Consider the following 70,891-nt stretch of genomic DNA (forward strand, 5'->3'; position numbering starts at 1 on the left):
CTCTTCCTTCCATTTTGGTTCAGTTTGGTGAACTCACATGCTGCATTTTTATAGTGCTTAAATCTGATTGGTGTGTCTACAATTAAGCGATCTAGTGTTTGGTCACCTAATGACTGTGTTCAATGACTTGGCACATGGGTGTGGTCATTTGGCACATGGGTGTGGTCATTTGGCACATGGGTGTGGTCATTTGTCACATGGGTGTGGTCATTTGTCACATGGGTGTGGTCATTTGACAGTCAGTGCTTTAGAAATGCAAGGAAGTGACATCTTGATAAACTTCTGTGTCTAAATACATACAAGTGTGTTCAGTGTTGTAAATCACTGTGTGTGTTGTTGTGCACAAAGTGTGAACAGACTTATTGTGTTTACAGTGGTGCAGATCTGAGGCCCAGTTTTGCTCCTTGAGTGTGAGGTTTTGATAATTGGGCTAAACTTTAGATTTTAGTGTTTATTCAATCGTAAAACTGTATTGGCAAAGAATCATCTACATTCAGACGATTATTTCTATTATAACGAGACAAATACGTTTACATAGATAGATAATATTCATGAAAAAACTGTAATTGTGTATAATGTTGTTTATTCTTTTTCGATTCAATAATGTTGCAGTCTTTGTTATAAAACGTCTTTACTGTATAGTTCAGATAAAGGTTATGAATATACGATATTAATTATTTTAAAAAGTCAACTAGTCTCGTTACAGCTGTCTGAAGGTGGGCGTAATCGTAAAATGTTCAAATAAATATCAACATAAAGCTTTTGTTTAACTCACAGTTGGGGAACCAAAACCCTATGGATGGTTACATACAAGTACAGTTTCTTGAAAAAGTTACCCAATAAAAGATAACCAAATTAAATGTAACCGTGTACACCAAACTCTGCACACTGACACACCACATTTAAATCAGGATTAAACCTGAACTGGACAGGAATCAATCCAGGTCAACATCAGGTCTAAACCGGGACCAAACTGGGACAAGTGTGAATCCAGCGTTTGTGAATCATTTGTGCTTATAGTTTGGACTGTGCTTTAATGACGAATAATCACTTTAGTTAAGAATGATGAAAGGTCAAATTGCTTTTGATGGCAGAGAGCTCATAGAAGAATCAAACACTCTTATCATCACGTTTTTATTATGTTCATCAAATATTAAATTAACGTTGCGCCATGTCAACTTCGGCCTTTGAGATAAGATTTTAATTTATTAAAGGGTAATATATGTGTAATTGTTCATGAACTGCAAATACGATTATCAGCATAATGCAATTGTCTGTTTGAGCTGTGTAAGGAGAAAATTAAGAGTACATAGCATGATATTAAAGCTGATATCCTGTGTACATTTCACTGGCGCAGAGACCAAAGCCACCTTTGTGTAGACAGCAAACACTGACCTGACCTCATGATACTGAAGGAAAACATCTACACTAAACCAACACGGCGGGATGACTCGACACTTTTATGCAAGGGACTTATACAATCAAAAATATACCACTAAAAGCAGTCATTTCTGCACAATTGAGTGACTGCAGCTGACCGTACACTTACCACTGAAAGTAAGTTTTACTCATCATCTGGTTAAAAGTTACCACTGTAGTCTTGTTACAACAATGTGACCGGCAGCAGAGTTCACTTGCAGGTATTATATTTCAAACAACAATGAACAAAACTGCCACACCTTGTAAGTAAGTCAGCAAAAGGTCAATTGCATTTATCACAAATGAAAGGACAAGGACAAAAGGTCGGTGAATGTGTGGACTTAATATAAACTCTTTGAACTCTGATTAAACTTGCTGATTAAAACTCACACCTCCACTACTGAACCTGGCACAAAAGTGTATTGCAGTTTGTTTGGCACAACCATGTATCAACTATTTATAATACTGACTACACTTTTAATAAAACATGAAAAAAGACTACATTTGTAATGAAAAAATGGTTTATTAAGATGACTCAGGCGTAGTAACAACTTAATTATTACCGTAACCCTTTTATTATGTCATATTAAGCCTGAATCATTCTAAATTGAAGTATTTGTTGATGCTTCATTAATAAATGTTATTTAAAAGTGGAACAACAATTGGTAAAACGATGGTTCCTACTGTGATTTGAGATCATATGTTTCATACAGGCCTTCTGCTGTTTTAAGGTATAATACAATGTAAACAATCTGTCACTAGTTTAATGTAAGAAATGTAAGACTGGAACATTTATGAAAAATAAACTTACATTTTTACAATCGGGTGCATAAAAGCCAATTTTGCTCAAAATCAAGAGTCTCCAGTTGGGACTTTATAGTTATAGGAGCTGTTAAATAAAAACCTGACATTTCTCCATCTCACCAATAACTATGCACAGTGTTCTCTTGTCTAACTTTCCTTAAACCATTTGTTTCTCCCTGATTTGTTTCACGTCAAGTATTTCAGGAAAAACAATTTGCTAGTCTTGCTAGTTTGTAAGTCTAATTTCAGTTTTGTTTAATTAGTTATGAAAGTGAACTTGTATTTTGAATGATATTATGAAGAGTTGTTTTTGTCTTTTTTTATACCAAATATACAGTAAATCCTCATTGACTTCGGGGAGTAATTCACTTCAGTTTTATTGTTTCAAATTGTACAGCGTCATTATATCAGCTCTATTACCTTATGACAGCTTATCAATGGGCACTGCCTGTTTACTGCAAAAACACAAATGAAGAAAGACTGGAACATCCACAAGATAAAGATAAAACTTGTCACCTATGAATTCCACAGTACAATTTACACTCACAAACTGCTAATTCATTCTACATATGGCTTCACTCTTACCGTGCATTTGTGTCTGTATGTAATTTGATATCTTGTGAAGTGGTAAAGAGTAAAATTCCACACATTTCTTTGTTAGTTTGATGTTATCACAGCCACCAGTCAGCAGGGCTTTTGGTTTCCGGTTACACCATCCCTTTGCACGCTATCGTGTCGTTACAACAGTGATTTTTTTTGCCGTGTGCGTGAGAAAGGAGCGAGCGCAGAACACGTAAAGGTGAAAACGCAGTCACGCAACACTGTCCTGAACGTGTGGGTGATGGGTGGAAGCAGCGCTCTTAAGAAAAGTGTGTGTCAAAGGTGGGACAGAGGCACAGCCGAGGACAACAGGCAGACTTTGGACTCATAAATCACTGCAGCTTATTGTGCATTAGTGTTTAACCAGAGTCAGGTATTAGAAGCACAGTGAGGCAAGAATAAGTTTATGTGTAAACTCTGGTGAAACACTTAGGTAAGTGCAGTGATTTATAGATTTATTTAGTGTTTAAAAGCAAAGTAGGAGACAAACATGGTAAGGGGGAAAAAAGAAACACTCTTGGCAATGATGTGTTGTCATGTTTCACTCTGTTCCCGCTAGTATTGTGTATGGATTATACCTGTTCAATCCTTGTTTCTTTTGCTGTTGATACTAAGCAACAAGCTGACTCCAAATCTCCAAATCTCACCAGATCTCGGAGCTAAGCAGGATGGAAGACCGCTGGTAAACGGGACCGGGAATCGAACGGTGCCACCGTGCACCCTGAACGCTTAACAATGGATGCAAATTACCCATGGCTACAATCCACCACGCACTGTCCTGACCAAATAAACAAATAATAATAAAATAAGATAAGATAATCCTTTATTGTCCCACATGGGGAAATTTCATTGGTGCAACGCAAGTAGATACAGAGGTAGATACAGAAGAACAGAACAGATCACTTATAGGAAGTCTGAAAAACACTTTCAGTAGAAGATCTCCTATAAATAAATAAAAACTTCCATAGACAAATAAATAAATAAATAAATAAATAAATACCATTGCGTGTGATCACGACAGTAATTGCACATGAATATGTGTCACGACGGCACATATATTGCACATGAATTTCACAGTAATTGCACATGAATTCCAACAGTAATTGCACATATGACGGAATTGCACATCAGTATTAGGTTAGGTCAGTATTGCGAGTGTTCAGGACTAACAGTGTTTGTTATAAAGTCTGACAGCAGCAGGAAGGAAAGATCTGCGAAACCTTTCCTTCACACAGCGAGGGTGGATCAGTCTCTCACTGAAGCTGCTCTCCAGAGAGGACAGAGTGTCCTGCAGGGGACAGAGTGTCCTGGAGGGGACAGAGTGTCCTGCAGGGGGTGAGACTCATGGTCAAGCATAGATGTGAATCTTGCCAGGACCCTTCTGTCCCCCACCTCCTGCACCGAGTCCAGAGCGCAGCTCAGGACGGAGCTGGACTTCTTGATGACTCTGTCCAGCTTCCTCCTCTCCCTCTCTGTGATGCTGCTGCTCCAGCAGGCCACACCGTACAGGAGGGCTGATGCCACCACAGAGTCGTAGAAGGTCTTCAGGAGTGGCCCTGTCACTCCAAAAGACCTGAGTCTCCTCAGGAGGTAGAGCCGACTCCAGACTGAGTCCAGTCCAGTTTGTGGTTCAGATGAACACCCAGGTACTTGTATGAGTCACTCTCTCAATGTCCCGTCCCTGGATGTTCACTGGTAAGGGGGCAGTGGGATGGCGTCTGCGGAAGTCCACCACCATCTCCTTGGTCTTCCCCGCGTTGATGAGGAGGTGGTTCCGCTGACACCAGTCCACAAAGTCCTGCGCCAGTCCCCTGTACTCCGCATCATCGTCGTCCGTGATGAGTCCGATGATGGCAGAGTCATCAGAGAACTTCTGCAGGACACAGCTGTCCGTGTCGTGTCTGAAGTCTGCAGTGTAGAGGGTGAAGAGAAAGGGCGCGAGGACAGTGCTCTGGGGCGACCCCACACTGCAGGTCCGAGTGTCAGACACACAGTCCTCACTCACAAACTGGGGTCGGTCCGTGAGGTAGTCCAGGATCCACTCTGCCAGGTCATACTCCACACCAGCCGTCTCCAGCTTGTCCCTCAGGAGAAGCACACATGCACGCACACACACATGCACGCACACACACATGCACACACGCACACACACATGCACGCACACACAAGCCACCTTTTTCCGGTCGAGAACCATGGCCTCGGATTTGGAGGTGCTGATTCTCATCCCAGCCGCTTCACACTCGGCTGCAAACCATCCCAGTGCATGTTGCAGGTCCGGGTTTGATGGAGCCATCAGGACAACACGTCCTGATGGCTCCAACAACCACTAGTACTATTGCAATTACTACTTCTACTATAGGCATTTCACAGAAACCACCACCTTCAAATATCACATCTGAAGAGAGAAGAGCACTTTCAGCACTAGAAAAAGATCACAGCATCAACATCCTCCCAGCAGACAAGGGACGTTGCACTGTGATTCTCAACGCATCTGATTACGAAGCCAAAGTCCACACCCTCCTCGATGACACGACCACATACGAACGCTTGAAAAGAGATCCGACCAGTGGCTACAAGAAGAAAGTGATAGACACAAAAAGGATGTTCCACTCAGAACCATAGTGTGCAGCACAGATTCCATCACTTACAATGTGGCCAAGCATTTAACAACTATATTGGCTCCACTTGTGGGGAATTCGGAACATCATGTGGAAAACACGCACAATTTTGTGGATAAAGTGAAACATCTCCAACTGGAGCCGGATGACCTCATGATTTCATATGATGTTGTGTCCCTTTTCACCTGCATCCCGACCTCTGAGGCAGTATCTGCAGTGAGGATCAGACTGCAGGAAGACACCACCTACAGGAAAGGACCAAACTGACTCCTGAACACATATGCAAACTGTTGGACATCTGTCTGAACACCACTTACTTTCAATTCCGGGGACAATTTTACAGACAGATTTATAGCTGTGCCATGGGCTCGCCCGTCTCTCCCATAGTGGCCAACCTGTACATGGAGCACTTTGAGAAGAAGGCACTGGCCTCATTCTCAGGCATAGCCCCAAACCTGTGGCTTCGCTATGTCGATGATACGTCTGTAACAATCAAGAAACAAGAGCTGGAAACCTTCTCTGATCACATCAATGCTGTGAACCCACATATCAGGTTTACAAGAGAAGACGCTAAGGAGAATCGCTTGGCCTTTCTTGATTGTTCCACGATCAGAGGAGAGGACGGGAAACTCCAAATAGAAGTATATAGGAAACCTACACACACGGACCAGTATCTGCTCTTTGGTGCCAACCACCCACTACAGCACAAGCTGGGTGTGATCAGAACCTTACAACACAGAGCTCAAGGTGTGCCCACCAGCTCAGAGGGCAAGAAGAAAGAGGAAAAACATGTCCGAAATGCCCTCTCAGCCTGTGGTTACCCCGCTTGGGCTCTCAACAGAGTGAAGAGAACCAAGAAGCAAGACAAAAGGCAAACTGAACAGAGAAGGAAGGGTGTTTCTATCCCTTATGTCTCAGACAACACGAAGTTCCTGTTTATTTTAAACCAGGAAACACTTTAAGACAAAAACTGGTTCATCCTAAGGACAAGTTGCCGACTCAAAAACAGAGCAATGTCGTTTATTCTATCCAATCCAGTGAAGAAAGTTGTAAAGAACGTTACATAGGTAAGACTAAACAGCCTCTGCACAAGAGACTCTATCAGCACAGAAGAAATACAAGTTCAGGACCACAGAGCGCCGTGCATCTCCATCTTGAAGCCTCTAATCACTCGTTTGAAGACGGTGAGGTGAAGATTTTAAGCAGGGAGAAAAGATGGTTTGAAAGAGGAGTTAAGGAAGCTATTTTTGTTAAAAAAAGAAAGACCTTCTTTAAACAGGAATGTAGGGCTAAGATTCAATCTTCCTGGTATCTATAATGGCATACTGAACCCCTGGAGAGGTAGAGGACCAGGACCAGGACATTTAGATGCTAATCAGGTACTCAGTGTGGGTGAGCCAGGGTCTCAAAAAGACAAAGAGGATACTAATAGCCCATTAAAAGTCTGAATAGGCTAGCTCTGTAGATACAAGGGGGGGAGTTTCTGTTGAAACAAACAACTCTTTCCACTTCAGGAAGCTCCGCCCAATGGGCTGGACTTACCACAGAATAGAACAAATATCGGAGTTCTCGACCTAAATTCTTTTATTGACATTGACTCTTGGATGAGAGTCGAAACGTCTAATTTTTCTAACTGAGTCCAGATGACTACAACTGAAGCTTTTTCTACAATGGAACACGCCTGGACGAATGAGGGATTACACCGACATTTCACAGAAACATACAATAATGTGATAATATTCATTCACACATGTTTTCTGTAACTACTAGTAGTGTTGCCAAACATTTATAAAAAAAATAAACTGTGTCTCTGAAGCTTAACAGAGTCTGTGCTTTAGGTGTTAAGTGACTTCCCGCCTTGCTCTTCCCATAGTTACTTAACACCCCACCTCCAAACACTGCCCAGCTTCCTGCAGTATAAACAGCCCTCAGCACACAGCAGAGTGGAGAGAAAGCGGAGAGAGAGGCAATGGAGGCGTATCTTGTCCTGGGACTGCTGCTCTGCCTCAGCGTGGGGCTCTCTGACGGGGGCAAACTCCTGGCCGTCCCCGTAGATGGCAGTCACTGGTTGAGCATGAAGATCCTGGTCAAAGAACTTGTCGTCAGAGGACATGAAGTCGTAGTTCTAGTCCCTGAAACCAGCTTACTGATGAAGAACTCGCAGAGTTACAGCACTATCATGTACAAAGTGCCCTACACTAAGAAACAGCTGGATGCCAATTTTGTCGAACTGATGGAAGGAATCTTTTTGCTGCCGCAGTTTTCATATTGGATGCAAAATATAAATTTTTACAACTTTGCAGGCGACGGGATGTGAACATTTATTACAGAATCAAGCGCTCATGGATCAGTTAAAGGGAGAAGGATTTGAAGCACTACTTACAGACCCCTTTCTTCCTTGTGGGTCCATACTGGCACGTATGTTCTCAATTCCGGCTGTTTACTTCCTGAATGGACTCCCCTGTCAACTGGACACAAGGGCTAACCAGTGCCCCTCTCCTCCATCCTTTGTCCCAGTTGCCTACTCAGATAACACAGATAAAATGAATTTCCCCCAAAGAGTCAAAAACACATTAGTTTACACCCTTGAGACATACTTATGCACCGTTACATATGCCAAGTTTGATGATCTGGTCAGTAGATACATAGAGAAGGACATGTCTTACCAAACACTACTTGGTGAGGGAGCGATATGGCTGCTCAGAAATGATTTCACCTTTGAATGGCCAAGACCAATCATGCCAAATATGGTGTTTATTGGAGGAATCAACTGTGCAAAGAAAGCCCCCCTGCCTGCGGTAAGTGTCTGAAGATGTGTATTTTTAACAGATCTGGATCCAGTCATTGTAATTTGACTGTGGGTATGCAGTCTGCTTAAGGCTTAGGACTCGTACAATTCTTCTACTACTACTTCTACTTCTACTTCTACTTCTACTACTACTACTACTACTACTACTACTACTACTACTACTACTACTAATGCCAATGATGTTGTTCCCTCATCAAAAAACATACCTGGAGTTGTAGCTTCATTCACGCATTGAGAGTAGACAAAGAAGGTACACTGCGCTATGCCACACCGCTCCTCTGCCGCTTTCCACCGATCTCTCTTCAAGCGCCCAAAAAAGCAACACTGCCAAGTCTTAGCAGCACTGAAAGTAGACTTGCCAAAGACCTAGCAAAGGCCGCCACCTATTGCTCTGAAATTCAGAAGCTCAAGGCAGCAGGCTATGCACCAAAGCTCTCACCTGAAGAAGGATGCAAGTCCACAGAGTCCTGGTACATCCCGCACTACATTGTGCACCATAACGGCAAGGACTGCATAGTCTTCAACTGCTCGTTTCAATACAAAGGCCAAACCTTGAATGACCAACTGCTTCCAGGGCCAACCCTAGGACCAACCTTGCTGGGCGTGCTTCTCAGATTTCGCCAGCACAGCAAGGTGACATTAGGAGTATGTTTCAACCAGGTACTCCTGCTTGCTGTTGACAAACCCATCATGCACTTCCTATGGAGAAACATACAACGAGAGGAGGAGTCTGACATCTATGGATGGCCAGTCCTGCCTTTTGGGACCACCTGCAGTCCGTGCTGCACAACTTATGCGCTGCAGCGCCATGTCCAAGACTCTCAAGTCAACCCATCAAGTCTTGCCGAAGTTGTGACCCAGACATTCTATATCTTTACAGTACACCAGACCCTGCTCATGCCAAGGCTGTTGTGGGTGGACTGTGCCAACTCCTCGATGATCAGGCAGTGGGCAAGCAACCTGCCTTCAGTCATCGAGCACTTGCCCATTGAAGCTAGATCTGTCAGCTACAGTTCACTGCTGACAGATCTCCCGTGATAGTGCTAATCTGGACGAGCTACAGCTAAAGCTAAAGAAGAGTGCCTTCATCGGAGATTTAACAGACATTTCACAAAGGTTTAAAGGCACAGCGGAGGTGATGTTGGAGCCAATGTTTTTAACGTGGTTGTTTGACCAAATAAAAAAAAACAGATTTAACACGCATCCTAAGTAACGAGTAACAATTCTAGGTCTTGTGCATGGTCTTATAGCTGATTCGCCCTGAGCAAACTGTAACATTAAAAAAAAGAAGTTTGTTTTAAACACTATAAATGAATGGGAAACTTGCAGAATCTCAAAGTGGATGGTAACTGTTGAGCTCCAACAGTTAATAGGCTAATCGTTTCAATAATTGCAACGTTAAAAGCTACTTTCTGTAGCCCCTCAATCACACAGGACTCAAGCTTTTAATCTCTTTTGTTCAACTTGCATTGAGCTAATCCCAGGAACATGACCCTATTGAGAGCCATTATCAACAATGGACCCTAGACATGTAAATCGCCACCAGTTGCCAATGCATGCTAAAACATACAAGTATCACTAATTAATGTGCATATAGCACCTCGACAATTAGCCTTTTGTTTTGTGGAAAAAGGCCACAAACTAAAATACATTTAATGTAATATAAGCAGCTTTTTGGTTAATATTTCTATGTAACAATATAAAAAAAATCATCAAAGAATGTGCTTGCTCTCATTTGGGCCAAGAAAAAAAACTGGGGAAAAAAATTAGGAAGTAGACTACACTGAGGACTACACAATTAAAAGACCAAACTGCTTCCTAGTATTGTGCTCATTCAATCTTAGTTAACTACTGTATATGGTTGTATTAGAAACGTCCATGAATAAAACACTCCTGTGATTAGAGAAAAAGAACAAATTGATTCTTTAAAATGCAAAAAAACTAACTAATAAAACAAATGGAAACAAATATGTATACTATTGCTTAGTCATAGCTACTTTAATATTAATATATAAGAGAAATCACACTTGATTCTTTCGACCTTCTGTATCATTCATCAGCACCGGACTTTGCTTGATTAATAAAATATTATAAGTGCTCTTCCTTATAGACAAAAGGATTGTAGTAACCTATGTTATTTTAGCAGTAAAATAGTAAACTCCCCACACTTGTTTTGCAGCTTACCTAAGTATCTCAAAGCCAGGGGTGTTGTTACATGCAGTAAAATCCTAAAAACACATGGCTTCTGCAGTTGAGGTTGAATATGCACTTTAACACAAAAACGTGAACTTAACTGTTTCTTTGTTTGTTTGTTTGTTTGTTTGTTTGTTTGAGACGATGGATTCATTGTGTTTACTATGGGTTCAATGGTGTCCAACATGCCGATGGAAATGGCAAAACTTTTTTTTGAAGCCTTCGGACAAATGCCCCAGAGGGTATGGGTCTGTGCAGTTGAGATTTTACCTGAATTGAGAAGTCGTTTCCGTAAAAGCATATGGAATTTTTTTTGCTACATATTTTTGCTACATCGCTCAGGTCTAAGTAGTGAAATCACAATACAGTCTTTTCAATCGTCACTCAGAATCGGTAATTTTTTTCAGTCAAACTAAAGCGTAATTAACCGGTAGTGCAGTATTTACACATTAGCCAAAGCTGAAGCGCTAATCAGTGGAGAAATTGACTTTTCCCAAGCTTTAGGCCTGATGTTAACATGCAACTATTACACCGCAAAAATAACGGCTAACATTTAGGCCAGTTGAACAATATATTGCCATTTAAAAAAAAAAACTGACTTCCTATGAAAAAAATGTGAATAATAAGTAAGTGAATAAGACCATCTATCTAAATTTGCCAAAACTGACAAATTGTCCGTTTCAGGTTTTGTGGAGATATGAAGGAGAAGTACCTGCAAATGCCCCCAAGAATGTGAAGCTGTTGAAATGGCTGCCACAGAATGACCTGCTGGGTAAGTTATTAATTAAAGCGGGAGTTTGCAATGTTTTAAAGCCGTCTTTTTGCATGACATTTTGGGCTGGTTTAGCCGTAGCTTTCGAGTCCCAGAATTCAATATTTAAATTATTAGAATTTCATTTCAGTTGTGTTTATTATAGACTGTAACACATGTCGAACCCAGCTTTATTTTATTCTATTTATTCTCTTTATTACTACATATAACTGTCCATATTTAAAATCACATATAATTACTGAAAATGAGATGCAAAAACATAAGATCCATGTATGGTATAAGGTACAGATTTATAAGTGCATCCTTTCCAAATTAAATTATTACTAAAGCATCTATTTCTGTTGCTCCTGATATTCTGCAGATAAAATGTTATTGGACATGTTGCTATTTGCTAATATTTCAAGTAAAACACTGAATCAGCTTGAACTGTATCCAACTAAAGAAACTCTTAGTCAACAGGCCCCGTGCAACGATTAATCAACTAAAGGGGAAGCGGTGCTGTTAAAGCTCTTAAAATTTTATCTTGCGCAAAACTATGTATATAAAGACATTTTAATAAACATTATCAAGGCAAATTAAATTGTTTGTCACTTCCAAAACTCCAGCAAATTAATTTAATTCATTGTCCATTCTGCCGTGGTCCAAATAAATCTTTAAAATTCCAATTAAAAAAAGGTTGACTTGTATTTTTTTCCCACATCGACCAATTGATCCACTAAACGACTAAAAGGCTATAGCCCCAATCTACCAACTCTCATCCAAGAGCATGTTTGTTGTTATGTTCCTCCGGAGTGTCGAAATCAGTAATAATTGATATAGATAAACTTAAAAAATCACTGTTTAAATTTCTCAAAGTCCACATGAAACCATAAGAATCACTAATTTTTCTATCCAATACAGACACACTGCTTAAAAGTTCCCTAACTGTGTTCCCCTGTCCCGCCAGCTCACCCCAAAGCCCGAGTGTTCATGACGCACGGTGGAACTCACGGCCTGTACGAGGGCATCTGTAACGGCGTGCCCATTCTCATGTTCCCTCTTTTCGGAGACCAGCGGGACAACGTGCATCGCATGGTGGCCAGAGGAGTGGCAGAACAACTCCTCATATATGACCTGAGCACTGAAGCCATAGTGACTGCACTGAGGAAACTGATCAATGAAGAGAGGTGAGTCACAGAGGGGATGTCACGAGATCAAATGTTAGTGTCGCAAATACAAAACAAAGCAATCTGCTATGTTAGATTTTTCTGAAAAATAAAATACAAAAGTCTTCATCAACATTGCACGTCAAAATTGCCAGTCCAATCCTGAACCACAATTTAACTAGGAAAAGTAGTAGTAGTACCACTGTTGTGGCAACAATTCTTGTGGAAGGCCGAGTCCACGCGTCTGTCTCCTGCCGTGCTCCCCAAAATGTGTCTATCCCAACTCCCGTCCCAAGTCTGTTCCCGTCCCTAAATCCCAGATGGTCACATGGCCCATTCCACATTTACAATTCACAAGCAGATCTTAGAGGGCAGAGATGCAAATGGCACAGGCAAAAGGAGAACAAGAAATACAGGGTTTACATTTACATTTTGACCGCCGACACCTTAGAGAGACAACAGGCCAGTCCTGGACAACCGTGGTTCCTTTTATTCGTATGGGAAGGCAGAAAGTTTACCGGCTCAGCAGCTGATTGCCCTGGTGTGAGGGTGTCTAGACCTATAGATGTCGGAATGTTACTTTGGGCGTTACAAAATAAATTGAATTGAAATAGAATTGAATCAAAATTGAAACAAGGCAGAGGGCCAGATTATTAGGCCCGAGCGCCACAAGCTGGCGATAGGCCTATTAGTTCCGTAAAGCCGTGCGAAGCGCGCATGTAGTGCACACGAAATTGAGCGCAAAGCGCTCGTCCACTTCCAAACACTCACTAACGCACTCCTTCACTCATGCACGCCCCGTGCATACTAATTAGTAGTAGAAAAAGGGAACATTACCGTTGTAAACGGGCAAAGCCCGTGCAAAAGTATGCACTAAACGAGCGCTTTACATTGTAGCTAAGTAGCTAAGTAGCTCACGAATACGTTCCCCATCTCTTGCATGTTCCGTGCATATAAGCATGTAAAATTTAACATTATTACTATATAGAGGGCCAAAAACACAAAGTACTCAAAATTAACGAAAGTACCCGTCAGTGACCAGGGACCCACACCATGAGGTAGGAACGCGCGAGCGCTTTCCGAAAATGTATAGTTTATGATATTTGACAAAATGGGAAACATTGTTTTCGCATCGGAATATTCTTCTTCTTCTTTCTTTCTTCTTCTCGGGATCAACCCCCCTATTTTTCACCCAGTGAACATTGATGAAAAGTCACAAAAATTTGCACACCTCTAAAAATCGTGCCTCTCTACATTCTGGCTATTTCCCTTTTCTAAAATAAAAAAAATTGGCGCGTCAGCGCCCCCAAATGTACCAAAAATGCATTGAGAGATAGGAAATGACCCAAAAAAAATCTGATCTGAATCATGAAATTTGGCGCAGAGGTAGATGGTGACAAGAGAAGTAAAAAATATTATTACGGCAACGCCGTCCACCCAACCAAATGTCGGCCATATTGCTTCAAAAATGGCTAAGCATTTTTCCAAATGTCGTACTTTTACTAACTACTCCCAGGGCGTAGGCCCTAAAAAGCTGAAATTTGGTGAAAATGGTACTGAGGAGTGGGACATCAAAAGTTATTCAAATTACATTGACCCTGTCACGGTCTCTGTAGCTAGAATTTCAGAAATCTCCCAAATTTAAAATTTGCTGCCGTTTGCGCAGATAAAGTCTAAATTACGTCAAATTAGAATCAGTTGTTAAACTCTTTGCCCTATACCTACTTGAAGTGAAATAAATTAATTTGGGCCACAGCGCCCCCAACAGATTTTATATGGAGGTTAAATGTTTAGTTTTGCGAAATTTTACAAAATTTGAAACAAAACTCAATTTTGGCATTCCCATCAAAAAAGTCAATGAGACCCATGTCATAATTGTTATGGCGTTGCCGTAACGATGACCGAAACCTTTCATGTTATTCCAATGGGGAAATCGCCAGAACATGTTTACACTTTAGACTTTCACAAACTCCTCTTAGGGCGTCAGCCCTATTAACCTGAAATTTGGTGAGACTCATCTTCAGGGGTGGACCATCAAAAGGTATCCACATTTTTATTCAAAGAGTCATGGTCTCTTGCCAAGAATTCAAAATAAAATTGCTTTTTGAATAGTAAAACAAAGGGAAGAAGATGTGTCAGCGTCACAGATTCAGCTGTAGATGTAATAAAAAAGCAATCGCGGCGTGGCGAGGGCCGATCATTGCCGCTTGCGGCTATATTTATTATTATTTTTCCATAACAAGTCTGAACCAGAACTAAAGCAGGACCAAACCAAATCTCAAGCAATAAATGTTGTGAATGAGTTAATATGACACAAACATCCTTCACATTTAGCTCTCATAATCACTAGAAATGACTTATATTTGGTTCTCAAATGGTCATAATTATTATGCTTTGGTTGTTACTATCACTGATTAACCAAATAATCTCGACATCCAACAAAAATTGAAGAATACAATAAATTACACAGTACATTGCCAGTAATGTCAGATACACACACATTTGACTAATTGGCTCTGGAAACTTCTTTGGAACTTCCCCATCAATATTATGATCACATTTGGTTGCTTTTTTATGATGAAAGAAATAAAAGAAATAGACAAAAATGGACAGTACACTATTTGCCAATGTTCTACTTATGACCTGCTAAACCAAAGTAAGCTTCTGGCAAAGACAAATAAATACATACGTGCATTTTAGCTTGGATCTTCTGATTTTAAAGCTTGTTATTCTAGACATATTGAGTTCTTCCTTGTGGATGTCGCTCAGTGCCTGCTGTGTAGTTATTTAAGATTGGGGCCGTACACAGGGCATATAGACAGACAATTTTCACACTGAAATTTTAAAAGTGACATTTAGAGTCATCAATTCAGTTTGCCTGTCTTTAGACAGTGAAAACAGATATAGAAAAGCTTAGTCTGGGTCGATAATTCTCCATGTTTTTCTAATATTTGACTTGTGCTGTCTGCAGTTACCATAAGAAGATTCAGACGTTGTCAGAGCTGCACAAAGACCGCCCCATGCCGCCTCTGGACCTGGCTGTGTTTTGGACTGAGTTTGTGATGAGGCATAAAGGAGCCGATCACCTCCGAGTGGCAGCCCATGACTTAAACTGGATCCAGTACTTTTGCCTGGACGTTCTGGCGTTTTTAGGCCTCATTGTGACCACTGTTGTGTGGCTGACAGTTAAATGCTGCACCAGGAAGTGTTGTGGAAGAGGAACTGTGAAAAAGAAGCAAGCCTAATATTTTAAAGTTTGAATTATTTTGTGTAAAGTACAATTGTGTTTTTGTTGTGTAAAGATTTTTGATTTGCACACAATCTCAAATGCACTGGTGAATGTTCCTTTATCCAAATGTTTATACTGATCAATAAAACTGTCTGGATTTTGCATTTTTCTTTTTTGTAATATTATTGATCCACAAGGAACAAGGAAGTATGTACAAAATATCACTTACAAAATGTGAGAATTGTCAACAGAAAAGGCATGTTTATTACAAAGCACGTGGTTACGTTTAGTGTTCACTGTTAACCAAAACATAAGTTTGTACACAGTATGCTTCAAGTGTTGAGCGTGCACCACCTAGTGGTAAATGACCTAACGTGCAAACAGCATATTTAACCAGGTAAAACGCAATGAGATCAAAACTTCTCTTCATTACACAATTAAAAGAGATATTTAAGAAAGAAATAATAATAATATACAACAGAAAACGGTTTTCTAAAATTGAGCAAAACCCCCTTAGTGAGACCAGAGGCCTGTACTACGAAGCTGGAGGCACGTTCAGCATAAACAAAAACTGCGCAGATCTGATCGGTGTCTAATAGATCTATGATTGGTGTCGATCGACAGTGAAGTTTCCGGTTTAACCCTAATCGCCTGCACGAGGTTGCTGGGCGTTTTTCTACACTCTCATTGGACAGTGCAGGTGCCGTCGATCATCAAGACGAGCCGCAGCTAAACATGAATGCGCTTAATGCCAGTGAGGTCACTTTGGGGTTAACCCGGTTTAAGGGGTACTACTACCATGGGATACTACGGAGATGGTTCACTTTCTGAAAGGGCACATTTCTATGGAAACATGCTGTGAAATCATAACCTGCTCTGGACCAGGTTAAGTTAATAAGATAAGAAGACGGCTCTTCCAATCAGAGACGAGAATCCAGCATCAAGAGCGACTGGTGTGAGGAGCCAAAATATCTGGAAAGAGCATTTCAACACAAGACCCATGATCTGCACCAAATTCAAAAAATAAATAAATACGGTAGTCTCTCGAAATATAATATAAAAAAATAATCCTCACTGTGCTTATCCGAAGCAGAACTTTAAACAGACACTCTGAATGCAAATAGTCTCTCAACTGAAACAAGTGGTGATTTAATTATGTAAATCACAGTGCTACTAGATTGTAACCTATCTTAGTGTTAAATGATGTGGCACATATATCAAACAACTTGGGTTGTTTGATATATGTCCAAATAATACTTTTGCAAATATTATTTTTCCTCAAAATACATGAATTTAAATTTGGAAGCAAGTAAATGTGGCTGCAACACAAAATGTCAGTGATTAGTTTACCAGTGTTGACTTTGGCTTATCTGCTCTCCTCACTTTGACCCAGTCTCCTCTGCACATGCACACACACACGCACACACGCTCGCACGCACGCACGCACGCACGCACACACACACACACACACACACACGCACGCACACACACACACACACACACGCTGCTGCTCGGGTCCTGACTAGAACCAGGAAGTACCATCACATTAGTCCTGTTCTCAGGTCTCTGCACTGCCCCCTGTGGCTCAGAGAAGAGACTTTAAAGCAGCTCTGCTTGTGTACAAGTCTCTCCATGGCCTAGCACCAAAGTACATCTCAGACTTGTGTGTGCCATATGAACCATCTCGGACTCTGAGGACCTGAGGGACCGGCCTCCTGCTGGTGCCCAGAGTCAGGACTAAACATGGACCGGCCTCCTGCTGGTGCCAGAGTCAGGACTAAACATGGGGAATCTGTGTTTCAGTTTTATGCAGCTGAAATCTGGAACATTCTTCCTGAAGATGTGAGACAGGTTCTACTCTGACAATGTTCAAATCTAAGCTAAAAACAGTGTTGTTTAGCTGCGCATATGACTGAAAGGATTTTTCTTTGCACTCTTCTCTTTTATGCCTGAAATTGTGTTGTGATTTCATCTGTAATTTCTTTGTGATTTTAATGCATTTTTCCTGTTGTGTGAAGCACTTTGAGTTGCCTTGTGCATGAAATGTGCTCTACAAATAAACTTGCTTTGCCTTACTTTGAAGGTGTAAAGCGCTGTATAAAAACTGCACACACACAGACACTGTACACCCTTAATAACCGCGGCAACTTGAGACAGTGCAATTAGATTCTCACCCTAATTCTTAAGGAAAGTTGCAGGACAGTCAAATATAATGAACAGTCACACAGATTTGGCTGATGTTAGCACCATATTGAAGCCACAAAAAGCAGCGACATGTTTATTGCAGTGGACCAAAGGTGAAGTAAGTAATCCAATAAAAGGTCTGTGATTGATTCACAGACCTTTTATTGGATTACTTACTAATAAAAGTTATTTGTTAGAAGTAAAAGTGGTCAAAAGTACTAAAGATAACATTTCATGGCATAAATAATAAACAAAACAGCAGATGCTATTGTTTCTTTACAGCTGCTACCAGCACTATTCTTGTTTTTTACTGCAGCTATTACTTCTGATGATAGTTCTGACTGATATGTTTTATTCTGATATTTTGCAGAAACATACATTAATATTCATAATAACAGGAAACAATTACTGTAACTACAACTACTGCTAGTACTATTACTACTACTTTGTGTTCACCACAGTACTGTTACTCCTGCTTATACTAGATACTGTATTTTAATAACATAAATTAATAATTACATGTTGTGTTTGCTGACACTACTTCAACAACCACTAGTAACTACTAGTAGTGTTGCCAAACATTTATCAAATTAAACTGTATCAAACTGCAGCTTAACAGAGTCTGTGCTTTGGGTGTAGAGTAGAATGTAGAATTCCCGCCTTGCTCTTCCCATAGTTACTTAACACCCCGCCTCCAAACACTGCCCAGCTTCCTGCAGTATAAACAGCCCTCAGCACACAGCAGAGTGGAGAGAAAGCGGAGACAGAGGCAATGGAGGCGTATCTTGTCCTGGGACTGCTGCTCTGCCTCAGCGTGGGGCTCTCTGACGGGGGCAAACTCCTGGCCGTCCCCGTAGATGGCAGTCACTGGTTGAGCATGAAGATCCTGGTCAAAGAACTTGTCGTCAGAGGACATGAAGTCGTAGTTCTAGTCCCTGAAACCAGCTTATTGATCAAGAACTCGCAGAGTTACAGCACTATCATGTACAAAGTGCCCTACACCAAGGAGCAACTGGACGGCAAATTTAAGGAACTGAGGGCTGGGATCTTTTCACCACCGAAGTTTTCGGATTTGATGGAAAATATAAACCGCTTGGTGAATTTTACAACTATGCAGGCGGAGGGATGTGAACATTTATTACAGAATCAAGCGCTCATGGATCACTTAAAGGGAGAAGGATTTGAAGCACTACTTACAGACCCATTTCTTCCTTGTGGGTCCATACTGGCACGTATGTTCTCAATCCCGGCTGTTTACTTCCTGCGTGGACTCCCCTGTCAACTGGACACAAGGGCTAACCAGTGCCCCTCTCCTCCATCCTTTGTCCCAGTTGCCTTCTCAGACAACACAGATAAAATGAATTTCCTCCAAAGAGTCAAAAACACATTAGTATACTCCTTTGAGACATACATATGCACCGTCTTATATGCCAAGTTTGATGATCTGGTCAGTAGATACATAGAGAAGGACATGTCTTACCAAACACTACTTGGTGAGGGAGCGATATGGCTGCTCAGAAATGATTTCACCTTTGAATGGCCAAGACCAATCATGCCCAATATGGTGTTTATTGGAGGAATCAACTGTGCAAAGAAAGCCCCCCTGCCTGCGGTAAGTGTCTGAAGAATGTATGGTCAAGTATTGTAAACACATCTGGATCCAATCGAGGGTAATGTGACTGTGCAGTCTGCTTAAAGCTTAGGACTTGTGCAATTCTACTACTACTACTACTACTACTACTACTACTACTACTACTACTACTACAACAACTTACTTATTACAATGTTCCCTCATCAAAAACATACCTGGAGTTAGAGCTTCATTCACGCATATTTCATTAATCCTGTTTATGAGGCTTCCTCTGATCCTCACAAAACACCCTGATTCAAATATCCCTGATTTATGATGTTATAGGTAGGTTCTCCTGTGTTGTTTTTAAGTCCATAAATCATCGCCGGACCTGTTCTGAAGATTCTTTCCTTTGAATCACACATTCATTACACATTAGCATGTCAGAGCAAGCTAGGTATTGTTTATTTCCTCGTCGCAATTCCCTCCTCTGCCAGTTGATGGAGTGCTAACGCCAATTGATGAGGGATGATGAGGGAACACCTGACCTAGTACTGAGTGGTTTTCAGTGCATTTTCATTTTCTGTTCTTTTTGTGATACAGATTTTGTGCTGTATTTATTGGTTTTGCTCTTCAAATTACATAAACTAAATCAGATGTAACTCTTACTTCTTTATGCTTCTATTTTAGTAATGCTATTTTGAAGTAACAGCACTCTTACTTGTGTTCATTTGTTGCTACTCTACCCACCTCTGCTTATACAATCTACTACTACTATCATATTTTGCTTTTGTACACACACCCATCTGGAGCCATTTAAGACCAAAACAACAGGCTTCGGGTTTCCTGTCTGGTAGAGGCAGGAAGTGCTCTAGAGATTCTTGACCATTTTCAAAATAATGCTTTACCAACATTTAATTCTTGAACCAACAGTGTTCTTTTTTTCTTCTTCCTTTGGTTTTCTAAAGTCAAATATGTCTTAATTGTTGGGGAATTTTACACTGGCTCTTTATGTGAATCGATTTATGAAAGTTTATCCTGCAAAAACACATACGTGAAAAAAGGAAAACAGTATTAATGTTCTGTCGTTCAGCTGCATGGAGTGCAACAGTCCGCCATGGTTACAAAAGCGCATTTCCCAATCATTTCCCCGTAGACACTTCACTTCAAAGGCACAGCGTTTTGGATGTTGGAGCTATTGTTCATGACGTGGTTGTTTCCCAAAATCAAAAAAAACACATTTAACACAACTCCTAAGTAATGATTGTTTTAAAACACGATAAATGAATGGGAAATGTGCAGAGTCTCAAAGTGGACGTCAGTGTTGAGCTCCGACAGATATTAGGCACAACTCCCGGCCAAGCCCCCTCAATCACACGGGACTCAAGCTTCTAATCTCTTTTGCTTATGTTAACTTGCATTGAGCTAATCCCAGGAACATGACCCTATTGAGAGCCAACATCAACAATGAACCCAAGACATACATATCACCGCCAGTTGCCAATGCATGCAGAAATATTGAACAAAAAGCTGCTTATATTGCATTAACTCTATTACAGTTTGTGGCCTGGAGGTAGCTCTACAGCAGCCCGACTCTTGATTTTCTGGTTGAAAGAACACTTTTTTGTCTTCACAAAACGTAAGCTAATAGTCAAGTTAATACATGCACATGAATTAGTTATACTTGTGTGTTTTCATATTACAATAGCAAAGATTGAATGCGGTTTGCTTTTATCAACTCTTGCATCATAGACATTACCAAAGAATGTGCTTGTTCTCATTTGGGCCAAGAAAATAAACTGTCTTAGCACGAAATCAGGAAGTAGACTGGATGAAATGAGGACTACACAATCGAATGACCACACTGCTTCCTTGTATTGTGCTAATTCAATCTTAGCTAAGTGCTGCATATAGCTGTATTTGAAAATGTCCATGAACAAAACACACCTGTGATTAGAGAAAAGGAACAAATTGCTTCTTTAAAATGCAAAACAAACCTTGTACTTTTCGGATTAACTAATATGTATACCACTGCTTAGTCACAGCTACTTTAATTGATATATAAGACAAATCACACATTCTTTCAACCTGCTGTATCATTCATCAGCACCGGACTTTGCTTGATCAATGAAATACTTGAAGTGCTCTTCCTTATAGACAAAAGGATTGTAGTAACCTATGTTATTCTTGCAGTAAAATAGTAAACTCCCCTCACTTGTTTTGCTGTTTACAGAAGTATCTCAAAGCCAGGGGTGTTGTTACTTGCAGTACATTTCTAAAAACACATGGCTTCTCCAGTTGAGGTTGAATAAGTTCAACACAAGCACGCTAGCACAGAAACGTGAACATAACTGTTTCTCTGTTTGGTTCTGTGTTTTGTTCCTGCAGGATTTGAAGGAGTTTGTGGAAGGATCTGGAGACGATGGATTCATTGTGTTTACTATGGGTTCAATGGTGTCCAACATGCCGATCGAAATTGCAACGCTTTTCTTTGAAGCCTTCGGACAAATGCCCCAGAGGGTACGTCATGGGTCTGTGCAGTTGAGTTTGTACCTGAATTGAGATCAAGTTGTTTCCATAAAAGCATATGGTCTGAAGTTCTGCCAATTTTTGTCTTAAATGACATTAAAAGATCTGTTTTAATCTCAGGTCTAAGTAGTAAAATCACAATCCAGTCTTTTCAATCGTCACTCAAAATCTACCAGTAAATTGTTTCAGTCAAACTAAAGCGCTGGTTATCCGGTAGTGCAAAAACAGTATTTACACATTAGCCAAAGCTGAAGTGCTAATCAGTGGAGAAATGGACTTTGCCCCAAGCTTCAGGCCTGATGTTAACATGCAACTAACTATAACTATTACACCGTATAAATGACGGCTAACATTTAGGCCAGTTGAACAATATATTGCAATTTAAATAAAGACTGACTTCCTATGAAAAGTAATTGTAAGTGAATAAGACCATATCTAAAACTGATGAATTACATTTTTACAGTGTACTGTTCAAAAAGTTAAATTCTTTATTCTGTATAAATTCTGTATAACATCATTATGTTTTCCGTTTCAGGTTTTGTGGAGATATGAAGGAGAAGTACCTGCAAATGCCCCAAAGAATGTGAAGCTGTTGAAATGGCTGCCACAAAATGACCTGCTGGGTAAGTTACTATGGATTAAAGGCGGTATGGACGACTTTTCGGCGATCTGAGAACGCAGGTGGAAGTGCGCATGCCACTCCCCCGTGTGGACTGATACAACACACACGTGCGTTTGTTTATTAGCGCAACGGATCGCATCGCATCTCTCGTCTCCCGTAGATTTCTGTCCACTTCTGCGTCAGCTCGAACTGTCTTTCTCCGTCTTCATTTTGTCCAGTACACTGAGGGAACTATATTATGATAGATCCATGCGCTTAGACACACGGAAACGTGGGAACGAACTGCACGCGGCTGCAGGTGAGCGGTAGGTGCATTTTATGATTGATACGTGGCAGGACTAATCGGCAGTCCACGCCACGAGGAAATAAGACTTAGACTTGGGCCCAAAAAATCGTCCATTCAACCTTTAAAGCGGGATTAGGCAATATTTTAAAATTGTCTTTTTTGCATGACATTTTGGGCTGGTTTAGCCGTAAGCTTTCGAGTCCCAGAATTTATTTTAAGAATTTAAATTATTATAATATAATTTCAGTTGTTTTTATTATGGACTGTGACAGATGTCTAACCCAGCTTTATTTTATTCTATTTATTTTGTTTATTACTACATATAACGGTCAATATTTAAAGGCCGTGGCTGCAGAGCCGCGGCGCGGTCAAATAGCCTCATGGCTAACCCTAATCTTAACCCTAACCCTAACCCGGCGCGGTCAAATAGCGCAGCAGTTTCAGGAGCTGCGGCACAAAAAACCCATGCAGTTTCGACCGCGCGCCGCGGCTCTGTAGACACTCCCATATTTAAAATCACACAAATATCCTAAAAATGAGTCACAAAAACCTAAGCTTCCTGAATGGTATTAGGTACAGAATTACAAGTGAACCCTTTCCAAATGAAATAAATATTAAAGCATTTATTTCTGTTGCTCTCGATATACTGCAAATAAAATGGACATGGACATTAATGGACGTGCTGTTGTTTGTTTATATGTATTTAAGTAAATCACTGAATCTGCAAGGACTGTAGCCAACTAAAGAAACTCTTAACGATTAACCAACTAAAGGGAAAGTGGTGCTGGTAAAAACTGTTATGTTCCTTCGTAGAGTCGAAATCAGTTATAATTGCTGCGCTAAACTTCATAAATCACTGTTTACATTTCTCAAAGTCATTATGAAACCACGAGAATCACTCTTATTTCTATCTAATACAGACACACTGCCTATAAGTTCCCTAACTGTGTTCCCCTGTCCCGCCAGCTCACCCCAAAGCCCGAGTGTTCATGACGCACGGTGGAACTCACGGCCTGTACGAGGGCATCTGTAACGGCGTGCCCATGCTCATGTTCCCTCTTTTCGGAGACCAGCGGGACAACGTGCATCGCATGGTGGCCAGAGGAGTGGCAGAACAACTCCTCATATATGACCTGAGCACTGAAGCCATAGTGACTGCACTGAGGAAACTGATCAATGACGAGAGGTGAGTCACAGAGGGGATGTCACGAGATCAAATGTTAGTGTCGCAAATACAAAACAAAGCAATCTGCTATGTTAGATTTTTCTGAAAAATAAAATACAAAAGTCTTCATCAACATTGCACGTCAAAATTGCCAGTCCAATCCTGAACCACAATTTAACTAGGAAAAGACTAGTACCACCCAAATCTGAACCAGAACCAAACCAAATCTCAAGCCATGAATGTTATGAGTTAATATGACATAAACATCCTTCACTTTTAGCTTTCATAATCACTAGAAATGACTTATATTTGGTTCTCAAATTGTCATAATTATTATGCTTTGGTTGTTACTATCATTGATTAACCAAATAATCTCGACATCCAACAAAAATTAAAGAATACAATAAATTACACAGTACATTGCCAGTAATGTCAGATACACACACATTTGACTAATTGGCTCTGGAAACTTCTTTGGAACTTCCCCATCAATATTATGATCACATTTGGTTGCTTTTATATGATGAAAGAAATAAAAGAAATAGACAAAAATGGACAGTACACTATTTGCCAATGTTCTACTTATGACCTGCTAAACCAAAGTAAGCTTCTGGCAAAGACAAATAAATACATACGTGCATTTTAGCTTGGATCTTCTGATTTTAAAGCTTGTTATTCTAGACATATTGAGTTCTTCCTTGTGGATGTCGCTCAGTGCCTGCTGTGTAGTTATTTAAGATTGGGGCCGTACACAGGGCATATAGACAGACAATTTTCACATTGAAATTTTGAAAGTGACATTTAGAGTCATCAATTCAGTTTGCCTGTCTTTAGACAGTGAAAACAGATATAGAAAAGCTTATTCTGGGTCGATAATTCTCCATGTTTTTCTAATATTTGACTTGTGCTGTCTGCAGTTACCATAAGAAGATTCAGACGTTGTCAGAGCTGCACAAAGACCGCCCCATGCCGCCTCTGGACCTGGCTGTGTTTTGGACTGAGTTTGTGATGAGGCATAAAGGAGCCGATCACCTCCGAGTGGCAGCCCATGACTTAAACTGGATCCAGTACTTTTGCCTGGACGTTCTGGCGTTTTTAGGCCTCATTGTGACCACTGTTGTGTGGCTGACAGTTAAATGCTGCTTGTTCTGCACCAGGAAGTGTTGTGGAAGAGGAACTGTGAAAAATAAGCAAGCCTAATATTTCAAAGTTTACATTTTTTTCTGTAAAGTACAATTGTGTTTTTGTTGTGTAAAGATTTTTGGTTTGCACACAATCTCAAATGCACTGGTGAATGTTCCTTTATCCAAATGTTTATACTGATCAATAAAATTGTCTGGATTTTGCATTTTTCTTTTTTGTTTTGTTTTTTTGACCCACAAGGAACAAGGAAGTATGTACAAAATATCATTTGTCAACAGAAAAGTGCACAAGGGCATGTTCATTACAAAGCACGTGGTTACATTTAGTGTTCACTGTTAACCAAAAACATCAGTTTGTTCACAGTATGTTTCAGGGGTGTCAAACATTCGGCCCGCGGGCCACATCCGGCCCACTAAACGTTTTAATCCGGCCGGCAAACATTTAGATTTTTTTATTTTTTTTAAAAGAAAAAAAAAGAAAAAATTCAATAGATTCATTGAACCATAGTTACATCCGTAACTTTTGTCTTTATCGCTAAAACTACACGTCCCACAATGCCGCTGGTGTCGGTCCCTCCCCGCGCGGCTCTTCACTGTGTACTGCTGAGGAGTAACGAGGCGCGTTGGTGCACTTTACAGCACTTACGCGCCTCAGAGTAGAGGTCTGAGCGAGGAAAGAGACGTCTGGTTTGGGAAACATGTGGAAGAAAGAAAGGAGACGGTTTTGTGAATGTTAGAGCTGTGCTGAAAGGGCAGCTAATGTGGAGCCAACAGAAAACTAACTTCTGTGATGATTTTCTGTGAGGAAAACATCCTCTACAAACCAGGACAGATCTTATCAGGAGCCGCAGGTAAAATCACAGGTCAGAGTGTAATAAAGTCTGAACATGACTGTGTCCACACTAATGTGACTGAACACAAACACAATGACCTCATTTGAGTCACTACATGAATCATTTGTCACTAAGATCAGCTTAAACTATGAAAATAGTGAGCTCATATTGAGTTTGAGCAGAAACATGTGATTTGAACATTTCATATCAGAAATCACATCAAAAGTCAATGTTCCTGTTGCTGCATGAATATGGACTCAGTCTTTCACCTGCTGCACATTTGTGCAACAGTCTCCACAACAGTCAATAATATAATAGATCCATTGTAAAAGTAGATTTAGCGTGTTTTAGACAGATAGAACTGACGCTTAAGTGTGCACCCTTTAGTCACGGCAAAACGCGCTGAAGAAAATGTGTTAAACGGGTTTAAAATGATTTGGCACAGCGCGCAGCACCAGGCAAACGGGCGTGCGCTCTCGCCGGGACCGGGCGCATTCTCGCCGGGACCAGGCGCGCTCTCGCCGGGACCACGCGCAGCTCGGAGCAGCTCGGAGCAGCCCCGTCAGACGTCCGCAGGAGTTTGGTGAGAAATTGCTTCACGCACTCTTATCTTTTGACTTAATACCGCTTTTTACATTTAATTTAATGCTATTTTGCGTTGTCGGCGGTACTTTATGAAAAAAAAAGTATAATAATTTATTTTATTTATATTGTAGAAATCAATAATCTAAGTGCGGCGGATCCATAAACCAAGTAAGTAAAATAACTAAGGCCTAATGTTCGGCCCACGATTCGACAAAAGAGTTTGGTTTGATGGAACATTGTGGCTCATGCACTTATTCTATATTTTCAAGGCAAGAGGGGTAACTTAACCTCCTTACTTGAACGCTCCCACGTTTGTTTGTATTTTGTGGTTTGTCAGTTCAGGTGTACAGATAACTATACAGAAATGTTAGTTAGTACATTTAAAAGGGTTTTTAGATCTTGAGAAGTTTATTTTGTTATAAAGTCAAGTACAACATTTTTCAGTTCCAAATACTTATGACTAAATGTTTATCTCTGTAGATCAACTCTGAAGTTGTGATGCACATAAACTGAAGCACAGTATTGGTGAAATTACACTTGTTTTTCTTAATACATTTCAGTTTATGAGAACAAACGTTTTGTAATTTTTTTAAAATCGATCCAGTAATTGATTCAAAAACAGCATAGGATATATAAAGCTCTTTATTTCTTATATTTGTTTTAATGTTTTATGTTTTACGTTATTTTCGGCCGCGACCCAGCCTGAGCGTCGAAATTCTGGACCCTCGGTCCAAAATGAGTTTGACATCCCTGCTTTCAGTGTTGAGCGTGCACCACCTAGTGGTAAATGACCTAATGTGCAAACAGCATATTTAACCAGGTTAAACCCAATGAGATCAAAACTTACTTAAAATTACACAATTAAAAGAGATATTTAAGAAATAAATAATATATATATATATATATATATAATATATAACAGAAAACGGTATTGTAAAATTGAACGAAACACCCTTAGTGAGACCAGAGGCCTGTACTACGAAGCTGGAGGCGCATTCAGCATAAGCAAAAACTGCGCAGATCTGATCGGTGTCTAATAGATCTATGGTCGGTGTCTAATAGATCCATGATCGGTGTCTAATAGATCTATGATCGGTGCCGATCGACAGTGAAGTTTCTGGTTTGACCCTAATCGTCTGCACGAGGCTGCTGGGCGTTTACATGAACGCGCTTAATGCCAGTGAGGTCACTTTGGGGTTAACCCGGTTTAAGGGGTACTACTACCATGGGATACTACGGAGATGGTTCACTTTCTGATAGGGCACATTTCTATGGAAACATGCTATGAAATCATAACCTGCTCTGGACCAGGTTAAGTTAATAAGATAAGAAGACGGCTCTTCCAATCAGAGACGAGAATCCAGCAGCAAGAGCGACTGGTGTGAGGAGCCAAAATATCTGGAAAGAGCACTTCAACACAAGACCCATGATCTGCACCAAATTCAAAAAAATAAATAAATACGGTAGTCTCTCGAAATATAATATAAAAAAATAGTCCTCACTGTGCTTATCCGAAGCAGAACTTTAAACAGACACTCTGAATGCAAATAGTCTCTCAACTGAAACAAGTGGTGATTTAATTATGTAAATCACAGTGCTACTAGATTGTAACCTATCTTAGTGTTAAATGATGTGGCACATATATCAAACAACTTGGGTTGTTTGATATATGTCCAAATAATACTTTTGCAATTTTTTTTTTTCCCTCAAAATACATGAATTTAAATCTGGAAGCAAGTAAACGTGGCTGCAACACAAAATGTCAGTGATTAGTTTACCAGTGTTGACTTTGGCTTATCTGCTCTCCTCACTTTGACCCAGTCTCCTCTGCACATGCACACACACACGCACACACGCTCGCACGCACGCACACACACACACACACACACACACACACACACACACACTTGGCAGTACTTAGAACTGAACTTAGAACTAATTTCCACATCCAAGTGTAATGAGTTTGCATTATTCTTTAATGACAAAGTTCAGGGCATTAAAAATGCTATGAATCCCACAATGCTAAAAATCACTCTAAAACCACCTAGACACAAAGAGCTAACTCACTTTGCACCTGTAACTGACAAAACTGTCCAGGAGATCATCACCAGTCTGAGTTCATCTACATGCTGCCTCGATGTGTTACCCACCAGATTTCTAAAGTCTGTGCTGAACAGTTTGTTAGCACCACTCACTCAAATAGTTAACATGTCGCTTCAATCTGGAACATTCCCAATGTCTTTGAAAACTGCGGTCATAAAGCCTCTCCTAAAGAAGAGCAGTCTTGATGCCGCAGTACTGAGTCATTACCGGCCCATCTCTAATCTGCCATTTTGGGGCAAAGTCCTTGAAAAGGTTGTTTACCAACAGCTCACAGATTTCCTCTTAATAAACAACTCATTTGATGTTTTTCAGTCAGGTTTTAGACCTCATCACAGCACTGAGACTGCTCTTGTCAAGGTGACAAATGACATCCACTTGAACACTGACACGGGCAAAGCCTCAGTCTTAATTCTGTTAGATCTGAGTGCTGCTTTTGACACTGTCGATCATGGGATCCTCTTACAGAGACTAGAGGACTGGGTGGGCATCACTGGCACTGCCCTAAACTGGTTAAGGTATCTGGAAGACAGAAAGTACTTTGTTGAAATTGGTAACTGTGTCTCAGACCACATGACCCTGACCCTGTGGTGTACCCCAAGGGTCAGTCCTGGGTCCACTTCTGTTCAACCTCTACATGCTGCCGTTTGGTCAGTTGATACGCAGAGAAAATGTGTCCTATCACAATTATGCAGACAACACTCAGATCTATGTTTCACTGTCGGCAGGTGAATATGGACCAGTGGATTCACTCAGTTCACAACAGATCCGTTTGTGGATGCAGCTGAACTCAGACAAGACTGAAATAATCGTTTTTGGCCCACAGAAACAAAGAGAAAGTGTTAGTGGTCACCTCCAGAGTCTCGCTCTAAAACCTACGAATCAAGTTAGAAATCTGGGGATAATAATGGACTCAGACTTGAACTTTAACAGCCACATCAAATCAATAACATCAGCAGCTTTTTACCATCTAAAAAACATTGCCAAAATAAAAAATATAGTGTCAAAACCAGATTTGGAGAGACTTATCCATGCGTTTGTCTCCAGTAGATTAGACTACTGTAACGGCCTGCTCACTGGCCTCTCCAAACGAGCTGTAAAACAGCTGCAGTACATCCAGAACGCTGCTGCTCGGGTCCTGACTAGAACCAGGAAGTATGATCACATTAGTTCTGTTCTCAGGTCTCTGCACTGGCTCCCTGTGGCTCAGAGAATAGACTTTAAAGCAGCTCTGCTTGTGTACAAGTCTCTCCATGGCCTAGCACCAAAGTACATCTTGGATATGTTAGTGCCATATGAACCATCTCGGACTCTGAGGACCTCAGGGACCGGCCTCCTGCTGGTGCCCAGAGTCAGGACAAAACATGGAGAATCTGCGTTTCAGTTTTATGCAGCTGAAATCTGGACCAGTCTTCCTGAAGATGTGAGACAGGTTCTACTCTGACAATGTTCAAATCTAAGCTAAAAACAGTGTTGTTTAGCTGCGCATATGACTGAAAGGATTTTTCTTTGCACTCTTCTCTTTTATGCCTGAAATTGTGTTGTGATTTCATCTGTAATTTCTTTGTGATTTTAATGCATTTTTCCTGTTGTGTGAAGCACTTTGAGTTGCCTTGTGCATGAAATGTGCTCTACAAATAAACTTGCTTTGCCTTACTTTGAAGGTGTAAAGCGCTGTATAAAAACTGCACACACACAGACACTGTACACCCTTAATAACCGCGGCAACTTGAGACAGTGCAATTAGATTCTCACCCTAATTCTTAAGGAAAGTTGCAGGACAGTCAAATATAATGAACAGTCACACAGATTTGGCTGATGTTAGCACCATATTGAAGCCACAAAAAGCAGCGACATGTTTATTGCAGTGGACCAAAGGTGAAGTAAGTAATCCAATAAAAGGTCTGTGATTGATTTAAAGTTATTTGTTAGAAGTAAAAGTGGTCAAAAGTACTAAAGATAACATTTCATGGCAGAAATAATAAACAAAACACCAGATGCTATTGTTTCTTTACAGCTGCTACCAGCACTATTCTTGTTTTTTATTGCAGCGATACTACTAGTAGTGTTGCCAAACATTTATCAAATTAAACTGTCAAACTGCAGCTTAACAGAGTCTGTGCTTTGGGTGTGGAGACTAAGAATTCCCGCCTTGCTCTTCCCATAGTTACTTAACACCCCGCCTTCAAACACTGCCCAGCTTCCTGCAGTATAAACAGCCCTCAGCACACAGCAGAGTGGAGAGAAAGCGGAGAGAGAGGCAATGGAGGCGTATCTTGTCCTGGGACTGCTGCTCTGCCTCAGCGTGGGGCTCTCTGACGGGGGCAAACTCCTGGCCGTCCCCGTGGATGGCAGTCACTGGTTGACGATGAAGATTCTGGTCAAAGAACTTGTCGTCAGAGGACATGAAGTCGTAGTTCTAGTCCCTGAAACCAGCTTATTGATCAAGAACTCGCAGAGTTACAGCACTATCATGTACAAAGTGCCCTACACCAAGGAGCAACTGGACGGCAAATTTAAGGAACTGAGGGCTGGAATCTTTTCACCACCGAAGTTTTCGGATTTGATGGAAAATATAAACCGCTTGGTGAATTTTACAACTATGCAGGCGGCGGGATGTGAACATTTATTACAGAATCAAGCGCTCATGGATCAGTTAAAGGGAGAAGGATTTGAAGCACTACTTACAGACCCCTTTCTTCCTTGTGGGTCCATACTGGCACGTATGTTCTCAATCCCGGCTGTTTACTTCCTGAATGGACTCCCCTGTCAACTGGACACAAGGGCTAACCAGTGCCCCTCTCCTCCATCCTTTGTCCCAGTTGCCTACTCAGATAACACAGATAAAATGAATTTCCCCCAAAGAGTCAAAAACACATTAGTTTACACCCTTGAGACATACTTATGCACCGTTACATATGCCAAGTTTGATGATCTGGTCAGTAGATACATAGAGAAGGACATGTCTTACCAAACACTACTTGGTGAGGGAGCGATATGGCTGCTCAGAAAAGATTTCACCTTTAAATGGCCAAGACCAATCATGCCCAATATAGTGTTTATTGGAGGAATCAACTGTGCAAAGAAAGCCCCCCTGCCTGCGGTAAGTGTCTGAAGAATGTATGGTCAAGTATTGTAAACACATCTGGATCCAATCGAGGGTAATCTGATATACTATACAACTGTTTAGTCATAGCTACTTTAATATTAATATGGAAGACAAATCACACATTTTTTCAACCTGCTGTATCATTCATCAGCACCGGACTTTGCTTGATCAATAAAATACTTGAAGTGCTCTTCCTTATAGACAAAAGGATTGTAGTAACCTATGTTATTCTTGCAGTAAAATAGTAAACTCCCCTCACTTGTTTTGCTGTTTACAGAAGTATCTCAAAGCCAGGGGTGTTGTTACTTGCAGTACATTTCTAAAAACACATGGCTTCTCCAGTTGAGGTTGAATAAGTTCAACACAAGCACGCTAGCACAGAAACGTGAACATAACTGTTTCTCTGTTTGGTTCTGTGTTTTGTTCCTGCAGGATTTGGAGGAGTTTGTGGAAGGATCTGGAGACGATGGATTCATTGTGTTTACTATGGGTTCAATGGTGTCCAACATGCCGATCGAAATTGCAACGCTTTTCTTTGAAGCCTTCGGACAAATGCCCCAGAGGGTACGTCATGGGTCTGTGCAGTTGAGTTTGTACCTGAATTGAGATCAAGTTGTTTCCATAAAAGCATATGGTCTGAAGTTCTGCCAATTTTTGTCTTAAATGACATTAAAAGATCTGTTTTAATCTCAGGTCTAAGTAGTAAAATCACAATCCAGTCTTTTCAATCGTCACTCAAAATCTACCAGTAAATTGTTTCAGTCAAACTAAAGCGCTGGTTATCCGGTAGTGCAAAAACAGTATTTACACATTAGCCAAAGCTGAAGTGCTAATCAGTGGAGAAATGGACTTTGCCCCAAGCTTCAGGCCTGATGTTAACATGCAACTAACTATAACTATTACACCGTATAAATGACGGCTAACATTTAGGCCAGTTGAACAATATATTGCAATTTAAATAAAGACTGACTTCCTATGAATAGTAACTGTAAGTGAATAAGACCATATCTAAAACTGATGAATTACATTTTTACAGTGTACTGTTCAAAAAGTTAAATTCTTTATTCGTAGTGTATAACATCATTATGTTTTCCGTTTCAGGTTTTGTGGAGATATGAAGGAGAAGTACCTGCAAATGCCCCAAAGAATGTGATGCTGTTGAAATGGCTGCCACAAAATGACCTGCTGGGTAAGTTACTATGGATTAAAGCGGGAGTTTGCAATGTTTTAAAGCCGTCTTTTTGCATGACATTTTGGGCTGGTTTAGCCGTAGCTTTCGAGTCCCAGAATTCAATATTTAAATTATTAGAATTTCATTTCAGTTGTGTTTATTATTTTATTATAGACTGTGACAGATGTCTAATCCAGCTTTAGTTTATTACCTGTTTTATTTTGTTTTATTACTACATATAACGGTCAATATTTAAAATCACGAACAATTCCTGAAAATGAGTCTCAAAAACACAAAAACATAAGCTTCCTGAATGGCATTAGGTACAGAATTACAAGTGAACCCTTTCCAAATGAAAGAAATACTAAAGCATCTATTTCTGCTGCTCCCGATATACTGCAAATAAAACGTTATTGGACATGTTGTTGTTTGTTTATATGTATTTAAGTAAATCACTGAATCTGCTCGGGCTGTAGCCAACTAAAGAAACTCTTAAAGATTAATCAACTGAAGGGGAAGTGGTGCTGGTAAAAACTCTTAAAATTTGATCTTGCACAAAACTAAGTACGGGAATATAAAGAAATTCTAATAAACATCATCAAGGCAGTTTAAATTGTTTTGTCACTTCCAAAACTCCAGCAAACTAATTTAATTAATTGTCCTTTCTGCAGTGGTCCAAGTAAATCCTTAAAATTCCAATTAAAAAAAGGTTGACTTGTAATTTTTTCCCCCATCGACCGATTAATCCTCTAAACGACTAAAAAACTATAGCCCCAATCTACCAACTCTCATCCAAGAGCACGTTTGTTATGTTCCTCCGTAGAGTCAAAATCAGTTATAATTGCTGCGCTAAACTTCATACATTTTTTATTATTTTTTACATTTCTCAAAGTTAAAATGAAAGCACAAGAATCACTCTTATTTCTATCTAATATAGACACACTGCTTATAAGTTCCCTAACTTAATCTCGGGAGTTCTCACATGTGATTTGGATTGCAGTCTATGTGGCCCCGTCTGCCAATGCTGAATATGCTTGTGAAGCACTGCTCTCCTGCACTTGTAGGCTGCAAACACAGCACCCACAGGCTCTCTTCCTCGTCACTGGTGACTTTAACCACGCTTCTCTCTCTTCTGTTCTACCAACATACACCCATTATGTTACCTGCCCAACCAGAAACAATAGAACATTGGACTTGTTTTTTACAAACACCAAAGAGGCTTATTCCTCTTCCCCCCTCCCTCCCCTGGGCAGCTCGGACCACAACCTTGTACATCTGAGGCCTGTGTATGAACCCATCGTGCGCAGGCAGCCTGTGGTGTCCCGTGAGGTGAGGATGTGGTCTGCTGAGAGCGAGGAGGCTCTGAGGGCCTGCTTCAGCACCACTGTCTGGACTGAGCTTTACGGCCATGGGGAGGACATCAACACCATCACAGAGTGCATCACGGACTACATCAACTTCTGTTTTGAGAACATTGTTCCCTCCCGGACGGTGCGGTGTTTTCCAAACAACAAGCCGTGGATTAACCGTGAACTGAAGGCTCTGCTGAAGGAGAAGAAGAGAGCCTTCAGGTCAGGGAACAAGGAGGAACTGCACAAAGAGAGCTGAGGAGGAAGATCAGGCAGGCGGAAGCCGGCTACAAGAGGAGGATGGAGGAGCAGCTGCAGCAGAAGAACATTCAGGGAGTGTGGAGAAGCCTGAAAACCATCTCGGGCTTCAAAATCCCCCCTGCCCAGACAGAGGGGGATCTTACAGTGGGTGAATTATTTAAATGCTCACTTCTTGAGGTTTGATCGGTCACCCGCCCCTCCCCCTGCACAGCTGCATGCTCCCTCTTCCACAGCTGGACAATGCCCTGCATCTGTTCCTCTTCGCTTCTCTGCCCCGGACCATCAGCTCCCCACTTCGCCTGGACTCACCCATCCCCCCAGCACACGGTCCCCCTGCCAACCACTGACTGTCACAGCAGCACAGGTGAGGAGTGAGCTGAAGAGGATTAAAGTGAGGAAGGCAGCAGGACCTGACGGCATCAGCCCCAGGCTCCTTAAGTCCTGCGCAGATGAACTGTGTGGAGTTATGGAGCATGTCTTCAACATGAGCCTGAAGCTGAGGGTGGTACCACAGGTCTGGAAGACCTCCTGTCTGGTATCTGTGCCCAAGACACCGCGCCCCAAAGACTTCAATAGCTTCAGGCCAGTGGCTCTCAAGTCCCACCTGATGAAGACACTGGATCGGCTGGTCCTGGACCACCTCCGCTCCACCGTGAGCTCAGCCATGGACCCGCTGCAGTTTGCATATCGGCCTGGCATTGGAGTGGAGGACGCCGTCATCTCCCTGCTGCACCGCTCTCTCTCTCACCTGGAAAAGCCTGGCAGCTCTGTGAGGATTCTGTTCTTCGATCTTTCCAGCGCCTTCAACACCATCCAGCCGCTGCTCCTGAGGGACAAGCTGGAGACGGCTGGTGTGGAGTATGACCTGGCAGAGTGGATCCTGGACTACCTCACAGACCGACCCCAGTTTGTGAGAACCCGGGACCCGGGTGTGTCTGACACTCGGACCTGCAGTGTGGGGGCGCCCCAGGCTACTGTCCTCGCGCCCTTTCTCTTCACCCTTTACACTGCAGACTTCAGACATGACACGTACAGCTGTGTCCTGCAGAAGTTCTCTGATGACTCAGCCATCATCGGACTCATCATGGACGACGATGATGCGGAGTACAGAGGACTGGCGCAGGACTTTGTGGACTGGTGTCAGCGGAACCACCTCCTCATCAACGCGGGGAAGACCAAGGAGATGGTGCCACCCCACTGCCCCCTCACCAGTGAACATCCAGGGACGGGACATTGAGAGAGTGGACTCATACAAGTACCTGGGTGTTCATCTGAACCACAAACTGGACTAGACTCATAACACAGATGCACTGTACAGGAAGAGCCAGAGCCGGCTCTACCTCCTGAGGAGACTCAGGTCTTTTGGAGTGACAGGGCCACTCCTGAAGACCTTCTACGACTCTGTGGTGGCATCAGCCCTCCTGTACGGTGTGGCCTGCTGGAGCAGCAGCATCACAGAGAGGGAGAGGAAGAAGCTGGACAGAGTCATCAAGAAGTCCAGCTCCGTCCTGGGCTGTGCTCTGGACTCGGTGCAGGAGGTGGGGGACAGAAGGGTCCTGGCTAGATTCACATCTATGCTGGACCATGAGTCTCACCCCCTGCAGGACACTCTGTCCCCTCTGGAGAGCAGCTTCAGTGAGAGACTGATCCACCCTCGCTGTGTGAAGGAGACGTTTCACAGGTCTTTCCTTCCTGCTGCTGTCAGACTTTATAACAAACACTGTTAGTCCTACTGTGCAATTACTATCGTGATTCATGTGCAATTACTGTCGCGATCACTTGCAATGGTATTTATTTATTTATTTTAACTTTATCATTTTTCCCCTCCATCCCTTGTTGGGAAATGGTTTTGTCTATAGGAGTTTTTGTTTATAAGAGATCTTCTACTGAGAGTGTTTTTCAAACTTCCTATAAGTGATCTGTTCTTTTCTTCTGTATCTACCTCTGTATCTACCTGCGTTGCATCAATGAAATTTCCCCATGTGGGACAATAAAGGATTATCTTATCTTATCTTATCTTAACTGTGTTCCCCTGTCCCGCCAGCTCACCCCAAAGCCCGAGTGTTCATGACGCACGGTGGAATCCACGGCCTGTACGAGGGCATCTGTAACGGCGTGCCCATGCTCATGTTCCCTCTTTTCGGAGACCAGCGGGACAACGTGCATCGCATGGTGGCCAGAGGAGTGGCAGAACAACTCCTCATATATGACCTGAGCACTGAAGCCATAGTGACTGCACTGAGGAAACTGATCAATGAAGAGAGGTGAGTCACAGAGGGGATGTCACGAGATCAAATGTTAGTGTCGCAAAAACAAAACAAAGCAATCTGCTATGTTAGATTTTAAAGCTTTTTTTGCAGGACATAATGATTCCTTGCTTGTGGATGTCTCTCAGTGCCTGCTGTGTATTTATTTAAGATTGGGGCCTTACACAGGGCATATAGACGGATGTTTTTCACACTGACATTTTAAAAGTGACATTTAGAGTCATTAATTCAGTTTGCCTATCTTTAGACAGTGACCACAGATATAGAAAAGCTTATTCTGGGTCGATAATTCTCCATGTTTTTCTAATATTTGACTTGTGCTGTCTGCAGTTACCATAAGAAGATTCAGACGTTGTCAGAGCTGCACAAAGACCGCCCCATGCCGCCTCTGGACCTGGCTGTGTTTTGGACTGAGTTTGTGATGAGGCATAAAGGAGCCGATCACCTCCGAGTGGCAGCCCATGACTTAAACTGGATCCAGTACTTTTGCCTGGACGTTCTGGCGTTTTTAGGCCTCATTGTGACCACTGTTGTGTGGCTGACAGTTAAATGCTGCTTGTTCTGCACCAGGAAGTGTTGTGGAAGAGGAACTGTGAAAAAGAAGCAAGCCTAATATTTTAAAGCTTCAAATATTTTGTGTAAAGTACAATTGTGTTTTTGTTGTGTAAAGATTTTTTTGGTTTGCATACAATCTCAAATGCACTGGTGAATGTTCCTTAATCTAAATGTTTATACTGATCATTAAAACTGTCTGGATTTTGCAATTTTTTGTAGTATCATTGATCCACAAGGAAGTATGTACAAGATATCACTTACAAAACTTGAGAATTGTCAACAGAAAAGTGCTCAAGGGCATTTATTACACAACACCTGGTTACATTTAGTGTTCACTGTTCACGGTATGCTTTAAGTGTTGACAGTGCACCACCTAGTGGTAATTGAGCTAATGTGCAAAGAGCAAGCCCTTTCTCTCTATTTTCCTTTTTTTAATTACCCAATTAAAAGTGATATTTAAGATATAAATAAAATAAAACAGAAAACGGTTTTCTAAAGTTGAGAGAAACCCCCTTAGTGAGACCAGAGGCCTGTACTACGAGGCTGGAGGCACAAACCAGGGCAGATCTGACCGGTGTCTAATAGATCCATGCCAGAGCAGTCCAAGTCGTCCAAGAGTCTTTGTCGAATTATCTTGTTTGTAAAACAGTGTCCCGATGACTACAACTGAATCTTTTTCCACAGTAGTAGAAGGTCAGTTGGCACTAACCCCGTTTCATTCAGTAAATCTTGGCTTGACAGAGCGAGTTGTGAACCCGCTTTGTACTACACTTATCCAGAGATGCTCATGTCTTGGTTAGTCAATCCGGTAAAGAGAAAGTATCCAGGATCAATTCAGCTAGTTTCGAGGTACAAGCCCCTGCTCATACATCTAAAAAAAGGCCGTGGCTACAGAGTATAAATAATATATATAATATATATCAAATAGCCCAGAAGTTTCAGGAGCCGCGGCACGGCCATATAGCTTCATGGCTAACCCTAACCCTGACCCTGACCATGACCCTGACCCGGCGCGGTCAAATAGCCCAGCAGTTTCGTCCGCGCGCCGCGGCTCTGGAGACACTCCCCCCAAAAAATAATTAAAAAATAACATATAAAATAAAATACCGATGTCAAAAGCAGGAATACACAACAACAACAACAGAAGTTAGGAATAAAACCAACGTAAATGCAAATACTGGGTTTTAGATACGTTTAATCGATTTAACGAAGTACACTTTGTTGGTGAAACTGTTGCAGAGTGTGACACCTGCCCACAGCACTTCCTCTGTAGGTGGTGGTCTCTCAATAAAACCACATGGCAGAACATTTGACTGACTTGTGCAAACATGAATACTTACTGCATTGCCATTGTCTTATGCCTGGTCCCACTTTCTGGTAAGATACCATTGTATACTATTATATTATTTTGAAGGATTATAGAAGTCTTTGAACTCAATAATATTCAGTATTGATATACAGTCATTATTGTTTTATTATTTATTATCATACCTGTGATGTGGTGCCATTTTAGGGGGAAGTAACAGTGGGATTGTAGGAGGAAAAATTGCCGAACCTCACTCAAGAAAATACATGGCCTCTCTCCAGTTCTATGGAAATCATGTTTGTGGGGGATTTCTTATTCGAGACAACTTTGTGTTAACTGCAGCACACTGTACAAGGTAAGTGACTGAAATAAAGCATTTGTTTTCTATTTCAGCTTTTACACTTTATTCAAGAGGACTAGTACTTTATGTCTAATGGGAGACCATTTTATTATGATTTTCTTTAGTATTTTGCCAAACACGGTTGTTCTGGGAGCACATGACATAACTAAGAAGGAGAAAAGTCAGCAGAGGATTAAGGTGGAAGAACACATCCAGCATCCAAACTTTAGAGGGGAATTTGACTTTGATATCATGCTTCTGAAGGTGAGTGGACTGGTTTATTTGAATGTGCAGCATGTGGGTGAAAGGTGTGAGAGCTGCACTCTCACCTTGCAAAATGTTTTCCTTCTTGCAGCTAAAACAAAAAGCCAAACTAAATGATTTTGTTCAAACTATTGATCTACCACAAAAAGATAAAACCATCAAAGCCCACAAAGCATGTTCTGTGGCTGGCTGGGGCAAATTGCACCCAAGCAAAAACAGCCCTGCTTCGGATGTGCTCCGAGAGGCAGAGGAGAAGATTCAGTTCAACTTTGAATGTAAAACTATATATAAAGAGCACTTCCACGCAGAACACATGATATGCACCAAATTCGACAAGAATGGAGGAAGCTTGTGCCAAGTAATCATACATATTTTAATTTCTTCATTACTATATACAGCTATGACAAGACTGAGTTTTGGTTTGTTCCACAGGGTGATTCTGGAGGACCACTGATCTGCAAAAACAAGCCTCTGGGGATCACAGCATTTACAAATTCAAGCGACTGTAGTAACCCAAAGTATCCTCATGCCTTCACGAAGATTTCTAGTTTCCTCCCATGGATTAAAAAGGTCATGGGGGGACTAGGTAATGAGAGCAAGCCTTTGGATCGTAAAGATGACTTGAGTCTTCATTTCAATTAAAAAACTGAAATTGTATTGAAAAGACTTGTATGCATAACTCAAAGTTGAACAGTACACCACTAAACAATAAAGATGAAGGAGAAAATGTTTGGTCCGAAACTTCTTTACAGTTTACAGACATAATGATGAGTTGTATTTGATAAATAGAAAAGTGTGTTCATTGAATAAAGTAGAAAGTATATTTAGCACATGAACGTGTTGGTAAAACTCAACAGATGCCTTGGCCAAACCACAGACAGTGATAGTGGGGTTCAGTCATAGTGTAAGCTTTTAAAGTTGAACCGCTTCCTGTCGGTAAACGCTGTCATCTGGAGAGAAAGTGAAAGACATGCACTCAATTAAACCATTATCTTTTAGTAATTCACTCTTCCACAATTATGAAAGAAGCTGCCAGGCTCATCGTCTGTTTGCATCTTTAGAAAAAGTAGAAACCTCACCTGGCTCGGATCTCTTGTGAAGTATCTTTTCTCTATCACCTATAGACAGAAGAGAATCAAATGAATATCACACACAATTTAGAAAATCAACAAATAAAGGTTTTAAATTGAAAGAGTAACTTTATATTTGATTAAAACTGTTCAGTCTACATTTGACAAAACTTTGACTTTCAAATCACATACAGTAACATGGCAGTTTTTCACCTTGTCAAAGAATCTACTAAGTTTGACAGCATTTGATGTTCCAGCCGCAAGATACCGTGGGTTAGTGCAGTCCTGTAAAAACAAAACAACACTTCAGCCTCAAGTCAACTTTGACTCCTAAAATGTGTGAGTTTCACTTTGACTGTGAACACTAAGTTCATGCAAAGGTGTGATAAATACGATGCACTAAACTGTTACTTTAGATGCCACCTCTAAAACATGCATTTTTCCATTTTAAGATTTCCATATATAGTAAATGTTTATATAACTATATATTTGAAGATCATTAAAGAACACATACAAGATTTATTTCTTCTGCGTTGAAGTCTTCAGAGAGAAAGGCCGTTCGAGTCAGAACCTCATTACGTTTGTTCTCTGGAATCTGGTCAAATTTGGTGCCAATCAAGAGCAAAGGCACTGGATTTTCAGCAAACTGCTCTCTGTCATAGTCCCTACAAGATAGAAACCAAATATGTATACAAAAAATAACTCAATCATAACAACACATTAATTTGTTACGTTCAGAAGCAAAAGTACTCACCCATTTGAAACTATAACTCCAGTAGGTGATGAATCTCTGTTCAGTGCTTCGAGAGACCATCGGTAAAGATTTTGGGAAGATTTCTTATTTGTCAAGTCATGCACTAATATAATTCCTGCACAAAATAATAAAGCATAGTCTTACATGTTACAAAGCATGAATGATGACTTTAAAGTTAAAATAAATTAAATACCATTAACAGAATTGTAGAAAACAGCCCTGGAGCTCTTGATGCTGCTTGCACTGCCCACAGATCCTCCGACATCCCAAAGTTCAATGTAATACGTTTTTTCTTCAGGAGTCCCCTCCTTATAGTCGTGTATCTACATTGGAAAATATGTTACTATTTTTCACATTGGATACATTTACATGGCCAGTACATTTTTTAAATAATAATCAGAATAGAATTTCAACAATCTAACTCGGATAAATATCAGATTTTAGGTGTGCACGTAAACATAACCATTGTCTCAAAACGAATGTTATGTCGCCGTTAGAAATACCTAATAATAATGAAATATGACATATTTTCCTCATTTAATCAGGGAATATAAATAATACAAACATAAGGCAGTTTACTTACCCGTACGTCCACTGAGCAGCCCACTGTCCATGATGGATTTCCTAAAACTTGGTTCTGGCAAAGTAAATGAACCAAGGACGATTTTCCCCCACCTACAGAAAACCAAATTATTCAGGATTATAATAACCCAATCATCTAAGTTATAGCATAGTAGCTACACAAACTGGTAAATAATGCTGATAAATCATGATTCGCATGTAAAGTGTTGACATGATCACAAAACCAAACATATATTTAGGAATAATGGGTTCTTCTAATTTGATATATTTTTGGCAACGTTATGTTATGAAAAAGTGTTATAATACTCACCAGAATCCCCTAAAACAAGGACCTTTACCCTGTCAAGCGAAGCCATTTTTCGATGAGATACCGGAAGAAAACAATCCAAACCCCGCCTTCGGCTCTACTGTGATTGGCTTAGCAGGACGTCCTATCGGTGAAATACTACAAGGTCATTAGTTCCTCTTTCTGTCCGTCATAAAAGAGACAGTTGATTGGCTGTGAGAAAAATACGTTGTGTATTGCACATTCACATTTACTTCCGGGTCTTTTTTGAGTTACATGCTTAGCGTTGGTGCTAACTACATGTTGATGAGAGAAAATCCACAATATAAACCGATCAATGGTCTAAATGTTGTTGTACTCTACGGAATAAATGTTCAAAGAAGCGCATTTACAGAACTAACTTTAAATCTATCCTGAAATGACATAAAGAAGAAGAACTTTATTATCTTTTACAAAACCGGTAAGTTCAAGCTAACATTAGTTTTGTAAGCAAGCTAATATAATAACTGGTTAGCGTTATGGTATTTAAGAATGAAAAGAAGCCTACATAAAGTTGAAATGTACGCGATGTGTTTGTTGGTTATAATCCAGAAATTCCTGTGTTTATATGTGATATTTTGAGGACTTTTGGGCATTCTGGTAGGTAACGCTAGTTTAGTTAACTTTAATTGCTATGGCAACTATGCTATATTTTCATCACTCTGAAAGTATTACTGCTAACGATCATGTTATACTAGATTTTAAAGGATCTTATTTACAAAACTATCTGTTTTTAAATTCACCCAGATGCCATCCAACATTAATTTGTTTGCTTCAGTAGTATATCTTAAGAGTTATGTTTAATGCATGTATATGTATATATATTATTATTATTATTATTATGTATTCTTCTGTAATTACATATTTGATATTTTATTTACAAATGTATCATACACATTGACATACAATTTGGCTATGATGAAATGCACACCAAAAATCTGATTATTGAAATGCCATGTAGCTTAAACCATTACATCTGATTTATTTCTGATTGTACACATCTGTGCTAATGTGACAAAGACAAAAATGAAAGGGAAAATTCTGAAGATTGAAAGAGTTTATTAGTTTATCATTAAAAATATCAAACAGTTACTCTAAAAATCAAATAATTTACTGACATGTGTCACCAGGTGTTTTTCATCACCAGATTTGTGAACATGCACCAAATATCTATCATTCTGTTTATCTGTTTTTTTAATGACCATATAAATGTAGCAGGTGTCATTTCCTTCCACGGAAAATGATCGAGCCAGAGGTACTGACTGAGGTCCCTGCAGAGCTCAAGCGTCTGGCCAAGCAGGTGGTGCGAGGTTTCTACGGTATCGAGCACGCCTTAGCCCTGGATGTGCTGATCCGAAACCCATGTGTGCGAGAGGAGGACATGCTGGAGCTGCTCAAGTTCGACCGCAAACAACTCCGCTCTGTGCTGAACACGCTGAAGGCGGATAAGTTTGTCAAATGTCGCATGAGAGTGGAAACTGCCCCCGATGGAAAAACCACACGACACAATTATTACTTTATCAACTACAGGTACATATCTGAAAAGGAACAACTGTTTGGTTTGTTGAAAAAATACATTTTGGTATGTCCTAAATAACTTAAACTCATGAGAACCATGTCTAATATTATGTGGTCAATTGCTTATGAAATCAGAGACATAATATTTTACATTACCGTACACATTACTTAATAGTTTTGGAGTGAAGACTATTTAAAAATGTCTAAAACTCCTCCATTCTTCATTCAAAATGTTATTGATTAAATGATGAGATGCAAGAAAGATAAATTAATCCTTAGTCATTCAAACAGCAGTTCTAAATCTTGCGGATCCTCTCGTGTTTTTACTCTACATTAATTATCTCTTGTTTTTTGGTGGAGCAGAGTTCTTGTGAATGTGGTCAAGTACAAGTTGGATCACATGCGGCGGCGAATTGAAACGGACGAGCGAGACTCGACAAACAGAGCGTCTTTCCGCTGCCCCTGCTGCTTCTCCACCTTCACAGACCTGGAGGCCAACCAGCTCTTTGACCCAATGACAGGTAACAGCTGAACAATGTTAGTTATGATATTAGAGCATCATAAATGGGTTATGTTCATGTGATCCGCCTGCCGGCCGTATGAGGCTGCGTGCAGCGTGTCTGTTTGATCTGGACCGCGTCATCGGCCCTCAAAAGATGCAGTTCTGTGGAGGGCGGGTTCACTGCCTACATTGTTTTAGACTTCTATGGTGGGATTTGCTGTTGAACCTTGGATTGTGGATTTTCTGTCCTGGTTTATGGTTCATATCTCTGATTAATGAACCTATCCACATAAAACAAAAACTAGCCCAATTATTTTCAAGTGAAATCATTTTTTTCAGAATAGCTATGCCAAGTGTTGTCATTCTTCTACCCCAAAGACGTGATTGTTGTCTGTTGAAAGAGATTATAAATATTTATTTCAAAAACAGTGAATTTCCACAGTTATACTATACTAATGTAATTTTGTTAAAAGCCAATAAAAGACAAAATTATGAATGGTATGTCCATACATAATTTTGTGCATGTTCTGCAGTACTATTTTATTACAGTTAGTAATTAAATACGTCAGTTCAATTCTTCTTTCTAATTAATCATTTATCCCTGCTAGCTAAACTTTTCACTTATGTTTTATCACACTCCGCTTTGTATTTTATTTGACTGCGTTCAATGTTAAATACACAAATTTCTATTGATTTGATGCAGGGCTGTTGCTAGGATACACTAAGGGTCTCTTGCCAGAAAAGCTTTTGTCCACACTTGATGACACTTACCTTTTGCCAAATATCCATCTAACTCGTAATAATTTCCCATCCTGTTAATCATAGGCAGCACTGCAGAGTTGATTGAAGAGATGTAATGACTGTGGCTGGCTGTGTCTTTCCCTCCGTCTTTGCTCTGATGACTCCTCACTGTAAATGGATGCTGCAAGCTTAATGCGATGGATGGAGACGGTACTTTTTAACCTTCCTGGCACACGGAAAAGTCAGCGTCTTCCTGTTGGTGATGCATTTACCATCAACTTGCCAATCGCTCTGCACTCATATCCTGTTTCCACGTATCTCAGCTCATATCAAATCCTGCTGCAACGACAGTAATTCGGCACTCGGGGAGACGAGAGTGAGTTCATAGTCAAATCAACCGGAAATATGGCCAAGAAATGTTGATGCACCGGTTGGCGATCAATAGAGAAATACATATTTGGTCGTTTTCAAGGCGTTAGACCCGCTTCGTGTTGTTCAAATCTTTATATATGAAGTATATTTTGTATTTTGTTTGTTCTCTCTATTGACACTAGATGGCATTGTGCAAAAGCGTATGCCAAAATGAATAGTGTATGCCTGTGTAACTTTTTTAGAGGGAAAATTATTATTATCCCAAGGGAAAAAAGTGCTTACTGTTTAAACTGTTTTTTGATAGTCAACCCCTGACAATGACTCAAATGTTTCCAGTTCTATGGAATAAATATAAAAACTTGGTCATAAAAAGACAAACATACATTGTTTTCTTATCTCATTTCTAAATATCCACATTTTAAGATAAAGGAAATATTCAGAAATAATTCTGATGAGTTTCCATGAATTTCCTCTGACCTTGCTGTCGTTACCAAAGCCAACACGTGGTTCTGTGCTAGTGCTGGACCAGTTCCCAAACTTTACAATCAGCAGAAGCAGTGCCCTTTGTTAAATGTGAAGGGTGTGCGATTTGTTCTGCACTTAGTTACTCAAAACAGTGGAAAATGTAATTATATTTATAAAACCATCCACGGTAAAAGGTCACCGGCGTTAAAGCGAACTATAATTTCTTGTTACCTTTGGCCAAAAAAAGCTGGCTATGTAATTTTCTCAAAAATATCAACAGAAACACAAATCCCTTAAGCAGTGGCGTTAATCCCTCAGGGTCTGCATTGCTCTTTCTTTATTAAGTAGTTGGCTCCACAAAACTCATTTAATACTTTTATTTTATCAGAAATGTATGAAGTTGGAATTTCTTGAGATAAATGTTTAATTTAAGAAGTGGACCAACGTGTCAAATTTGCAATTAACATTTTCCAACATTTAAACCTCTGTTCACAATTGACTGTGTGGAATGAATGAAGCCGAGTGAAGTAATGTAATAAATCCAATATATGTGATTAATGTGGTACATCGCAGGCGAAGCAGTAACATTTCCATGAGTCAAAGTGACACAGTGTACCTTTAAAATATGGCGAGCTTCTCAACACTGATTCGTACATGCAGATGTCGGCGGTGCGAGTATGCCCTTTAATATTTTGAAGTTCTCTCTACTCGTTCAGGTACTTTTCACTGCACCTTCTGCCAAACGGAGGTGGAGGAGGATGAGTCGGTTTGTCCGGACGCCAGGACCCTCGTGGCCCGCTTCAATGAGCAGATCGAGCCCATCTATGCACTACTGCGGGAAACCGAAGACGTCAACCTGTCCCAAGATCTGCTCGAGCCTGAACCTACGGAGATCCCAGCTCTCAGGCAAAGGTCGTTCACACATCACATTATGTCACTATGCCCTTTAATAATACATCTTTCTAAATTATAATTAAGATCTGTGCAATTTGATGTAAAATGTCGCTTATTACATGCCGTTTACTCCAAGAAAATTATCTACCAGGGTTTGTTTATTTATTTTCTTCTGTTAAATGATGCTCGCTCCATGTTCCAGGGCATTCTGACAGCTTCTTCCAGATAAGATCCATATTCATTAAAATGCTCTCCCAATTTCAATTGACATAATGCTCTATCACAACAATTAGACGTCTAACTCATCAAATCATAATTCAAGGGACAATTTCCACCTAAAAACAAAACATGCACAGTAGTTTATTCCTCAAGCTATCCTGACCAAAAAAATGATGATGTGTCAATCCTACTGAAATGTGTTCAAACAATGTCTTTAAATGTAATAGGTTGAGGTTTAATTATTTGATATATGAAATGTCTCTAAATATAAACTTCTACCCTTAAAAATCTTGTCATGTGACTTAAAAAAAGTCACATGATTTTTACTAAGATGTAGCTGAAGTGAAGCCATTTGAGCTGGTGGAATACATTTGAAAGTCAAAATTGTGCTTTCATCACTTTTCGTCATGTCTATGCAATCTTGGGTCAATTTGACTCATAAAAATTCCTTCCTCAACTCGTGGCATGTTTTGGAACCTGTCCAGACCAGCTAAGGATTATTCGATTACTAAATCAATAGGCGATTATTTCAATAATCGACTGCAGCCCTAAAGTGTTTCATATCTTTAAAACAACATTCACAATATTATCTACTTTTTGATATATATATTACCCACCTCTGATTTGGTGATGGGCCCAGACTCAAACAGTTTAATTTCAACAGCTCTCAAAGATGTGTCACCATTTTCCTCACACGAGCGAGATTATGATTCGATCGGTTGCTAAGAAATGTACCAAAACCCGAAGGCCTCGATGATTCAGTTTTCTAAGACTGTATGTAATGGATCTGGTTATTGACTTTTCCATTTTGTGTTTCCCCAGTCGTGAAAGGGCCGCAGCCGCTGGAATGGCAGGCCCACACCGCGAGGCCTGGGCAAACAAGGGGGCGTCCTACTCCGACCTGTACTCTCAGAACGTGGAGATCAACATGGACAAACAGGACGAGCAGCAGAGGCAGGTCAACGAGGGCAAGGCTCCCAAAGAGAGGCCCGTCTGGTTAACTCAGAGCACGGTGCAGGGGGCCGACGCCGAGCCCGACATCATCAAGAGCCGTGAGTAGCTCCACGCCCTCTATTTATCTATGTCCTAAAAAAAGACTATGCATGTAACCAGAGATGCACAATCTGGCTTTTTATTTGTGTTTATTGTATTTATACTATATAGAGAACATCAAAATTAAAACTAGATTCATTCTGCTTGAACTGGACAATTATTCCTTATTATATATTTATATCTGATATCCGTTTAAAAGTGATAGAATTTAAACTCATGATTGTAGTAGTCGACTATGTATTGTTTCTACTGCATATTGAGACTTTTTAAATACATTATCAACCAGATAAAGGTTGAAATGTGGGACCGAAAGCTTCAAGTAAGAGAATATTTATGAATAGAGTGTAAATTATTGATACAAATTTGAATTTTTTTGTATTCTTCTTGACATTTTGATTTAATAAGGTCACCATTTTTGTTATGAAAAGGTATTTTTGTATGCGTTTTAACACAGTTAGTCGATTACTAGTTGCGGCCCTAAATCGAACCCCCAAATGAACCCAAATGACCTTTTCCGCAAAGTGTAAAACAAACCACATTTTGCCAGTTCTATTTTCTGTCCCTGCGTCAGTGAAACTTCTGCACTCTTTCGTTGGGTCACAAACGGTTCTCAGGCGAGGCCTTTCTTGGGCTGTTATTTCTTCATCCAAGGGCATCAGCAATCAGCATCAACTTTGTCTGAACCATAATTTAGAATAATCAGAGGCTTGATTAGTGGATGGTTGAGTGGGGATTCTTAATAAACCCTTTCGTGTGTAAATTGCTTGTCTCACAAAGTATGCGGTTCTTGATGACTGAGTGTGCTGCTGAAACTTACTGCATGATCTCTTTGTAAAGGTATTGCAAAGTTTCCTTCTCAATGATAACTATACTTTATTGTAATGCTGTGTTTAAAAAGGCAATACATCGATTTGGTATTTTAAATTAGACATGTGGGACATTTTGGGCTCCGGGACTTTTCATTCTTTCCCATCAAATAAAACCTCTTACTTATGCAACCAATCAATTTATCTTTAAATTGCCCATCTTTATTATTGTGTTCACTCCTCCAAATTCACAGGACGGGAAGCTTGTAAGTAGGTGGGAGATATATGAAACATGTATTATCATTTAACATTTAAAAATGACCTCACAAAGAGACGGAAATATCTGGTTTAATCTCTCCACAGTATAAAGTGATATTTCTGCCTTTTTGTGATTCATTTTAAGGTTCGTTAACATTTTATGAGCGACGTAAACCTTAAACTTCTCACAGTCCTGATGAATGATAAAATATAGTCTTAATTAGGGCTGCAACAAGTTCATTGATTAATCACAACTGATCGATTATAGAAATACCGATAGTTCTCAACCAATTGGGAATTGAATAATCGTTTTCTGGGCGATGCACGGACTCGAAAACATGCCATAAACTGAGGTTTTATTACACAGACAAAGCAGAAATCACACTTAATGTACATTTTGTGTTTTACTTCAGCTTTATGTTGGTAAAATTGAGTAAAAAGCTCATTCTCTGGCCTTTCGCGTTCTAGACAACTATTCAATTGATCAAAAGAGTAATCGCTACACAAATCTATTAGCCAAAGAGTTGTTAGTTGCCCATCAGTCAATATCGCCCATCCGTACTTATAAACATCTTTGAGCGTCCATGAGAAGTGCTTATTTTTGCGTTACATCTTTTCACTTTAATCCCACAGTCTAGTGCCCTAAATCATTTCGGTCCAAAGATGTAAACCTCCGCGTAAAAGTGCACATATCATTCAGAAAGTTTGGTTTCATATAGCTGGTCACATGCTTGGAATGATGATGAGAAGGAGGAATAGAGCCTTTGGTCATGATGTTATAATTGTGACGCTTCCTCTCACAACATTTGATAACAAACTCTTTACCGTGTTGCTTACCACAGGAGAGGCTTTACCGGGACCTCAGGACGGCGCGGGCGAAGGAGGACCCGCGGACGAGAACCAGGAGGTGATGCGCGCTCTGCTCATCCACGAAAAGCGGAGCGTGGCCAGCACCGGGTCCGCCGCCACCGCCGCCGCCGCCACCAAGGGGCTCACCGCCGCCACCAGGGGGCTCACCGCAGCGACCGCCAACGCCAGCGACTCCGAGAGCGACACGAGCGAATCGGGCGACGAGGCCCCGGCCGCCGCCCCGCCCGTGGCCCCGCAGCACCACATAGCGGAGGACGACGATGACGAGGACGACTTCGAGGAGGTGGGAGAGGAGCACACGGTGATGGTGGGAGGAAGGCCGCACTCGTACAGAGAGGTCAGCGAGAGGCCGGAGCTGGTGGAGCAGATGTCCGCACAAGAGAAGGAGGCGTACATCGAAATGGGGCAAACCCTATTCCAGGACATGTACTACTAAACGAACATGCAGTGTTTTTGTCCTGGTCACGCTTTGCTTCAGCGCACAGTGATAGCATTGCAATAGGAAGGAAACGTCATGATAATTAAAGTTGGAGCAATTAATCAACAAATTTTGACTTCTGACATACTTTAAACCAGGGGTCCCAAACTTTTCTGGCCAAGACCCGCAAATTAACCATGAAACCAATTCAGGGGCCCCCCACAGCAATTTTTTTCATAATTTTAACTTAATATCTTAATGATAATAATAATTTTGCGACCCCCGGCTCACTTTGGGCACAACTGCTCTGAAACTATTACAAAAAACAATGTCAAAAATGTCAACGGAGAATTAACAATTTGCCAATTTTACCAATAATACACTTTATTTGTTAATATTCTCTCTTATAAATTATATTCAGGCACCTTGTTTGAACATTTTATTTGGTTGATAATTAATTTAAAATGTACAAAAGAACTAATTAGACCAGTCAACTAATGGAGCAAATAAACACTGACTTGTCTACTACTTGAAACCCTTGTTCTATTACATTGCTATTACTGTGCTGCAAAGTAAAGTGCTGCCATAGGTTACCCAATATTTTAGTGCGCTTCAAAGATCTGTATAAGAAGAGACTTATTCGAGCCTCTGCAGTTGCTTGTTGAAGTCTCTCCTTTGGACCATGCTCTGGCAGCGTTGTAGATTGCCCGTTTAGTATTCGACGCAAGTATTTTTAATGAACAACCAAAGGGAGCTGCATCTTGTGCCAATAGTTCACTTGAGTTTGAATTCTTCTTTAATTATGGCTCAACCCGTTCAGTCCTGTTGGAAGCGAAGACGTCATGTTCGGAAGGACCCATATCCCACTGTTACATGCCATACCAGATGTGGACTCCGCATACATTTGTACTTAAAAGATTCATTTTTCTTTGTTCTCAAAATGTTTATTTACAATACTTTCTGTACAAAAATAAAACTTTAAAAAGTATATGAATATTGTTCTGTTGTGATTTTTTTTTTGGACCCTTTCCAAGTAGAAAATGTCAGATCACATAATAAAAGTTGGTGCCAATTCTCAAAGATGTAATACTGGTATTGATAACTTGTTCATTGGCCGTTTGTTGTTCGCTTAAGATGTATTTAATTACAAGGACTGCTTCAAATTTGAGTAAAAGTATACAGTATGCATGAAGAATAGGCCTGAGAAGAGGTCTGCACATGTGCTCTGAAGACCACACAGCCTCAAACTCATGGATCTGTGCTCAAACCACATTGAATAAAACTGGGAATCTTAAATTTTTGCAGGTTTTGCTCCAACTGAGCATGTGCAGAGGAGAAGAGAAGCAACAGCAGCGCCAAGTTTCAACAAAATGATTTGAAATATATCTTTTAGAGACAAGTCTTTGTATAATGAATTGTTTTTAGCGTCTAAATAATATATGAGAGTATAGCTCAGTAGGATAGGCATTTGCCCCTTCACGCGGGAGACCCTGGTTCACAAGTCCACTCTCTCTTTTTTTGTTTTCACTTTTCTTTTATCCACTAAATATTGATGAACACCCCAGTTCTACTTGCCCATTCAAAAAAGTCATCGCACGCTACTGCTCTGGTTCTAAAAGCTCTTGTTAGAGAGCGAAGCATGAACGAGCCTCTGAACATGGTCACAGTCCGAGCAGCTGTGGTAAAAGCAGAATCATGCTTCCCACGCAGTAATGCTCAGCGGCCTGTAGAGGCCACTAAAAACGCCCAGCTTCAGCAGCAGAAGTGAGGGGAAAACAGGCTTATTTGGATATATTTTAGACACACAGTAATTTTAGATTTTATTGGCCAGTAACTGATTGCCTTGATTGGCCTGACCGCACACCACTGCTCAAATATGTATAACTATGTACTTGGGCCTCAAAACTCCTGCCATGGATGCAATAAATGGATACCTTTTGAAATGTACTCTTGGCGGCAGGAAAAATGGCCATAACAAAGAAATTGATGAAAAATACTACTAAAAATACTTGATTAAGACTTAACAGTTTAAAGCAGAATTAAGTAGTTGTTTTTTGGTTCTGGTCAATCCGAGCGGTGCTGTTTTGTGCAGGCACACATTCTAGTCATTCCAATAGCTCAACGACGAAGACTTGCACTATGTAACTTTTCTTGTGCGCCACCTGCTTGTTTCTATGGAGATGGTTATGTCCCTTATAAAATTAAAGCCACAACTAATATAAAACAATCTTAATGAGATGAGGAGTCATGAACAGAGGTTTTATTGCAAAACATTCAATTATTGTAAAAAAAACCTTGATTGGAGGAGACATGTGCCAGTTGTGCCAACAGAATTGATAGATAGATAAAGTAAAAGTATAATCCAACTAATCTAAACAAAGGCTTATACAACACAACAACGATGGCAACAACTGATGAACCTTATGCGTACGCTCAAACAATACTGTGTGACCTAAAGTGTATAGAATACCCACTTTCCTTAAACCTTCAAAATGACCAGACTAGCAGCATCGAGCAGGAGAGAAAGAGAGACAGACAGCAGACCTTTGCTCTGATAAGCCACCATGAGAATCAGTGATCTCCATCCAAGTCCTAGGCTATTAAATGCATCTATTGAGACAAGGCGACTCTTGACCTGCATGGTACAGGTCATTTTTTTGTCAATATAACAATAAGAAAATATTTGAATAAAAGCAAGATCAATATATTTAATGCCATACTGTGGATCATTCCAGGCAAAGCAACACCATCTCCATGAAGACAAACAGGTTAGTGCATGCTTTTTTGGTAACTTTTCAATACTGAATTTTAATTTGAAAATAAATTGGTTGATGGTTGAAAAAAAAAAAAAAAGTTGAATCGCAAAGTGAGTTTAAAAAGGTTCAAAGACAAACTTTGTAAACTTTGTCCTTGCATCTACAGCTGAAAGAACAAGAGCAAACTTCCTATGTGCTCTGACCTTTCATACTTCATCAGAAGTACTGCTGCCTACGCCCCGCCCCCTGTGAACACAAACAGCCGTTGCTATGGAGTTTATCAGCAGTAACATGGCAGCACCGTTTTGATAACTGTTATAAGTTAATCAATATAGTTAAAACTAAAATTCTGTATAGAAATTTTGCAAACGAAAAATCTTTTTTTTTTTTTTAATGGCTACGCCTACTTTGAAAATCCAACCAGTCACAACACAGATGTCTGACAGTTCTGTAAGAATACATTTCTGTAGAACAGTAGTGAAGTATGAATTGGCCTTTACTATTGTATTTTTTTGTCACTGGTTATTGAAACAATTGTACTTTTTCCTCTTTAAACCACAAAGAGCTCTTTTTTTTAATTCAGTCTACTAATAACCTCAAGACCCAGTCCTTTATGTTTCTAACTTTCTTCTCAAATTCGTGTCATCATCTCAGGCTCCCACATGTCAAACATTCCTCCACCAAAAAGTCATAAATCATAAATAAATCACCCCTTGGTTTGCGTTGCCAGGTGAAATGTCACCCTCCTGGCGGGGGCGAGGAGCGGCGGGACAGCTCTGGGGTAGACCTGCGAGCCCATGCGTCCCCTTTTAAGTGAGAGGATGGACACCTGTCGGGAACAGTCTCCAAAGGTCAGGATGGAGGCAGGACCAGGCCTCATTAAAATGGCCTCCACCCTCAGGACGACTCAATTAAACACCTCGCCCCTGCAGTGCCATTGATCTGCCAAGGTAAGCCCGGGTGAGCCGAGAGTCGGGCAGGGATAGGGTGAGCAGCACCCAGCGGGAGAACTATGAAGCTGTTGAAAAGAGCAAGCTTGTTAAAGAGATGACAGATGATTCAGAATCAATCTAAAATAAAAACTCCAAACATAATATGCTACATCGTCTGTTGAATTGCCCTTTTGCCTTTATTTGACGAAATGTAACATTGCTGGGTGTCAGATGACATCACTTTCTATGAATATTGTTAAAATGCAGAGTTTTTTTTAATGATACAAGAAGTGAATGTGTCTAGTCACTCTTAATCATCATTTTAAAGACTTGTGAATTTACCTTTTAGATCATTTGGAAATCTGTGAAGCCCTCTGGAGATTGCCGCCCCCCGGTCTAAAACTGCAATCTCCCTCACAAATACATCACATGATAGAAATAATCATGTGATGTATTGAACCGACACCTTAACGTGGTGGAGGGGTTTGAGCGCCCAAATGATCCCGGGAGCTATGTTGTCGGGGGCTTCAAGCCCCTGGTAGGGTCTCCCAAGGCAAACAGGTCCTAGGTGACGGGTCAGACAAAGATCGGTTCAGAAGCCTCTTATGATGACGACAAAAACAAGGCCGTTTACGTCGCCCGGATCAGCGTCACCGGGGCCCCATCCTGGAGCCAGGCCTGGGATGGGTGCTCAATGGCGAGCGCCTGGTGGCCGGGTCTTACCCCACGGGGCCCGGCCGGGCACAGCCCGAAGGAGCGACGTGGGGCCGCCCTCCCATGGGCCCACCACCCGCAGGAGGATCCATAAGGGGCCGGTGCAGAGAGATCTGGGCGGCAGTCGACGGCAGGGGCCTCAGCGACCAGATCTCCAAACACAGAGACTAACTCTGGGGACATGGAATGTCACCTCGCTGGGGAGGAAAGAGCCTGAGCTTGTGCGGGAGGCTGAGCGATACCGATAGATATAGTCGGCCTCACCTCCACGCACAGTTTGGGCTCTGGAACCATCTCCTCGAGAGGGGCTGGACGCTCCACTTCTCTGGTGTTGCCCGCGGGGAGAGGCGGCGGGCTGGTGTGGGCTTGCTTATAGCCCCTCAGCTCAGCCGCCACGTGTTGGAGTTTACCCCGGTGAACGAGAGGGTCGCGACCCTCCGCCTTCGGGTGGGGGACAGGTCTCTCACTGTTGTGGCGGCCTACGGGCCGAACAGCAGTGCAGAGTACCCGGCCTTCTTGGAGTCCTTCGGAGGAGTACTGTGCACCGACCGGGGACTCCGTTGTTCTACTGGGGGACTTCAACGCCCACGTGGGCAATGAAAGTGACACCTGGGGAGGGGTGATCGGGAAGAACGGCTTCCCCGATCTGAACCCGAGTGGTGTTCAGTTATTGGACTTCTGTGCTAGCTACGGATTGTCCATGACGAACACCATGTTCAAGCACAAGGGTGTTCATCAGTGCACATGGCACCAGGACACCCTAGGCCAGAGGTCAATGATCGACTTTGTTGTTGTGTCATCTGACCTCCGGCCGCGTGTCTTGGACACTCGGGTGAAGAGAGGGGCAGAGTTGTCAACCGATCACCACCTGGTGGTGAGTTGGATCCGCTGGCGGAGGAGGAAGCCGGACAGACTTGGCAGACCCAAGCGCATTGTGAGGGTCTGTTGGGAACGTCTAGTGGAGCCCTCTGTCAGTAGGGTATTCAACTCGCACCTCCGGGAGAGCTTCTCCCATGTCTCGGGGGAGGTTGGGGACATTGAGTCTGAGTGAACACCGTTCACGGTGTGGGTGGAGGCCTGCTGACCTCGACTGGGGATGTCGTCGGACGGTAGAAGGAATACTTTGAAGATCTCCTTAATCCCTCAGTCACGTCTTCCAAAGAGGAAGTAGAGACCGGGGACTCGGAGGCTGGCTCATCCATCACCCAAGCTGAAGTCACTGAGGTTGTTCACAAACTCCTCGGTGGCAGGGCTCCGGGGGTGGATGAGATCCGCCCTGAGTACCTAAAGTATCTGGATGTTGTAGGACTGTCTTGGTTGACACGTCTCTGCAACATCGCGTGGCAGTCGGGGACCGTGCCTCTGGACTGGCAGACCGGGGTGGTGGTCCCTCTGTTCAAGAAGGGGGACCGGAGGGTGTGTTCCAACTACAGAGGGATCACACTCCTCAGCCTCCCGGGTAAGGTCTATTCCAAGGTACTGGAGAGGAGAATCCGACCGATAGTCGAACCTCGGATTCAGGAGGAGCAGATTGGTTTTCGTCCCTGTTGTGGAACACTGGACCAGCTCTATACTCTCCATTGGGTGCTCGAGGGTTCATGGGAGTTTGCCCAACCAGTCCACATGTGCTTTGTGGATCTGGAGAAGGCTTTTGACCGTGTCCCTCGGGGTGTCCTTTGGGGGGTGCTCCGGGAGTACGGGGTCCGGGGCCCTTTGCTCAGGGCTGTCCGGTCCCTGTATGACCGGAGCAGGAGCTGTGTTTGCATTGCCGGCAGTAAGTCAGACCTGTTCCCAGTGCATGTTGGACTCCGCCAGGGCTGCCCTTTGTCACCGGTTCTGTTCATAATTTTTATGGACAGAATTTCTAGGCGCAGTCAGGGGTCAGAGGGTGTCCGGTTTGGGGATCACAGGATTCCATCTCTGCTGTTTGCAGACGATGTTGTCCTGATGGCTCCATCAAACCCGGACCTGCAACATGCACTGGGACGGTTTGCAACCGAGTGTGAAGCGGCTGGGATGAGAATCAGCACCTCCAAATCCGAGGCCATGGTTCTCGACCGGAAAAAGGTGGCTTGCCCTCTCCAGGTGGGTGGGGTGTCCTTGCCCTAAGTGGAGGAGTTCAAGTATCTCGGGGTCTTGTTCACGAGTGAGGGAAGGAAGGAGTGTGAGATCGACAGGCGGATCGGTGCAGCGGCTGCAGTGATGCAGTCGCTGCATCGGACTGTTGTGGTAAAGAGGGAGCTGAGCCGAAAGGCAAAGCTCTCTATTTACCGGTCGGTCTACGTTCTGACCTCACCTATGGTCATGAGCTTTGGGTAGTGACCGAAAGGACAAGATCGTGGATACAAGCGGTCGAAATGAGTTTCCTCCGCCGTGTGGCTGGGCGCTCCCTTAGAGATAAGGTGAGGAGCACGGGGGGAGCTCGGAGTAGAGCCGCTGCTCCTCCACGTCGAAAGGAGCCAGCTGAGGTGGCTCGGGCATCTGTTCCGGATGCCTCCTGGGCGCCTCCCTCGGGAGGTGTTTCAGGCATGTCCCACTGGGAAGAGGCCCCGGGGAAGACCCAGGACACGCTGGAGAGACTATGTCTCTCGGCTGGCCTGGGAACGTCTCGGGATCCCCCCGGAGGAGTTGGAGGAAGTGTCTGGGGAGAAGGAAGTCTGGGAGTCCCTGCTCAGACTGCTGCCCCCGCGACCCGGCCCCGGATAAAGCGGCAGAAAATGGATGGATAAAAATGACTAAAAAGCATTTATTTCAGGCAAATAAACGGTCATTGTTGTATTCAAGTTCTTATACCCATTTGCAATCCTTTCTTTGGTGTCTTTACCATTCAATTTGCAAAATAATTTTGAAGACCTGACCCTCTGACCAGGCAAAGCTCTGTGGACCCCCTAAAATCTCTAATACCCCCTTTGGAGTCCCCAGCTCCCGGCCCCCCAGGTTAGGAATCACTGCTCTTTATGACTATCAATTGACAAATGAAATTAAGCTAAAGTAACATGAATATTCATTGCATACATGAAGGCAGATTTCCTGCTGTGACTAAAGGCTAGTTCATACTTCATAAGCAAGAAGTTTGTCTTTGCACCTCGAGCTGTAAGAACAAGAGCAAACTTCTTACGTGCTCAGACATTTCATACTAAGTTCTTCTGCCAATACCCTCCCCCTGTGAACTCAAACAGCTGTTGCTATGTTGTTTCTAACTGTCTTTTTTTTAATATTAATCTAACTAATGACAGCGTAATTGTCTGAAATTTCTGCAAGAACAAAATGTAATTTTGTCTGTGAATGAGCACGTGGGACTGGGTCATGGCTCCTGAAACGACTGCATGAGTTTTGTGTGTGAAGATTACATAAGCACCAAATGATTCGACGTGTCTGTGTCAGTCCGCATCCAATAAAGTAGAAGATTAACGACTTAATCATCGACCCTCGTCTGTCTGCCACTCACACCTCACCACACACTTTACAATGCACATACCATCACATAAAAGCGGGCTTTAGGGGAAGGGAATCTAATAATGGTTTTAAGGACAAGAGCAAATGTGTTGATTCTGCAATTAAAGTGCAGTAAAGTGCAGTAAAGTTAAAAGATTCAGCAGCAGCCAGAGCTTTCAGAAGACCTGTTATTGCTTTTTTCCAGGTCTTTAGTATCAAACTCTAACATACATAGATTATAATGTATTTATTTTGTCCTCTGTAGACCACAATATTCATCTAAATCTGAAAAATAACAGAAAAACAACATTTTCTTTTTTATATTTTCATCGTTGAAAAATTGCCTAAAGACATTTCACCCTGGAGAGACAAAGAGACCACGAGAATGGACTGTTTAGCAAGCTTTATTTGCGAGCTATTTGGCGCTCAGACCCCGGCGGAAGACGTTGCAATCATGGGCACTCCATGATCTATTTGTATTAGATGTCTCCCCCCGGAGCCTGGAGACTGGTGGTGGTAGATGTGAAGAGGAGGTAGAGAATGAGGGGAATGTAGAGGAGGAGCTGGGGAGGTGGTGGGTCGCAGTACGGTTTGAGCGGCCGAGCCATCTGCCTGAGCGCTTAAATGTGACCGTCTGGTGCTGATTGGGAGCAGGGAGGAGTCACTGGGAGCGTTGATTGGGGATGAGGAGCAGGTGCGAGGGCCATGATGCAGACGCCCCCTGACCTTTCACCCTACTTCTTTGGCCAGGAAAAACTGCATAACCTCTTTGGGATAAGCGCAGAAACCTGGAAGAGTCCATGGTGAAGTGAGGGATCTGACTCTCACAGACGGACAGGCGGACGCCCGCTTGAGTGCGATGATGGCGCTGGGGAGAGGGGTCCTTCCATGGTGGCCTTGATGTAGAAGGATGGAGTTAGGTCTTCCAGGCTGAATTTACGCAGGCTTCATTTCTGAACTCTACTTGTTCAACCCACAAGTAAAGACAGGTAGGTGGATATAGGGGGTAGGTGAAAACAGAACTTTTTAAGGGCTTTCAAGCTTCAGATGTAGGGCAATACAAGGGATTACAGGCGCAAGTCAATAAAAAACTTAAATGTCATAAAAGTTTATTTGACTCAACATGTCACTGGAAGCGTTCATTTTTCAGGAGCTGAAATCTGTTCATAAATTTGTCAAAATCTATCTAACAGCAATTAATATCAAGCCATAACAAAATACAACATGAGAGGAAATAAATAAATCACTCAAAACACTTGACCACTTGCCTTTTTCGAGGTAGCACTTTGACATTATTCTGTGGCCTCTATTAACAGCCCGAACAGGAGGTGGGTGTTGTGTGCTGCAGACAAACATCTGTCCTTTTTCAGAAGTTAACCTTTTCAGAGTGGCTCCACAACCACTCTCACCAAAAGAGCCATCGTTCGCTTTATTTTTTCATGAGTCGACACACTTGCCCTGCAGTCAAGGACAATGGCCCATCACCACTGTTCAGGACATTTATCTCTCATCGTAAACAGACTATGAACAGCTCAAACTGATGATTTATTAACTACTGTAATACTTTTCTGTTTATATTGAGGGTTTATACAGAGAATTATCTACCCCCATCTTCTTTGTTCACACTGCCCTCTTTCAATATATCCATAATTCTTCTCTTTGGTTCTGATCTGCTCTAGATCCTTAACAATCAGAAAATTCTTCTATGAATTGCGGATGTTTGATTGGTTTGATATGGTGTATGGTGTATGGTGTATGGTGGTGGTGTATGGTGGTGGTGGTGGTGGTGTATGGTGGTGGTGTGTGATGGTGGTGTATGGTGTATGGTGTATGGTGGTGGTGTATGGTGGTGGTGTATGGTGTATGGTGGTGGTGTATGGTGGTGGTGGTGTATGGTGTATGGTGGTGGTGTATGGTGGTGGTGGTGTATGGTGTATGGTGGTGGTGTATGGTGTATGGTGGTGGTGGTGTATGGTGGTGATGTATGGTGTATGGTGGTGGTGTATGCTGGTGGTGGTGGTGTATGGTGGTGATGTATGGTGGTGGTGTATGGTGGTGGTGGTGTATGGTGGTGGTGGTGTATGGTGTATGGTGGTGGTGTATGGTGTATGGTGGTGTATGGTGTATGGTGGTGGTGGTGTATGGTGGTGGTGTATGGTGGTGGTGTATGGTGGTGGTGGTGTATGGTGTATGGTGGTGGTGTATGGTGGTGGTGGTGGTGTATGGTGGTGGTGGTGTATGGTGGTGGTGGTGTATGGTGTATGGTGGTGGTGTATGGTGTATGGTAGTGGTGTATGGTGGTGGTGGTGTATGGTGGTGGTGGTGTATGGTGTATGGTGGTGGTGTATGGTGGTGGTGTATGGTGGTGGTGGTGGTGTATGGTGTATGGTGGTGGTGTATGGTGGTGGTGTATGGTGGTGATGTATGGTGTATGGTGGTGGTGGTGGTGGTGCATGGTGGTGGTGGTGGTGTATGGTGGTGATGTATGGTGTATGGTGGTGGTGTATGGTGGTGGTGGTGTATGGTGTATGGTGGTGGTGTATGGTGTATGGTGGTGGTGTATGGTGGTGGTGGTGTATGGTGGTGGTGTATGGTGGTGGTGTATGGTGGTGGTGGTGTATGGTGTATGGTGGTGGTGTATGGTGTATGGTGGTGGTGTATGGTGGTGGTGGTGTATGGTGGTGGTGTATGGTGGTGGTGTATGGTGGTGGTGGTGTATGGTGTATGGTGGTGGTGTATGGTGGTGATGTATGGTGTATGGTGGTGGTGGTGGTGGTGGTGTATGGTGGTGGTGTATGGTGGTGGTGGTGTATGGTGTATGGTGGTGATGTATGGTGTATGGTGGTGGTGTATGGTGGTGGTGGTGTATGGTGGTGGTGTATGGTGGTGGTGTATGGTGGTGGTGGTGTATGGTGTATGGTGGTGGTGTATGGTGTATGGTGTATGGTGTATGGTGGTGGTGTATGGTGGTGGTGGTGTATGGTGTATGATGGTGGTGTATGGTGGTGGTGGTGTATGGTGTATGGTGTATGGTGTATGGTGGTGGTGTATGGTGGTGGTGGTGTATGGTGTATGATGTATGGTGTATGGTGGTGGTGGTGTATGGTGTATGGTGGTGGTGTATGGTGGTGGTGGTGTATGGTGTATGGTGTATGGTGTATGGTGGTGGTGTATGGTGGTGGTGGTGTATGGTGTATGGTGGTGGTGGTGTATGGTGTATGGTGTATGGTGGTGGTGTATGGTGGTGGTGGTGTATGGTGTATGGTGTATGGTGTATGGTGGTGGTGGTGTATGGTGTATGGTGTATGGTGGTGGTGTATGGTGGTGGTGGTGTATGGTGTATGGTGGTGGTGTATGGTGGTGGTGGTGTATGGTGTATGGTGTATGGTGGTGGTGTATGGTGGTGGTGGTGTATGGTGTATGGTGTATGGTGTATGGTGGTGGTGGTGTATGGTGTATGGTGTATGGTGTATGGTGGTGGTGGTGTATGGTGTATGGTGGTGGTGGTGTATGGTGGTGGTGGTGTATGGTGTATGGTGTATGGTGTATGGTGGTGGTGGTGTATGGTGTATGGTGGTGGTGGTGTATGGTGGTGGTGGTGTATGGTGTATGGTGTATGGTGGTGGTGGTGTATGGTGGTGGTGGTGTATGGTGTATGGTGTATGGTGTATGGTGTATGGTGTATGGTGTATGGTGTATGGTGTATGGTGTATGGTGTATGGTGGTGGTGGTGTATGGTGGTGGTGGTGTATGGTGTATGGTGTATGGTGTATGGTGTATGGTGTATGGTGGTGGTGGTGTATGGTGGTGGTGGTGTATGGTGTATGGTGTATGGTGTATGGTGTATGGTGTATGGTGTATGGTGGTGGTGGTGTATGGTGGTGGTGGTGTATGGTGTATGGTGTATGGTGTATGGTGTATGGTGTATGGTGTATGGTGTATGGTGTATGGTGTATGGTGGTGGTGGTGTATGGTGGTGGTGGTGTATGGTGTATGGTGTATGGTGTATGGTGTATGGTGTATGGTGTATGGTGTATGGTGGTGGTGGTGTATGGTGGTGGTGGTGTATGGTGTATGGTGTATGGTGTATGGTGTATGGTGTATGGTGTATGGTGTATGGTGTATGGTGTATGGTGGTGGTGGTGTATGGTGGTGGTGGTGTATGGTGTATGGTGTATGGTGTATGGTGGTGGTGGTGTATGGTGGTGGTGGTGTATGGTGTATGGTGTATGGTGTATGGTGTATGGTGTATGGTGTATGGTGGTGGTGGTGTATGGTGGTGGTGGTGTATGGTGTATGGTGTATGGTGTATGGTGTATGGTGTATGGTGTATGGTGGCCCTCAGGGTTCACAACAATAAAATAACCACAACAAAACACACAAAGGAATGATCAAAAATACAACAAAATATCCATAATAAAACAAAATTAACAGCTTAAGGTGAGTTTTAGGACCCAGACATTTATTTTGCTGAAAAATATAAACGTTTGTCAATAGCAACAGGTCTGTAATTGGTTTGAAGGACTCGACTGAAGTTAGATTTTTGTAGAGGACCTTGTATCTGGATTTCTCCCTGGCGAGGGGAGACGGCGAGCAATCCCTATTGAGTCAAACGGAACCAAAGAGCAGTTCATCCATCCTCTCATTGTGGCAAACAACTACAACTCACAGCCGATCACATGACCGGATTTTACGGATCAGTTTGTCGATACGACCAACATCCCATTTGCTGGTGCTGCTCCCCCAGCAGACCACAGCGAAGTGCAGGGCGCTAGCAACCACAGACAAACGATCTCCAGTAACTCGCTGCACACATTGAAACACTTGAGCGTTCTCTGAAAGTAGAGTCTACTCATGTCTTTCTTATCCACAGCATTACTATTGTCCCTCCAGTCCAGCTTGTTGTTCACGTGGACTCATAACTTGTAGCAGTCCACTATTTCCACCTCTCAGCCCTGAATGGTGCGAGGCTCCACTGGTGATATCTTCCTCCTGTCACTCACCAGTTCCTTGATTTTTTCCACGTTCAGGAGCAGATGGTTTGCCTGAGACTACTCCATAAAATGTAAAATCAGAGTCCTGTACTCCAGCTCTTGTCCATCTCTGATACACTGCAGAGTCATCAGAAAACTTCTGCAAGTGGCAGGACCCAGAGCTGTACTGGAAATCAGAGGTTTACAGAGTGAGCAGGAACGGAGACAGGACAGTATGCTGAGGAGCTCTGACATTACTCATCGTGGTATCAGTGCATGGTGCTTCCCAGCCTCACGTAAACATAGTCCATCTGATTTCCCAGCAATCTTACATTCCCTGGACTGATGAGACTGCAGGCTTGAATTTTCTTCGATCTTTCACTTTTGTTCCAGCTCGACATCGTCTGCACTTTCTCCTCAGTAGTTCCATATATCTGGCTTAACTCCAAACAGCACTGAGGACTTTGACAGTGAAAGAAGATGCTCCCTGAATACACAATGAGCCAACTGCTTTGCTGAGCCAAACAGTCACCACTAAAGAGACCAGCAAAAAAGAGGAAAAACACACAAATGCCGAAAAAACAGGGTATGTGTTTAATTTAACTTATTTTTAGAAATAATAAAGTGCACACAAGGATAATTTACAGCTAATGTGACCTGCTGCCACTCTCTCAGGCGCACAGATCTGAGGCGACCCTGCTCACAGAACAAATGCATGTTTTTCAAATGATCGGCATCGCTCTTTCATCTTCTGAACCTCTAACACGAACTGTCCTTGTGATGTCCTTATTCTTAATCCTGTTCATCCTTGACACTCCAGAGCAAAATCTCCTCCTCTGGTACATTCAGCTGTGTCTTTGACCAGTGCCAGTGTTTCCAGACCATTCAACACTCGGCATATGACTGTGACAACACTTTCAAACAATCCGGTATGTCCTTGACAAAACTGAAAAGGAACAGTCGCTAATAGCAACAGCTGCATTTGTCTCTGCAGGATTGTCTCTGGAGCTGGGGGACCTTGTTTGAGTGGCGTATTGACAGACTCATGGCTCGACCTTTGACCTCTGATCATTGGTGTTTCTGCTGAGAACTGGCTTGACTGCACAGTCATTCTGATGCATAATTAGCAGCAGAGCGGATTTCACTTCTGCAAAGCAGTTCAGGAGGCCCATGTATATGGAACTACTATTGTAGAAAAAAGTTTTGTGCATTTGTAATTTGATTTGTCAGTAATAAAAAAGCGTGCGTGAACAGCAGTTTGCCGGATTAAAATGTTGAATGTATTTTTTCTGTATTTTTTTTTAATCTGTATTTCAGTTTTTCTAACTGTACGCAATAATCTAATAAATCAACTCTAATCTAATCATGATGATGATAATGATGATGATAATTACATTTTATTGAGAAACATCGTGCTGTCAAATACTTTCAAGTTTGCTAACTTTAAATCCAACCTTTGCGCCTTCTATTTAATGCACTTATTGTATTTAATTACAACATTTCACATGTCAGCTTCTAAACCTGTAATTTTCAGTCAAACCACTTATATATTAAATATAGATTATCATTTCACTTGATTTATATAGTTCTTTTCCCCTTTCAAGGTAATCAAAGTGCTTTTAAGGCAATGTGGGTGTGTCTTGCCCAAAGACACAACAACCTTTCCTTTTGCACGTGGTGTTCCAGCGGTCTCCCATCCAAGTCTCTCTCCTGGTCCTGCCCTGCTTCCTGCCCTGAGATCGGGCATTGGCAAGCGGGTGTAGCAGGTTTGTAATTCAACCACTGGAACACTTTATCGCATGATTATTGATAGTTCATCCAAATCGTGTCTTGCTGCATCTTTTTTGGTGTTAGCTTTCAGTCATTTTAGTCATTTTAAGTGGTTGGTGCCTATTCCTGATATTAAATATGTAGGTTTCAGCACATTGCATCTGAACAATGATTCAACAATCCAGTAAGTTGCCCCCATTTAAAAACCATCCCCTTCAGTCAACTTACCACACACTGCACGGTGTTTGGGACGATAAAGACAACACCAGCTTTTACTGTTTTCTATAGCTATAGTTTTCTTTGTTTCATGACAACTGAGACGTGTTTTGTTTTGTAACACTTGAATGTTTCACATTCTCTTCACAGTTCAGTTCCTTTGCTAAATGTCTCACGAGGTCTTGTCCTGTGCGTCACCGCTTGAGAGTGCCAACGCAGCCTCTTGATCCAGAACACCAACCAAACACTTCAGCCCTCCGTCTCGTATGAAAAAGTGTGAACGTTTGGGCCCCACGGGAAAAGCAGCTATTTAATAATGTGTGACTCATTTGTGAGCTCACACCGTTTCTGTCAAGAGTAGGAGAGTATGAAATGATGTAATGACGCATCAGGTGAAATGAAAAGTAGCTCCTGTTAGTGGTGGATAAAACCATTTACTGACTTACAAACGTTCCATCTTGTAAAACTGTGAATATGATAAATAGCAATATGCTATTTTAATTTATTAGTTTATTGCATTAACAGCAGGCCTTAATGCATTAAGTAGAAGTTCAAACAAATCCACTGTAATCTGGCTACTATGAATTCAAAGCAGCAGTGACATGGGAGAAGATAACAGAGACAGAAAACTACCTAAAGTTAAAAAAAAAAAAAAAAAGTGAAATGCTAACAAAGTGAAGAGGATGAAAAAGGAAAAGACAAAGAAAAATGATGTATTTGATATTTAATTCTTGCAGTTGAGTGGACCAATGCGGTGACCAATCTTCTAATACAGTTAGTGCAGCGCTGTCACTGTCCATGGTGCTAGATAGATGTCCCTTCAGTGGTGAAGGGGAATTTTTGGTGATTTTGAATTTGCAAGAATAATAAAAATTAGTACAGTTTTAACTATGCACAAAACAAAGCCAGACAGGTTTTCTCGTGCTCTGAATTTAAACACATTTTCAGGAGACTGTGCTCGTGGAACGTTCATGCAATATTTTTTGAGAGGGACTTGTTTAAAAGTTTTGTGGTCTTTATGGTCGTATTGTGTTAAAATAAAGCTTGTATTATAGTCTAACTTTACCATCTAGTTTCACCTGAAGGAATGTTGATTACATCATGTAAAGGTATCAAATAGGCTTGTAGTATTAGTAAAGTATTTTTATAGCATTTTATATTTATATATATTTTATATTCATAGCATAAATGTACAAAAACTATACGGCTAGAATTACACTCAAGCACTAGTACATCACAATAAGCGCATAAAGTAAAATTGTCTCATAAAGTATAATTACCTAAAGAAATCTACTAATTTACAGTAATATGAGTATTTGTCGTCACTTTCCACCCCAGCGTGTCATATGCTGCCAGCTTAAGTTCATCTGCCAGTGATGATAGAGAAGGAGACATGCACACTTCCACGGGCCATTTGCACTGGGGTGAAATGCGATAACTACTTGTCCTGTTCTATATCATTTGCATCACCTTCTTAGACATCGAACACTCACCACACACTTAAACCCTGTGGAAGGTACCGAAACAGGCTTCACTTATCTGAATGTGTCATGCCTGTTGGTTTTCCACTAGAAATGGCAGCCTTTAGGAAGTCATTACATCGGTGCTTATGCAAGCGGTGGGCAGGAGTGACTCACAGTTAGTGGAATGGCGTCTAAGGGGTGGTCCCAGGCTGAATGCGGACCATATGACAGACGCTGGGCACCTGGCCACGACAGACTGCTCCAAACCCCCAGGAGTTAGAGACCGCACTGCTGGTGATAGACAAGTTTCACCCAGAATATGTCTGTGTACACTCATTCATAATGCTGCAACCGATGATGTATTCATAAACTGGCTATTGCTGTGTCCTGGTTATCTCTATGCATCTTAAGATATATAGAATAGTAAGAACATTCATATGTGTTTAAGGGATGCTTTGTTTCAGCCAAATATCCAAATCCATTTCAAAGACAATAAGTTTAGAGATTTAATAACCCAAGTAAGCGGGACAAGCAACAGGGGCATAAATGGCTGTGCAAGACTTCCAACAGAGGGACAGGTGGTCACCAAAGTAGTAACAGCAGAGAGCAAAGCAAAACACACAAACTCAAAGTAGTTGTTCATGACTTTGTCTCGTCAAGGCTGGATATATTGTAACTCTGTGTTTTCTGGTGTCACTGACTGTCCACATCCAGAAAGTACTGCCAATTCATTCTGGTCCTTACAATTCTTCATTGGCTGCCAGCTGAGCATCGGACATCATTTTACAATCTTATTATTAGATAGATAGTCGTGTTGCAAATGTGATTTAATCCCAAGTTTCAACATTAAATATTAGGTGGTTCAATTTGATGACTATACTGCATGTGAAAATCTAGTTGCATTGAGAGGTAAATTGGCAACTCAATTTGTTGTCTTGGTAACTATGGTTTTTCACTTGGCCTGGCTCCTCCCACCGAACATGTCTGAGCAAGTCCGATAGAGGTAGCCTGAACCGTCAATGATCTTGCTGGTTTCAACAGACAAAGAGGAAAAAGTGTCTGCAAAAGCATCATTAATATAGGTATCTTCTTTCTATAAGCTGCACAAAGAGCTCTTTACTTTAGTCATGGATTTGATCATTTACATTTGTCGATTTGTTTGTTTGAAAGACAATCGACCAAATAAAAAAGAGCTAATGTGGAAAAGTCAGATGCTGTCGTTTTGTCTATTACTTTCTGAAATTTTAGTGACTAGACCTATTTATTATAATACCTAGTTCAGAATAAATGTTTCCAATGTCAAATGCAAGGGGATGTGACATGGACACCACTGGTTAATTATGTGTGAGTGAGTTTGTTTGCCATGTGCATCTACTGCATTTTTAGGCCTTAAAGAGATGTTAAGTAATATATCTGTTCACGGTCACACTGATGGAACTGGAGTCAAGACGACAGGAGCAGCCGGAATGATCAACTGCATCAGGTATGCATTTTTGAAGTTATGTAAATATAAAATAGATTTGTGTTGCCTCTGATCTAATTTTTCTTACTGTAATTTCCTTTTCTTTTTAGTTTAATGAAGCGGGTGCACCATTCATTCACTCAGAAAGAATCTCCTCCAGCTCTTTAATGTGAGTTCTTTTGTTAATTCATAAAACAATGTTATGAATAATTACACTTAGTTTCACATATGGAATATTATACAAACATAAGCCATAATTTATTAACTAATTTGTTACCTTCTGTTTATTTACTTTTAATTAAGATTTTTTTTAAATTTTTCAACTACATGGTGAACGTTGAACAAAAAATATATACAAACAAAACTGTCTGAAATGTGACACTATGAAACACATGATTTGTCTTAAAATCACTTTCCATTATATTTTCAAGACCTCAGACCAAATTAAAGTTTAATTTAAACGTTATTTATCATGTATATGACTTACTGATTATCCATCTTGCTACTCTTGCTTATTTGTCATTATTGTCATTGTTTGTCTGTTTGCATTTGACTGTAATCTGTCCACACACCTTTAATAGCAATAATCTGTCATTTCTTTGCCACAAATTTAAAATGATTTAGGTTCATAATTTCCCCACAAAATGAGGGGAGATCAGCCCAATTTCCTCGATGCTTCAGTACATGTTCTTGCACATTGGTCAAGACACTTATACCTTTTAAAAACCCACCAATATGCCAATTTTAAACTGTAGAAGATTAGCACATGTCATGGAATTTTAATTACTAAGCCCTTTGCACAAAAATAAGAGCATTAATGAAATAACATATGTACATTTACATTTAAAGTGGAACTCCTTCCTCACCCACAGATGTGCCATGCTCCTGACTTAATGCTTGTGTTATGTGCTCCTGATTTATTAGCTTTACTTTAGCGCTGACAAGGTAATACTCTGCTTTAGTGTCATCAGACCAAGGTCGAGACTTTGCTGCACTTTTTGCTCTCCTAATCGTGCAGTCTCCGCAGTGCTGAAGTCAAGGTCACAAAAGTAAGCATCTAATCTGTTCTCAAGATTGATCTACATAGAATACAGGTATCTACTGGAATACATGTGTTTTATTCACTCAACAATGGTGTAAGAGTGAATGATTAAAAGCAGTGGTTCAATTCTAGCATTCTGTCTTTGGGCAAGACACCTCACATGAATGAGTTGAATAATAGAAGTCTTATGGTGATTCGAAGCTCAATTAGAAAATGTCCTACCCTGTGCAACAAAAAAATCTCCAATTAATAGTTTCCATGACAACAATATGTATACATGTTGTGGAGGCCGACTCCAGGTTTTGTTAATCATGTTTTTCACAGAACACTTTTATGGAGCTCAACAATAGTCGCATTCTGCTTGGTTCTAGAAGTAAACTTTCCATTCATTTCCCAATAGGATTCCAAACAAAACATTAAAAAGCTATTGCAACGAATCTGGTTTTCAAACATGTTACCTGGACAATGCAGCTTTTGTTTAACTTTCAATATTTGAATTTTGCTAAATCTCTATGGTAAAAATGAATGAGAAATTTACTTCCAGAACCACGGCAAACTTCAAAGTAGATGGGACGCTTGAGCAATCAATTGGTTTTCAACCGGCCGGGGAAAACAAGTGTGCTTCAAGTATTGCCAGGTATGCCTTGGAAAAATATGTACTTTGAATCCTGAACAGATTTTGTACTGAAAAAGAAAGCCAAACTAATCACCACTGCCAAATCTAAAGAACCAGATTGAGGGATAGACATTATTTACCACATTTGTTTACAAAGAGGTTTGTTTTAGTAGGCGGTGTCTCATGCTTTCTTATCAATGCAGCTGAAGTGTACCGTGACTCAGAAAAGGTGAAAGACACTGTACTAAAATCAGAGCGGATCATTCTTACTGTGTTGGAGAAATGAAAGGACATTTTGTGATTGTTTGTTTGGAGCTAGACACCTGCCAGTTCCTCGGCCTCCACAGATGAGCCATCGCTGAGGCTGCCACATGACATCTGTGCGGCCTGGAGGAGATACACTGTGCTGCATTGTTCTGGTTTTCAAAGGCTTTTCATCAGCCGCATTTTAAGAAAGGTTATCCATGTACCAGAAGAAACGAAGCCCAGTGAAAAGACAACAGTGAATCTGTTTCAGGGGTATATGCTCTATTTTGGGAAGCACAATGTCTGAGAGCAAAGTGTTTGTGACTTTCTGCCTTCACTGCTTAATTGCTCCGAGGAAAACTAAAAGTACAGTACCAAAATAGTAGGTCATCGCCTTCTCATCCCTGTGTGACATCTGTAATGATGATTTTTTTACTGATCAATCAAACTGTATCTATAAAACACATTTCATACATGAACTGTAACACAAAATCAATGTTTCTTATGTTCAATGTTGTGTGTTCTACTAAGTAAAAGTGGTAGTCCGAGAAATTGCTCAAGTTGGAGTAAAAAGGTAACTTGTTTGATGACTTGTTTTTTGAGAACTTTTGAATGAATGTGACATAATTGAAAAAGCCCTTCAGTAAAACACAAACCCTGATAAAGGATAGACCACAAAAATGAGAAGAATCAAACCATAACTGAAGGAACGATGCAAGAAACACTTTCAAATCTTTATTATTGTCACCATAAAGCATAAAATCACTGTGAGTAATACTTACTCACAGAGGGAATAGCAACCTAAACTTTCCCTCATGTAAGAAGAGTACTGTTACGCTGTCAAATACATTACTGAAGTAGGAGTAAAAGTATGCAATCCAAATACGACTTAGAGAAAAACAAGTATAAACAATACATCTCTGGTCTGATGAAACAAAGCTTGACCACTTTGGCTTGAATAGCAAGTGTCTGGAGGAAACAATGACCTGATCAGTACCATCTCTACAGTGAAGCGTGGTGGTGGCAGCATCAGGCTGTGGAGATGTTTTTCAGCTGCAGGAACTGGTAGACTATTGTTCATCTTCCAACAAGACAACGACCCTAAGCACACAGGATAACAAAGGCGTGGCCTCGAACCCGATTGAACATCTCATGAGAGATCTGAAAATGGCTGTGAACCGAGGCTCACCTG

At 41.6% G+C, this 70,891-nt stretch overlaps 5 protein-coding genes and 1 pseudogene across 6 annotated transcripts; 5 read left to right on the plus strand and 1 right to left on the minus strand.

The window, feature by feature from the left end:
• Window positions 1–7,363: 7,363 nt before the first annotated feature.
• On the plus strand, window positions 7,364–15,750 carry LOC140359922 (UDP-glucuronosyltransferase-like; annotated as a pseudogene).
• A 2,757-nt stretch (window positions 15,751–18,507) lies between these two features.
• On the plus strand, window positions 18,508–25,289 carry LOC140359914 (UDP-glucuronosyltransferase-like). The gene is made up of 5 exons (XM_072445168.1): window positions 18,508–19,385; window positions 21,732–21,863; window positions 22,408–22,495; window positions 23,747–23,966; window positions 24,863–25,289. The coding sequence occupies exons 1-5, from the start codon at window positions 18,546–18,548 to the stop codon at window positions 25,143–25,145; spliced, it is 1,563 nt and encodes a 520-aa protein (XP_072301269.1). The 5' UTR covers window positions 18,508–18,545; the 3' UTR covers window positions 25,146–25,289.
• Window positions 25,290–30,822: 5,533 nt separating this feature from the next.
• Window positions 30,823–37,522, plus strand: LOC140359915 (UDP-glucuronosyltransferase-like). Its single transcript, XM_072445169.1, has 5 exons — window positions 30,823–31,708; window positions 32,147–32,278; window positions 32,816–32,903; window positions 36,540–36,759; window positions 37,093–37,522. The coding sequence occupies exons 1-5, from the start codon at window positions 30,869–30,871 to the stop codon at window positions 37,373–37,375; spliced, it is 1,563 nt and encodes a 520-aa protein (XP_072301270.1). The 5' UTR covers window positions 30,823–30,868; the 3' UTR covers window positions 37,376–37,522.
• Window positions 37,523–38,631: 1,109 nt separating this feature from the next.
• Window positions 38,632–40,367, plus strand: LOC140359920 (granzyme-like protein 1). Of its 2 annotated transcripts, XM_072445174.1 has the most exons (6): window positions 38,632–38,694; window positions 38,831–38,978; window positions 39,089–39,227; window positions 39,319–39,585; window positions 39,660–39,813; window positions 40,289–40,367. In XM_072445174.1, the coding sequence occupies exons 1-6, from the start codon at window positions 38,646–38,648 to the stop codon at window positions 40,324–40,326; spliced, it is 795 nt and encodes a 264-aa protein (XP_072301275.1). In that variant the 5' UTR covers window positions 38,632–38,645; the 3' UTR covers window positions 40,327–40,367. The 2 variants fall into 2 exon arrangements, with proteins under 2 accessions (XP_072301275.1, XP_072301274.1); XM_072445173.1 differs by lacking the exon at window positions 40,289–40,367 and having other exon boundaries at window positions 39,660–39,876.
• On the minus strand, window positions 39,577–42,050 carry rabl3 (RAB, member of RAS oncogene family-like 3). Its single transcript, XM_072445176.1, has 8 exons — window positions 41,944–42,050; window positions 41,635–41,726; window positions 41,245–41,374; window positions 41,052–41,166; window positions 40,812–40,962; window positions 40,511–40,582; window positions 40,307–40,345; window positions 39,577–40,177 (listed from the first exon to the last, which is right to left on the minus strand). The coding sequence occupies exons 1-8, from the start codon at window positions 41,987–41,989 to the stop codon at window positions 40,121–40,123; spliced, it is 702 nt and encodes a 233-aa protein (XP_072301277.1). The 5' UTR covers window positions 41,990–42,050; the 3' UTR covers window positions 39,577–40,120.
• A 130-nt stretch (window positions 42,051–42,180) lies between these two features.
• Window positions 42,181–50,254, plus strand: gtf2e1 (general transcription factor IIE, polypeptide 1, alpha). Its single transcript, XM_072445177.1, has 7 exons — window positions 42,181–42,379; window positions 43,174–43,488; window positions 43,840–43,997; window positions 46,273–46,468; window positions 47,492–47,721; window positions 49,506–49,508; window positions 49,629–50,254. The coding sequence occupies exons 2-7, from the start codon at window positions 43,199–43,201 to the stop codon at window positions 50,090–50,092; spliced, it is 1,341 nt and encodes a 446-aa protein (XP_072301278.1). The 5' UTR covers window positions 42,181–42,379; window positions 43,174–43,198; the 3' UTR covers window positions 50,093–50,254.
• The last annotated feature ends 20,637 nt before the right edge of the window (window positions 50,255–70,891 follow it).

Source organism: Eucyclogobius newberryi, unplaced genomic scaffold (genome assembly GCF_026437365.1).
Source record: "Eucyclogobius newberryi isolate DKJ021-1_F unplaced genomic scaffold, fEucNew1.0.hap1 SCAF_14, whole genome shotgun sequence".
NCBI lineage: Eukaryota > Metazoa > Chordata > Actinopteri > Gobiiformes > Gobiidae > Eucyclogobius > Eucyclogobius newberryi.

What these genes read in the sequence shown, in the direction of transcription:
- LOC140359914 (XM_072445168.1), top strand. Translation starts at nt 18,546, where the DNA reads ATGGAGGCGTATCTTGTCCTGGGACTGCTGCTCTGCCTCAGCGTGGGG. An exon ending in GCCACAAAATGACCTGCTGG is followed by an intron (nt 22,496 to 23,746) that starts GTAAGTTACTAT and finishes CTGTCCCGCCAG; the next exon opens with CTCACCCCAAAGCCCGAGTG. An exon ending in AAACTGATCAATGACGAGAG is followed by an intron (nt 23,967 to 24,862) that starts GTGAGTCACAGA and finishes TGCTGTCTGCAG; the next exon opens with TTACCATAAGAAGATTCAGA.
- LOC140359915 (XM_072445169.1), top strand. Translation starts at nt 30,869, where the DNA reads ATGGAGGCGTATCTTGTCCTGGGACTGCTGCTCTGCCTCAGCGTGGGG. An exon ending in GCCACAAAATGACCTGCTGG is followed by an intron (nt 32,904 to 36,539) that starts GTAAGTTACTAT and finishes CTGTCCCGCCAG; the next exon opens with CTCACCCCAAAGCCCGAGTG. An exon ending in AAACTGATCAATGAAGAGAG is followed by an intron (nt 36,760 to 37,092) that starts GTGAGTCACAGA and finishes TGCTGTCTGCAG; the next exon opens with TTACCATAAGAAGATTCAGA.
- LOC140359920 (XM_072445173.1), top strand. Translation starts at nt 38,646, where the DNA reads ATGAATACTTACTGCATTGCCATTGTCTTATGCCTGGTCCCACTTTCT. An exon ending in TTGATATCATGCTTCTGAAG is followed by an intron (nt 39,228 to 39,318) that starts GTGAGTGGACTG and finishes TCCTTCTTGCAG; the next exon opens with CTAAAACAAAAAGCCAAACT. An exon ending in ATGGAGGAAGCTTGTGCCAA is followed by an intron (nt 39,586 to 39,659) that starts GTAATCATACAT and finishes TTTGTTCCACAG; the next exon opens with GGTGATTCTGGAGGACCACT.
- rabl3 (XM_072445176.1), bottom strand. Translation starts at nt 41,989, where the DNA reads ATGGCTTCGCTTGACAGGGTAAAGGTCCTTGTTTTAGGGGATTCTG. An exon ending in CCTTGTTTTAGGGGATTCTG is followed by an intron (nt 41,727 to 41,943) that starts GTGAGTATTATA and finishes GGTTTTCTGTAG; the next exon opens with GTGGGGGAAAATCGTCCTTG. An exon ending in ACGCAGAAGAAATAAATCTT is followed by an intron (nt 40,583 to 40,811) that starts GTATGTGTTCTT and finishes TTGTTTTTACAG; the next exon opens with GACTGCACTAACCCACGGTA.
- gtf2e1 (XM_072445177.1), top strand. Translation starts at nt 43,199, where the DNA reads ATGATCGAGCCAGAGGTACTGACTGAGGTCCCTGCAGAGCTCAAGCGT. An exon ending in TATTACTTTATCAACTACAG is followed by an intron (nt 43,489 to 43,839) that starts GTACATATCTGA and finishes TTGGTGGAGCAG; the next exon opens with AGTTCTTGTGAATGTGGTCA. An exon ending in GCTCTTTGACCCAATGACAG is followed by an intron (nt 43,998 to 46,272) that starts GTAACAGCTGAA and finishes CTACTCGTTCAG; the next exon opens with GTACTTTTCACTGCACCTTC.